General features: G+C 40.8%; 1 protein-coding gene, 1 long non-coding RNA gene and 1 other non-coding gene across 5 annotated transcripts; all 3 read left to right on the top strand.

Annotated features, from left to right (window-relative positions):
* The first annotated feature begins 445 nt into the window (after positions 1-445).
* On the top strand, positions 446-11,254 carry LOC150004242 (uncharacterized). Its single transcript, XR_016512279.1, has 3 exons — positions 446-571; positions 9,191-9,292; positions 9,394-11,254. It is a non-coding gene; the product is annotated as an uncharacterized LOC150004242 (long non-coding RNA).
* Positions 11,255-26,675: 15,421 nt separating this feature from the next.
* On the top strand, positions 26,676-35,336 carry PDP1 (pyruvate dehydrogenase phosphatase catalytic subunit 1). Of its 3 annotated transcripts, none has more exons than XM_090283565.1 (2): positions 26,676-26,820; positions 30,993-35,336. In XM_090283565.1, exon 2 carries the CDS (start codon positions 31,037-31,039, stop codon positions 32,648-32,650), a length of 1,614 nt encoding a protein of 537 aa, XP_090139691.1. In that variant the 5' UTR covers positions 26,676-26,820; positions 30,993-31,036; the 3' UTR covers positions 32,651-35,336. The 3 variants fall into 3 exon arrangements, with proteins under 3 accessions (XP_090139691.1, XP_090139692.1, XP_090139690.1); XM_090283566.1 differs by lacking the exon at positions 26,676-26,820 and adding an exon at positions 26,946-27,100; XM_090283564.1 differs by lacking the exon at positions 26,676-26,820 and adding an exon at positions 27,605-27,683.
* Positions 35,337-36,426: 1,090 nt separating this feature from the next.
* On the top strand, positions 36,427-36,565 carry LOC150004240 (small nucleolar RNA SNORA29). Its single transcript, XR_016512539.1, has one exon. It is a non-coding gene; the product is annotated as a small nucleolar RNA SNORA29 (small nucleolar RNA).
* Positions 36,566-60,948: the final 24,383 nt, after the last annotated feature.

Raw genomic sequence — 60,948 nt, 5'->3', positions numbered from 1 at the left:
AGGTGGCCACATGTGAGGACCCCCTGATGGGCCAGGTGCAGAAGTGCCCCAAAGGTATCCAGAGATATGGGTCTATAGCCTTGTAGCTCTCAGCCCATTTCACCAGCTTCCCAAAGGTTGGGGTCCATTTTTTAAAGCTCTAGAAGAAAGCACTCTTTCTTATTTTCTTTTTTTCTCATCTGTTGATGTCTGCAAAGTCTGGCTTATCAAAATCCAAAACCATCTGAATGAGAAGCCTACAGACAAATTGTGAATGCACCACTATTAACCCCTGGGCAGATTTTATTTATTTATTTATTTTTAAAATATCGATGTGTGGAAGAAACAATCCAAACAATTGGTTACCTTTCACACACCCTCCACTGAGGAGCTGGCCCACAGCCCAGGCATGTGTCCTGACCAGGAACCAACCAGTGACCTTTCCGCTCACAGGCTGGTACTCAGTACACTGAGCCACACCAGCCAGGAAATCCCTGAGCAGATTTAAAGAGAATAATGATGTCTGCTTACCAAGGACCAACTTTACACAGGAGCAACCTTTTCCATTTAACCTTCCCCTCAACCCTGTGAGGTAGGTGCTCTTACTATTCCACTTCACAGTTGAGGAAACAGACTTAGATATTGCAGAATAATTAATTTCACTTAGGCAGTAAATGGTGAAGATGTATGTGAGCCCAGGTCTTACCTTTAACCACTAAGTCACATTTCTCTTAGATGAACTAGAACAGCAATTTACAATCTTTTTCTTCTCATGACACACATAAAATAATTACTAAAATTCTGCAGCTCACCAAAAAATATATAATATTTTTAATCGATCTAACAAAAAAAGATAGGTACAATTTTAATTCACTCACATTGGATGACTATTGCTGTGTTGGCTATTGTCATTTTTTAATTTGACAATCTAAAAGGAAAGAGGTCAGTGCCCCTGACGAAGTAGTCAGGTATTGCATGTTTTAAAAATACTTGTGGCACACTGGTTGAAAATCACTGGACTGAAAGGATCAGAGCTTCCGACTCAAGAACTAGGGCTGAATGCTACTTTCTTCAGTTCCTTCCTCATTTCCTCCCCGTCCACAGCTTCTTGTAGAGACGCAGCTTCTCTTAGAGACATCAGGAAATGCAAAGGCAAAACTTGGAAAGAAAGTTAAAAAGATTCATGGGTGTGATGGGGCTCAGTCTCAAAGTGTGTGTGTGTGTGTGTGTGTGTGCACGTGTCATGGACTCACTTCTGTGAACATGAAAAGAGAGCCGACCTCTGTGTCCTTCAGCTTCAGGGAGAGCTGCCCAGAATAGGCCTGGCCTCACTGTACCTCATCTCGTTACACAGCAGCGTCTCTGTTCCTGTCCAGCAGCCCACCTCGCTGCTTTTCTGCTTCCCAGCGCTCATTCCTTTCCCTCCTGACCTCTGCCCTTGCTGTGGATCGGCTCCCTGGGGCATTTGGTTCGCACTTCCCCAACCAAATCTCAGTTCCTCGCTCCTGCTGTGCACCAGCTCCTCTGTAGGACTGCTTTGGTTTTCTCCTCTGGTCTTTGTAGCACCCGCTGTGCCTTCTCTCTTCAACTTATTCAGGGTAAGTGTGAAATGAGGACAGCTCAGGCCAGGTCTTCTGCTTGACGCCTCCCTGAAGCCAGCGACCAGCTCTTCCCTGAGACGGTACCCGAAATGGCAGTGCTTAGCCTCTACGGCATGCTCTGAATCCCAGCTCTGCCACTTGGCCAGTACTTCACTTCCTCAGACTCAGTTTTGTTTTCTGTAAGATGGGTATAATAATCCCTTCCTCAAAGAGTTGGCAGTAGTTAATGATTTAATGGTCTAAAACACTTGGATAGTGACAGCTATGGAAAAAGTTGTAGGCCCTGGCTGGGTGGCCAGTTGGTTGGAGCATCTTCCCATACATCAAAAGGCTGCGGGTTTGATTTCTGGTCAGGGCACATACCAAGGTTGAAAAAAAAAATAGTTGTAGTTATTATTAATATTACCTTTACTACATGTGTTGTTCCTCACTACTCATGTGACATAGATCTCTCTCATAGTCACTCTCCACCCAGCATTTACAAGAAAAAAAAAAAAAAACGTGATCTCAATAACCTTTACAAAACAGATGTTATTACCTCCTTTATAAGTAAGGAAACAAAGTTATAGTCAGGTTATATAACTTTCCCAAGGTTGCACTGTTTGGAAAAAAGAACAACTGAGATTAATTAGTTTCATCTCTGACTCCTTTAGGAAATATTTACTGGGTGCTTTTAATGCCATGAACTCAGCTAAGGGCTGAGGAGACCATGGTGATCAGACACAGACCTGGGGGTATGGGGCCGACAGTCAAATGGAGGAAGGGGCAGGTAAATGGATAATTATGCAACAGTGGGATAAATGAATTCAAATAGGCAGCAGGACTCCAGACCTGTGTGGTGACTCCACCACCACAGAGCTAAACACAATGTGAGCTAGACTGTGTCCTGCTGCCGGCACCAGGGGACACGCTGGAAGAGAGAGAGTAATTCTGATGGGAAAGAGGGGATGACGAAGGAGACCAGCAGCCAGCCTTATTAGGGACAGGTTTCAGAGGAAGGGGCATAGGTAGAGATGGAAGGAAAGGTACCTAGGTGGTAGGACGAACATAAATAAGCAAGAGGCTGAAGGAGAGAGGATTCATGGTAGGGAGTAATGCTGATGGTAAGGGGGCCAGATCAGGAAGAGTCTACAGTGCCAGGCCAAGGAGCTTATTTTGTAGTCAACAGGCAGCCATCTAAGGTGGCTATTTGTCGAGCATGCATGTGGAAGCTCGACAGGAGAGGAAAAAAGTTTTAGGTAGGAAGATCAAGGTCTATCATTTTAATCAGGTTAGTCTCCATTACTTTGACAGAGATGGTGGTGGTGGCAAAAAAATTCCAGGATTTAGATAAGATATGAGAAGGGAAGGGTAGAGCAAGGCCAATCAGAGCTCTGCTACTTTGACTAGTCAAGCCAACCCCCAGTGGAAGGGTGCAGTAAATCAGTCAACTTAAACACAAAATATTTCCTAGACTCAGAACAGGAAGAGCGAGAACATCACTATAGATATTATGCTGTCAAGAGAAGGACTGCATCAATAAAAGTAAAACTGCCATTCCAGACATAATTGTAAAGAAATTTTTTAAAAAGAAAGAAAATAAACACAAGCACAGAACAGCAGAAGTTGGCAGTATCCAGGGGAAGGTGTTCTATGACTCCCCCAAATCAGTTGCCTTATCCCTGTAATGGGTATATTTTCACAGCACTGTGTGTCTTGATGCCATTGCCTTTCAATTTATGTCACCGACTCTTCTTGCTCTGCCTTCTTATTCACTAAGCTATTTCCTAATTATAATCCTGCTTTGTATGTAGCTCCTTCTACGGAGGAACAGAAACCACTGACTCCAGCATGAACAACCAGTACATTTGGCAAGAGGCAATAGAATGTAGTGGTTAAGAGCGTGGTTACTGAGTTTGACACCTTCTAGCTGTGTGATCTCGGGCAAATTATTTCAAAGCTCTGCAGCTCAATTTCCTTATCTGTAAAATGGAGGTGATACTAGTACTATATCTCAAAGGGTCATTGCAAGGCTAAATCACCTAATGCCTAGCTTTTGAGACGCCTTTGCGTGCCTGGGGCTAGTTGCTACTGTCTTTGTTATGCAAAATGGCTTTGATACTTCCAAGACCCAAGAAGATGGGAGGAGTCTGAACTGTGGGATGGTACGGAAGGAGCCTACAGAGCCTGCATAGGGTTATGTGAATGGTCAGAACTGGTTGCAACACCCACTGCGTCAGAGGATGCAGTCAGGGATATATAAGCAGAGGACATCCCCAATCAGATTTGAGTGATTGGCAACTACTGGTAAAGCTGAACTGTGCCTAGGAAGTAGGGAAACAGTGTTTCCGACTCTTCTAAGGCTGGCCTGGTTTGATAGGGGGAGGCAGAACTATGTGTTTGTGGGTATTTTAAAGAACATAAGACTTAACAGCAGAAATCTGCAAATGATCTAAATCTATTTAACTGTTAAATAAACAGTTCTTTTTTTCTTTTCACTAAACTCTAGAACTGAGAGTTGTAATTCTGGTCTCAGGCAATTGGGCCCCTAACTAAACAGCCTGTGGGTTCTGTTTTAATCTGAACAGCCCAGAGGTTCTGTTACAATAATTCTATCACAACATGACCTCCTTGGATTCTAGCAAATGCTCCAAGGTAATCTGTATTTAATATTTCTCTGATGCTCACCAAACAATTAATTTGTCAATAGATTGCAAAGAGAAATGCTTAAAAATAATTTTTTTAAATGGCAATATATAAAGAACCAGATTTTTAGAAAGACAATTATAGTAATTTATATCTTAGAGTATTTTAACTTAAAAATTCTTTTATATCCATTACAATAAATCCTTTATTTATTACAACGAGATTAGTTAATTCACATTTTCCTGTTAAAAAGTTGACTAACAAATCTAAACCAGTGCATCACTTAGGAATGTATTTGGCTGCAAATAAAAGAAACCCTGACTCATCTGACTTAAAAGAAAATGAGGAAGTTATTATCTCATATAACAGTGAGCTCAGAGTTAGGCAGTTTCCGGGCTTTAGTGGTTTAATGATATTATCTAAGTTATTTGCATCTTTTTACTGTGACCTTCTCAGAAGGTTGTGTTCATTGTCGGCATCTTCCAGGACTGCAAGAAGGTGCCACCAGCCCAGGTGCTATCTCTTCACACAGCAAATCTAAAGGCAGCATCTGAGCAGGCATTCTCTATCAAGAACAGGGAGACCCTTTCCCAGGAATCCCCAAAGACCTTCTGTCGCATCCCTTAGGCCAAAGTCACATCACAAGCCTATGGAGTCACCACGATTGACTAAGAACAGCAAAGATCTACTCCTTAGGCTGTCAAGGAGCCCTTGTCCTAAGTCCATGAAGGCTGCGCAAAATTAGGGTTCTGTTAGCAAGGAGTGTGAGAAACGCTCACAATAAAAACTGGGACACAGGATGTGAGCAGTAAAGCGAGGCCTTTATTCACGAGTCTGCAGAGCCGGGCGCACCCTCACAGCCAGGAGAATGTGCGCGCGAAGTAGACAAAGATGGCTGGTTTTATAGTCTTAGCTTCCCCACCCTAAAGCTTCCCCGCCCTGAAATTGCCCTGAAAGTGATTATCTTCCCCACCCTAAAATTGCCACCCTAAAGTGATACTTTCCTCGCCCTAAAGTGAGAGCGATCAGCTCCCCCTCCCCTCTCCTTCTTCCCCGTTTCTCCATTACTGGTTACTCAGGAGTTACAATCTAACACGGTTATCTAAATGCCCCTTCTGTGGTTTGTAGATATGCCAGAGCTGTCAGCTCCCTTCTCAGAGACCCTCTAATTACATTTGCCCTTAAGACCCTTTAATTACATTTGCCCTTTGTTACTAATGACTTTCTACTGGTTTGGGAGTCACTATGTCCTTGTTTCTTACAGAAGGAGGGGCTGTCTGGTGGGTGGTCAATTACCGGTGTCTGCCACAACCACCCTTTGTTTGTTTGTTTGTTTGTTTATTCGTTTATGTTAAAAGTTTTGGTTAATCTTCCCCTCATGTGAGTTTGTCCATATTCCTTTCCTTTCTTTTTCTGATTGGGGATGTTGAAATGCTCCCAGCTTACTATTCAAAGCACCAATTTTTCACTATACTGGTTTTAGGATTAGAGGCTTAGAAGAATGAGCTGAATTTATATTGGCTGTTGGGATATAATTTGGAAGGTACATTTTGGACAAATTACCAACTTTTGGGTGTTTGGTTATGATTTACTTTTTAATTCTAAAAAACAAGAAAGGAAACAAAACAAAACAAAAATAAATAAATAAAAAGAATGCTGGAAAGTACCACTGGCTATATAGCCAGCCTCCCGTTTTGGTTGTTTGGTCACTCTCATTTCATTCCTTACCAACCTACAGAGTAGGGGAAGTAGGGTCAGAGAGGTAAAGGGACTCTTGTGAGGCCATGAGAGCAAGTTTTAGGTTTCCTGGCTACAGACTCGTCACTAAGTGTAGTCTGAAAATAACCCTGGCAGCTCATGCTGATAACCCGGACAATGAGCTAGCAGAAGGGCTGCACCTATGCTGAGCTTTATATGGGACTGGTAGTGCCCTGCCCCTTTTAGGAGGACTGCAGCTCATTTGCATCTCAAGGTCCCCAGGTGCTAGCAACTGGCTTTCCCAGCAATTCCTGTGAACAGCTGGGCCTCAAATCCAGACTTCCTGGACTAAGCAGCCTCAGTATCCCCCACTGACAAGACTTTTTTCTTATACTTGCTTTATAGATTAAAGGGTAGAATAAAGGGAGATATTGTTCTCTGCTAGAATATAACCCATAATACATTCTTACACAGCACCCTAGCCTGTCTGTCTCTGGGACTAGTGGAGACAAGGAACTCTTATCTACTCTTTCTGTGTGATTTGCCTTACTGGTTTTTCCATTCCCCAATAAAAGCTGTCCCTTAAACCAAACTGGGTGAAGTTGTAGAATTCATTCCAAAACTGATGCACAACAGGCAGTTACTCAGAAGAAACCCAATTTGCACAACAGTCAGACATCTGCTTCTTTTATGCAGGTTGAAGGATTTAAGTACCATTCAACTGAATCAATGAGGGAGGTTCAGGAATGTCAAAAACAAACTACTATGTAGTTTTGCCTGGGCCAAGTTTAAAAAGCAGGGCTCGTTAGAAGGGGACAGCTCTAATCCCTGTTCCTGATTCAACATGGACGGCCAGAAGCCAGAAGCCAGAAACAGAATCAAGGTAACAATGACCCAAAAATGTTGCTCCAGCTCCCGCCTTGTTTGCTTTATGGGAATGTCTGTTCCCTCAATGTCCCCCAGTTCCTCTGGGAGACTTGAGAGAATGTCTTGTGTGTGCATGAAAATGAATGTTGTCTCCTGCCTTGACCTGCAATGGCTGGTTCCTGGATGCCTGCCTGAGGTTAGTTCATCTCCCACATCAACTGTAGTCCAGAAGTAGACTGGGTCCAGCCCCCCGACTCCCCTCCCTACCAGAGACCCAAATGAAGAATGTTCCCATCACCCTCTAAATTCCCATGTCTTCCCTAAAAACTTCACTGAAATCCTATTGTGTTCTCTTTATCACAGCCTCTTCTCAGGTCTTGGGTCTTCTCAGGTGCACGTCTGGGACAAGCTGAGGGACAGACAAGGGCTGTGCTGGGTCATACCCACCCCTGGTACTAACTCAAGGTCCTTGAACAATCTTGTGGTTCTCTCTCTCTCTCTCTCTCTCTCCCCTTAGGATGAATTCTCACTTCCCTTAGGAGATTTTTTGGTCCTTTATGCACATAGGTCCATATCTATCTCCCCTTCTATTTTTAGGCAATACTGAATACTAAGGGGATCCATGCTGAAGCTATCAGAATGGGACCCTCATTTCCAAATAAAAACAAATGTATGCATATTTCCATTTATTTTGTTGTCCCTTCCATCAAGAAATGGAATCTTATCTCTTCACCTTGCACGTGAGCTTGGCCATGCAGTTTGCTTTGGCCAGTGACACATTAGCAAGTAAGACACAGAGGATTGAAAATAATTTGTGCAATGGGGTCTGCTCTCTTTTGCTGCATTTGGAACCTAGTGGTCAGTGAAAAGCCTGGGTTAGCCTGCTAGATGCTACAGACACACAGTAGTTACCTCTGCACCATAGCCAACCACCAGACATGTGAGTGAGGCCATCCATTTTCAATCAGCTTCTGACTGAGCTGCCAGCTGACTGTAGCCACATGAGTGAGCCCAAGCGGGACTAGCAGAAGAGCCACCTTGCTGAGCTCAGTTCAAATTGTCAATACACAGAATTTTCAGTTATTCAGTGATTTTTTTTTTTAAGTTACTAAGTTTTGGGGTTGTTTGATATGCAGCAAAAAATAACTGATACATTATTAGAATGATGGGAGAGGGAATGTGGAATTGATAAAATAAGTATCCATAACTGATGGATAAAATGACATCTATAGTCTTCTTCGGATATTGAAATTCTATGATTTGGTGAGTAGATCCCAATGTCTATAAAAAGTACAATACATATGATTTGCATTTCTAATTTAAGACCATATTTTCTCTTCCCCTTTCTTTTATATTGTAAATCTCAGAGATACACAATGCATGACCATAAAGATCTATGACTGATTATCACCACATCGATCTCATTATTTCCTGGCCATACCTTGGTCTATTGCTGCCAAGGCAGTTACTTTCTTGAATTGTGTACTGTCTGTAAATATTAACTTCACATGATTCACATTGCAATCTTGGGTAAGAGTTATATATATATATATAATATATTTTTAAAAAGAGTTGAGATTTGGCCCTGGCCAGGTACCTCAGTTGGTTGGAGCATCATCCCAATGCACCAAGGTTGTGGGCTAGATTGCTGGTCTGGGCACTTACAAGAATCAACCAATGAATGCATAAATAAATGGAACAACAAATCGATGTCTCTGTCTCCCCCACTTCTCTCTCCCAAATCAGTTGAAAAAAGAGTTGAGACTTATGTATGAATTAGTTTTTTAAATAAAAAGATATTGAAATCACTTGTAAAGTCACATACAGCCGTAGAAGAATGCAGATGCTATAACACTATAACACTAAGGGAAATTACATCTAGGCTTCCATCCAGCACAATGCAATTTTCAGCAGCTAAGACAGAGGCCTTGAAAATAAGAGGCATTAATGGTAATGTTGATGAACTCATAATCCCCACTGTTGAATGAATGACCAAGAAAGACCAGAATAATGATGATGCTGTGAATTCTCAGTATTTTTACCTAGTGTTGGCAGCAAGTGACTAAGCAGGCTTTCACAACAGCAATGTAATTAAATTACTAGTTGTTTATCTAAATAATTTCTGAAAGTCAGAAAAAAATAGCACTGTTTAATTTTGGAGAAGATTTCATTTCGCTGAGGTTTTTGCTGCCTGCCCACAAGACAGAGATTCCCCAGATGGGCTACCACCCTGCCCTGGTTTACAGACCTGGGGTCCACGTTAGGTCACATAGAGGGAGGTGCAGGAGAGAGGCAAATGCATCTTTGTACACACCTTGCACTGAGGACAGTGGGCCTGGGGTTCTGGGAACAAGTCCCCTTTCAACTCACTGTTCAGTGCCTTCTCCTTCCCTGGCTTTGACACAGTTTTCTCTTTGAAGCACTAGGACATCAGGGAAGATTGTGGACCGTTCTCATCTCCATTTTATGCTGTTCCCTGCCTTCTCTACTTGACCAAGGCCTCAAAGGGTCTCCTCCTCCAGGTACCCAGAGCTGACCCAGCAGGAGGGGCAGACTGGTTTGAAAGTGCAACTGCCCTTATTTATTATAGAACAACCTCTCTTCTTTTCTTGCCTTTTTTTAGCCTGAAGGACAAAGACAGAGAAGGATCTTGATTTTCCTCATTACTGTGCTCCAGCTGGTGGCTTATCCAACTTCTGAAATCACCTGTGATGTAACAATTTTTAAAAAATACTTAGCACCTTATTTTATGTAATTTTTTGTGTAACAGGATGGGAATTTGGTTTTAAAACTTTTGACCAACAATCATCCAGACAAATAAAAACAAGGACAAAGAGAGTAACTGCGATGAGCAGATATAACAGCCTGCTGTGCCAAGAATGTGCATGAATCATGTCTTCCAAAGGCTGTATTGCTCCTCTGTTTTGGAATGATCTGCAACTTCCTCCTTACTAAGTCTTTCTTGATCCTTAAGGACACACAGAGCCTCAGAGCAAAAGGGACCTCAGATGTCATCTTGGTTCATCAACTTCACTGCATCCCCCATTCTTCTTTGGGGGTTGGAGAAACAAGGATGGAGAATGTTATAGGTTGAATTCTCCCCTCCAAAAAGATATGTCAAAGAGTTAACCCCGAGTATCTATGAATGCAGCCTTATGTAAAAATGGGACCTTTGCAGATATAATCAAGCTTAAAATGAGGTTGTTGGGGTGGGCCCTAATCCAATGTAACTACTGTCCTCACTAGAGGAAAAGAGATACTGGGACAGACACAGGAGGGAGAACACTATATAAAGACAAAGGAAGAGATTGAACTGCTCCAGCCTTGAGCCAGGTATCTCCAAGGATTGCTGGCAAATCATGAGCAGCAGGGAAGAGGCAAGGTAGGATTCTTCTGCTGTACAGATTTTAGAGGGAGCATGACCAGCCACTGACACCAGGATTTCGACTTCCGGCATCCAGAACTGTGAGACAGTACATTTCTGTTCTTTTAAGTCACATAGTTTGTTATGGGAGGCCAGCAAATGAATACAGAGAGTTTAGGCAGATTGCCCACTATCTGGTGACGGCAGAGGATGCACAAGAACAAAACACTTGTGAGTCTCATTGCAAAGCTCCATCCCTTGTCCAGGGTTTATTCCTGTGAGGTGTGGCAACTCAACTGCGTGCATGTGTTTTCTTAAATCTTCTGTTTTTGCAAAAAATAATAAATGGAGCTACTTTAAAATGGAGCCGGAGCTGTCCTGCCAGAGGAACTTCCTTGCACATCTGATGTCTCAAATCTTTGGAATGTTTAAAATAGGGCAAGATAATCTAAGCAACATTGTGTTTGAAAGAACCGTTTGCAGAACAAAAAGAAAACAGATATTATGACTACCATACTGATGTCTACCAGACTGAAAAATTTAAAAAAATCTTTAGGATAAACATCGTTATATTATCTGCACCAACAGAAATGCCTTCCTTCTACTGATGTAATTGTTCCCCTTCTCTTTCTCATATATTCCCATTGCCTTTGCCTCCTAATCAGAACCTTATTTGGGTTTCTGCCTGAATCAATGCTTCTCGAATAGCTATCCTTTCATCTAAAATTAATGCTTGTTGCCTCTCACTTGGAAAGGTCTTTTATTTTGAGGTTCACATTTCATTTCAGTTTTCTATAATAATTACCGTCAAATAGACATTCTTTTCTCCCACTTTTTAATTTTGAAAAATTTGAACCTAGTTGAAAGAATAATACGATCAACACACATATTTCCTCCGCCTAGATTCAGCAATTACTATTTTGCTGTTTGTTTCTTTCTGCATGTTTACTTTTGTCTTAAACCATTTGAAAGTTGCAGACCTCATGACATTTCACACCCCAAAATTTCAGCATGTCTCCTAAGAACAAAGATATTCTACTTCATGACAATCAGATTCAAGGAACTTAATACCAATACAAAAGGATTATCTAATAAAAAGATTATATCCAAATTTCTCCAATTTCACCTAAATATCCTTCATTGGTATTTTCTTTCTTCCTTCTCTCCCTTCTCCTCTGCTCTTACTTGTTTTTGGATTTAGCTCCCCATCACTCAGCCCGCACATGTCCTTAATCTTTTAATTTGGAGCATTTATGCAATTTTTGTTTGTTTGTTTTTCACTCCATTAATATTTTTGAAGAGTCTAAGCCAGTTGCCTAATAGAACGTCCCACAATCTGGGTTTGTCTGTTTTTCCTCGTGATTAGATTCTGGTTAAACATTCTGTGGTAAAAATATTACCAACGTGATACTGTGTACTGCCCATTGCATCTCATCAGGGAGGGCATGATGTCAGTCAATAATCATCATCATTGATCATGTCATGAAATCAATTTAATTGGAAGTTGCTACTTTTAACTAGTATAAGAACATGAAATCACGTCGGTGACGGTTGTATCTGTAGATATTTCCTGTTGTAATTAATAAATAATCTGTGTGGGATATTTGAGAGAAAACTTGTTCTTAACTACTTAATACAGTGCATCCAGAGTTAAAAACAAATGTTGACTTGGTATTAGATATCACTCTGTAGCTGAAATGCAACACCTAATGTGCCCTGCTTAATTTACTGCATGTGTTTTACAAGAGTTGTGGTGGAGGGGGAGGCGGGGATTAAGATTAAAACAAACCCTCTTCCTTTATAAAGTACCAACCTACAGAAACCTGAAGGTCATTCTTATGGCTTTTCCAGCACATAAATATTACCCAGGTTTTGGGCTCAGCCAAGATTTTCTGACTCGTTAAAATTTACAATGAAACTTAAGAAGGCATACCAAAAAAAAGTTAAATATACAAGAGTAAAACCCTCGCTAGGTAACTCCAATGTCTAAAGCACAAAATTACATGAGCTAAATCAAAGGTTTCCTTTCAGCATGTCAGTATCACAGATAGCTCAAGTATCATGGATAACATAGAGCTTGTACCATTACGCTGTGTCAAGGTAGCATTTTCCTTGTTGGCTACCACAAAGAACATAAACTTGAGACAGCAGGACAAAAATAGATCTGTAAAGCTATGTCAGTCATTTTTGAGAAATCAAAACACTCACAGTTTTAACTGGAAGTTCAATTTTAATTAGTATAATGACATGAAAACATACACTTGAGTGTCCGAGTGAATATTAAGCAGTGTGATTAAGGTACATAAGCCACCAAGTCCATCCTTAGGGTGTTCCTGTACCATGAAAGGGGTATCTTCTGTACTGTTTCCCACGAGATTGCAAGTTCCATGAGAACAGGGACTTGGTCCTGTTTGATCTCCAGTGTTCAGAACAGTGTCTGGCACACAGTGGGTGTCCCGGAATTAATGGTTGAGTGAATTAATGACTCAAAATAGTCTTGTTCTTCAAGGTTAGGTCAATTCAACATTTCTAAAAAAAAAGAGATATAATCTTGTGACCTCTCCACCCCCTTTTAATTTAATGATAAAACGTGTTGCTTGGGAGTGTGTGAGTAGAGGGGCCTCCAAAGCTTCTTTATCTCGACCTCCAACAGCTTAGCTAGTCAGTTCAGGACAGACAGGCTTCAAAGCACACCTTTGTGTGCCAGATCATGTCATGATTCTACCCCTAAAAGTCACCTCTCTCTCTCTCTTTTTTTCTTGGCAAAGCAGAAACCAGAAAGGATGTGTAATATTCCATTGTCCCATCATAACTAGGGTGTTATCTCCATCCAATATTTCCACCGCTGAGTTGCTAAAGGTCATAGGGAGAAGAAAACCTGTGGATTTTTAATAGAATGTATAATTTGCTTAAATACTTAACATTTATCTCTACATGATTTTGTCTAGAAATATTTCGATATAAAATTTTGTTTAATTTGCTTAAATATATGAGTTAACCAAAGTAAATGATCTTCCCTTTAAACATTATTATAATTTTTTTGTTCATGTACAGATGCCGTAGTTTCAAGGAAGCCGAAAGAAGAAAGTAGCACACAGGTTGTCTTAACTCAAAGATGGTAGACAGTGCACAGTAGAGAAGGGGCAGGAGAGAGGCTCTCTTCCAAGAAGGAAATAAAAATAATAAAAATTAAAATAGGAGAATAGTTGTAGCTTGTGCTTATTGCATGCTTATCACTTTCTTTACAGCAGCCTTACGGAGTTAAGAAACTATTATTTCCAGTGTAAAGAGGAGAAAACTCAGGCTTAGCAAGGTTGTGACTTGACAGTAGTAAAGTGTCAAGAAAGGATTTAAGGGGAGCACATCTGACCTCAGAGCCCTCTTTACATCATACACAGGGAAAGCTTCCAAATGCTCAGGAGATTGGGAAAAAACCTGTTACAAGTATCACGTGGCAAGTTTTCAAGGAAATCTTTGATCATTTCTTAAAGTACTTATGTTAGGAGGACCTCAGGGCAGATAAACTGTACACTGCCCCAGAGTTCAGATAGCAGAATCCCTGTATTCTGGTTAAACATCTATTGATATTATTCAGTTCTTTTATCATTTCTGTCATTCTCCTTCAACCCCTCTTCAAAGGTGAAGCATCTCTAAATTTATGGATATAGCTTAATTCCTTAGGGACATCCACTTGCAAATAGATGAAAAGCTTTGCTAATGGAAGTGAAATGAAGCAGGGACACTTGGCCCAGCCAGCTTTCAGCCTGGCTGCATTCAAGATGTTATTATGGCTGCCCTGCTTAGACTCAGAGCTGATGGCTTAATGTTTCTTCCATCCCCTTGAAAAAAATTAGGGGGGGGGAAGGCCTGTATCTACAAAGGTTCTTATTTTTTAACCTAACACTTAGAAAGAAGTAGGAGGTTTATATTCATCAAGCTTAATTATATCTAAACTTCATAAGATTTTATGGGGAACAATCCTTTTAAAACTAGTGTTTGTGTTGGCAGCAGCAGCTTTCCAAAGCTACATACAGTTCAAATTCTGTACCATAGCGGGCACAGGTTTTCTCTTAAACCACCACCTCCCCACACACATACACACTCCCCCAGACACAAGCAAGAAAATATTCAAAACCAGTCTAATTTCCCCTTCAAGTCAGTGTGGTTAAACTTCTGGCAGGCAATAGCAGGAATTTCTTTATACAGGAGCATCACTCTTCCAATCCGGGCTCAAATATATAACCATCCAGAACAATGATTTTCAACCTTTTTCATCTCATGGCACACATAAACTAATCATTAAAATTCAGTGGCACGCCAAAAAATATATTTGTAGCTGATCTGACAGAAAAAAAAGGTTAATTTTGATTGAGTCATTACAGATGGCTATTATTGTGTTGACTGTTGTCATTTTTTAAATTTGGCAATCTAAGGAAAAAGAGGCCAGTGCTTCTGACTAGTCAGTTTTGCATGTTTTAAAAATTCTTGTGGCACACCTGTTGAAAATCACTGATCTATAACAAGGGCTCCCAACCTTTTAGATTTCAAGGACCCATAATGAATGAAAGCAAGAAAATGCAGACTGTGAGATTGACAAGTTTTATTTTGCAATTAAAGAAAACAAATATGAATACATATGACTTCATAAAGGACAATGTAAAAGAAAAAAACATGCAAGTACATAATATCAGACTAGAGAATTGTTTTAAATAATAAAGTTAGCTTATGGTATTCCGTTTATTTACAGAAAGAAAATCACTGCCTTGTTCTGTTTTTTCCCAACATGCCACAAGTCAGGGGAAATTCTATTAGACATGAGCATATATCCTCTGTCCACCACCTGGAAGAACTAAATCCCTTCTCCTTTCTCCTCAAGTATTTTTTGAATACTTCTGTATATCACATGGCTTCATAATTATTCCTGTTAATGTTTACCTAGCTAGACCACAAGTTCTTAAAGGCACAAAGATTTTCTCTTAGCCTTTTATCCATTGACAGAACATAGCACGAAGCCTAGAACATAGTAAGCATTGTAAAAAATGTTAATTTGTATATAAGTCAAATGGAAAGAGCAAGTTCTCACTCTAGATGAAATTGATGACCTTATTTGTAAACTGCTCTATACTACATTAGACCCTAGAGGGAGACCCCAGAGACGTAAATAGAGTTATAAGAACATTCTAATACCACTGGTACACAGCAATGACTTGCAAATTTAAACTGAAGTTGAATAATTGGTCAACACCATTGTTCTGAAAAACTATCTCAGCTAAGAAATCATTTTTTAGCAGAGTTTTGTTTATACATTGATAATGACATTGATCTATACATACTTCAAATGACAATGGAATTTTCAGATACAGAGTAGAGTGAGAATCCTCAAAAGGTAGGGTAATAGCTAGTGGCAAATGAGATCCTTTGAGTTCATTTATCCCGGTGGTTTATTGGTGAGCTGGTGTGCCATGGATCTGTGACCTGAGGAATGAACACTGAGCTGGCAGTTTCCTGAATCCAGGAAAACAATATGTCCTAATTTATTTCCCTGACAAAATTTGGCTACAGTTCAGCAATGCAGTAAAAATATGTTCCATAAAAATATCTTTATGGATTTTCTCATTACATTGACAAATGAGGAATGAAATAGTCTATGAGAGGCAGAATTAATAAAATCTTTTATCCTTTCCAAACATACATCTTCCATGAAGCAAAAAGCATAAAAAGTGAGAGGAATTAAAATTATAATCATTTCTTGTACTACCAAATTCTGAGAATGTAAGTGTTATGGTAGCTATTACTTTAACTCCTTAGTGGTAGCCAAAAGTTAAATTTATAAAATTGTCCAAAAGATCACATTTTCTTTACCTTTAGTAGTGATTAAGTAGAGTTACAAGGCTACAGAAAGCTTTATGGATGAAACTGTGACAGCACTGGAAATTGTAAGCAGGATCAGAGGAAGAAACTGAAAACATAATATCACTGCCTGATGGTGCTCATTCTCCTCTTGGTCATCAAGATGAAGAAAAGAGAAAGAGTTGGTGGGGGGAGGGTAAATTTGAGCATGCTGGAATTCAATGCTTTGTAAAAGCATCATCACACATTATTTACTCATCGTGGTTGGAAGCCCCAAGATGGCCCCCAACGATCCATCCCTGGAATTCACACCCTGGTGGACTTCCCTTCCAGATTTCACCAGGGCTAGTTTGTGTGACCAACAGACTGATACAGAAGTGACTGCATGTCACTCCTGAGATTCAGGTATAAAAGACACAGCAGCTTCCGTCTCAGTCTCCTTGTCTTACTCAGATCACTTGTTTTGAGGAAAACCAGCTCCTGTGTTGTGAAAAGCTCTATAAATGGCTCACAAAGCAAGGAACTGAAATGTTCTGTCATGCTGCTCCCAGATTCCTGACCCTCAGAAACCGAATAAGAAGATAAATGCTTGTTGTTTTAAGTTGCAAATTTGCAGGGTGATTTGTTAACCAGCAGCAGACAACCAACACACCCACTGTGATCTTGGCTAAGTTTGAAAAATTGAGCTTTTGGCTTCTCATCTATAAAGTGGGGAAATTGTATTTATACCATTCTCCTTTTTCCAGAATGAATTTACGACTACTTTCAGGGATGCATAAAATACAGGACGGCATAAATTAAAAGAGAAGAGAGGCTAGAAAAACAAGAGTGAGGAATATAAAAAAAGAAATGGGAGAAAGGCTAAATATATTACAATCTTATAACTGGGCCACAATTCTGGCTCTAAAATTTTCAGTAACTCCTCTAACCTCCCACCTACCCCACTCCCCAATCATAGTAAGGTAATTATTCAGTTCAGAGTCCAAAAATTAAAAAAAGAAAATCCAACTACTTAAAAGATACATAATTATCCTTAGTACTAACATGGATGAGAATTTCCTTCGACACTGCCATAAAACAGACACCATGTGGAGTACAAGCTGAGGCCTTCATGTACGTAGGTAGATACAGGCCTAGTGTCTCATATCGTGCATGCTCATAAAGGGCTCTCACGCAACAGTACCTGCTGTTAATACCACCATTCAGGGCAAAGTTTTACTAGTACTACAGCTCACCTCTAAAAAGCACTTGCCCTTCACAGGTTACTGCTCTTAACTTTTCATTCTCATAAATATTAAAAATAGCCAATTTTTAGCCACAAACTTAAGGGAAACAGTTTTGGAAAATCCCAGATATACCAATTATTTTCCCATATTCCTTCCACCTCAATAAGAAACTTGGTAGACACAAATGTCTGTTCTCATTGTCACCCATGCAGAGCTTTGCGCCTCTTTAATATCCTTTCCTTTTTACCCTTTATTTACATAGCCACCAAATCGTAATGTTTTTATTTAAGTCTTTTCCCTCTGTTCCCTCCTTTATAATCTAGCTCTAAGTTTTAACTTTTTTAAAGTATATTTTATTATGTTGTTACAGTAGTTCCAATATTTTCCCCCTTTGCTCCCCTCTGCCCAGTACCCCCTTTCCCTCCAGCAATTCCACCCCCCTTAGTTAATGTCCATGGGTCGTGCACATAAGTTCTTTGGCTTCACCCTTTCCTATATTATTCTTAACTTCCCCCTGTCTATTTTGTACCAACTGATTATGCTTCTTAGTCCCCGCACCATTTCCCCATTTCTCCCCTTCCCTCCAGCCAGCTGATAACCCTCCAAATAACCCCCATACCTATGATTCTGTTCCTATTCTGGTTTGCTTGGTTGGATTTTGTTTCTATTTTTTAGATTCGGTTGGTGATAGTTGTGAGTTTGTTGTCATTTTAGTGTTCATAGTTTTGATCTTCTTTTTCTTAAGTAAGTCCCTTTGACATTTCATATAATAATGGCTTGGTGATGAAGAACTCCTTTAGCTTCACCTTGTCTGGGAAGCACTTCATCTGCCCTTCCATCCAAAATGATAGCTTTGCTGGATAGGGTAATCTTGGTTGTAGGTTGCTTTTCATCACATTGAATACTGCTTGCTAGTCCCTTCTTGCCTGCAGTGTCCTCTGAGAAATCAGCTGATAGTCCAATAGGCACCCCCCTGTAGGCAACTCTCCATCTCTCTTTTGCTGCCCCAGGACTCTCTCTTTATCTTCACCTTTGGTATCTCAGTCATGATGTGTCCTGGTGTGGTCCCCTCTGGGTCCAGCTCACCTGGGACCCTCCGTGCTTCCCGGACCTGTATGTCCATCTCCTTCACAAAATTTGGGAAGTTTTCCTCATTTTTTTCAATTCTTGCTTCCTCACTCTGCACTGGTGGATGGTTTTTTTCTTCCTAGTGTTCCAAATGATTGATTTGAACCCCGATTTCCTTCCCTTTACCATCGGTTTTGTGTGGATTTTCCTTCGTTTCACTTAGCATAGCCTTCACTTCTTCTCTTACACGTTTGCCATACTCAAGCATATCTGTCAAGGCTGTGAGCATCTTTATCACCAGTGTTTTGAATTCTTCATTTGTTAGGTTGTCTATCTCCTCATCTGTTAGGTTGGCTATCTCCTCGCTGCTTAGTTCTCCCGCTGGAACCTTGATCCGTTCCCACTTTTGGGCCATACTTCTCTGTCTCCTCATTCTGATGCTCCTGTGTTTGTTTGCCTCCGTGTCCCAGTAGATCTGTCGCTCCTGTTATATTGTAAGGGACGGAGTCTTAGGGATTCATCAGTATAGGGCAATCTGTTTCACCATGTTGTGACACTGTATGTGGGGGAGGGGTCCGAGAGGAAACAATGCCGCCCGCCTCTCCAGCACTCGCCCCCTTTCCAGGCCCCTCTCCCACTTCTGCACCAGACTGAGACCCTCTAGCTGCTGCCCAGGCCATTATTCCCAGAGTGGGTGGGTCTGTGGATGTTCTAGCACGCGGGGGCCCTTTAAACAAGCAAACTCTGCTGAGTCCGGCAGTTTCTGCCTCCACCCCAACCCGCCCCCGGTCTGCACAGTCAGAAGCAATGAAGTTTTATTTTCCCCGGTGCTGGGACCGTGAGCTGCTATGTCCGGTGAGGAGCTGGGAAAGCTCCCCAGGTGTTCCTCCTGACTTTTTAAAACATGTGACTGCGCTTTCTGCTGGCCTGCCACTGCCACTGCTGCAGCCACCACCACACCGCGTCCTCTCCGCCCCTCCTACCTTTCTGGATGAGTATTTCTTCTTTGTATCTTTGCTTGCTGGACTTCCATGCAGTTTGATTTTCTGGAACTTCTGGTTGTTTCTAGTTTTGAGGTAGTTGTATTCCTTCTTAGTTGTGGAGGGAGATGCAGTGTGTCTGTCTATGCCTCCATCTTGGCCGGAAGTCCTAAGTTTTAACTCTTTACTCCCAGATTTAGGTAATAACTCTGCCTTAGACAACTTGGGCTGCCATAACAAAATACCACAGACTTGATGGCTTAAACAAATTACCAACATTTACTTCTCAGTTTCGGAGGCTGGGAAGTCCAAGGGCAAGGTGTTGGCTGCTTCTGTACCCTGCTGAAGGTGCTCTTTCCTAGCCTGCAGACAGCCCCCTTTTCTTGTGTCCTCACATGGGGTAGGGTAGGGTAACAAGTTTCCTGGTGTCTCTTCTTTCAAGAACAGTAATTCCATCAGGACTCTATCCTCAAGACCTCACCTAAACCTAATCACCCCCAAATGCCCTACCTCCTAATACCACCACATTGTGGGGCAGGGCTTCAACATATGAATTTGGGGGGAACACCATCCAGTCCAAAGCACATTTTTTGACATTTGTTGTCTAGATTCTATTTTAATACCTCCAGTAACAGGAAACTCATTATCTAAAGGGGAAGCTTATTCCATTTTCAGAAATCTATAATCACATAAATTTATCATATCGAGTTTAAATCTAACTTCTACACATTTATTCTAGTGTTTCAAATTCCAGAGTTTTCAAAAATAAATTTAGCTTTTTTTCATATGAATGTCAATAATTATTTGAAGATTACACCATGAATATCCCTAAACTTCTCATATGTTCTGATTCTAGGCTCTTTGCACTGCTGGCTGTCCTCCCGTGGCTCCACTGGAGTTTTTTTTTCTAGCCTTCACAGTTTGGTGGGCATTCTCCAAGGCAGAGTGGAGGGAGGCTACTACCACCCTCCATTTACCTTTTGTGGAAAGAATGGGGCACCCTTATTACATTACTTCCTATAGACAATCAGTTTCCAGTGATTCTTTCCCTCACACACACCTTAATAATCTGTTCTCCAGAAACCTGTAGTACAAATTTGAATGGCTCATACTGGGGCTTGTTGCATACTATCTTGAATTGTCCATTAATTAAAATTTTTTTATATCTAAGCTCTCTACCTAAACAGAAGGTTTCTTGGGGTAAATACTTTTATTTTTCATATTTCCCTTTAACAAGTATATGAATGAATGAGCAAGTTTTAAGGGAGAAAGTGCTGTGGTGTGCAGAATAATGTCCCTCCCTAAAAGATGTCCATGTCTTAAGTCCCAGAACCTGTAACTACGCTGTTACAGGTGGAATTAAGGTTGCTGACTTCAAAACAGATTATCCTGGATTACCATAGTGGGCCCAAAGCAATCACAAGTCCTCTAGAAAGGAAGGCAGAAGAGATCAGAGTAGGAGAGTAATTTGCTACAGTGCTAGGTTTACACATGGAGAAAGAAACCATGAGCGAGGAATGCAGGCAGCTCCTCATGCTAGATAAGGCAAGAAAACAGATTCTCCCCCATAGCCCACAGAAAGGGATGCAGTTTTGCCAACATCTTGAATTTAGCCCACTGAGACCTATATCAGACTTCTGACCTGTGAAACTCTAAGATATATATTCTGTTTGAAGCCACTAAATTTGTATTGTTACAGCTGTCATATGGGACTCATTTAAGTGCTACCACTTGGTACTATTTGCCAGCCATCATTTGACATTTTCATTTAATTACCATTAATCCTTAAAAGACACCTTTGATTTTTAAAAAGTTGAAGCTATTGGGTAAATCTGGAAAGATTACCTTAACTTAGGTCTCTCTGATTCCAATTAATACTCATTTCAAAAACCCATGATGCCTTAAGAAGGGATGAAATCACAACCCACATATTGTGCCTGAGTAATTTTCTATTCTGATTAGACTTCCAGATCCCATTTTCCCTCACAGAAACTGGATACATAATTCAATAGCTATTATTAATATTCCTTTCATTTCTTGTCTTCTTTTTCTCCTTGAACTTTTCTCTTGCCTCCTGATACTACTTAAAAATAAAACATTTTAAGCTGAACATTAACTGTTAGCTTTACAGATTAAATTGCTTCATACCATATAATCAACTAAGGTTTATTACTAGGATATAAATTGACTGTATTAGGTATTCATCTACTGATACTCATAATATCTGGTTTCTAAGGAAATAAGCTTTTATAGCCACAACTGGTTTTCCTGGAAAAACATAACAGACCAGCCGTGGCCACTGGCTCAGTTGGTTGGAAAGTTGTCTGTGCACTGGAAGGCTGCACACTTGATTCCCTGTCAGGACACACACCTCGGTTGCTGGTTCAATCCCTGGTGTGGGTATGTACATGCGGGAGGCAACTGAGAGATGATTCTCTCACATTGATGTTTCTATCTCTTTCTCCCTTCCTCTCTCTCTAAAATCAATGAATATATCCTTGGATGAGGATTTAAAAAAAAAAAAGGAAACACACCAACCAAACAAACCATGAAGCACTCTGACAAGAGTGGTCATCAGTAGTTGTATACTGAGCTGTGGAAAATTTATAGCTGGTCACAGACACAATAAGCATAGGTAGAAATTCTCTAATTACAAGGATAGTTTGCTGTCAATTTGAAAATGAAAATGTGAAACTTTCTTTAGTTCTTTAATTACCCCCAAAGCATTCACCTGTTGCAACATGCCCCGTTTTTCATTTGACATGAATTTGTTCATTATCAGGCACCTATTGTGTTACAGGTGGAATCAGCAGTCACTAAAACACAGGACCTCTGAATGTTGGGGTAAATGGGTCTTCTGCCTCCTATTTATGTGACCCTGAGGCAAATTACCCTCATCAAGACTGTTTCCTTTCCTGTGAAATGGATATAAGAATAACACCTACCTCATGAGTATTATGAGGATACAAGGCAATGCATTTAGAACAAGGGTGGTTAGTTTTCATTATATGCCAGACCATGGGTTTCTAATCAGTGCATAAGAGACAAGGTCCCTGATCTTGAGAAATCTATACTCTAGTAGTTGAAGTGTACAGGTAAGCAAAGAATTTGAGTTTTTAGATGTATTCAAACCAGCAGCTATTTTTGAGTCATAGCATAGGGGTTCCTACTGAAATCTGCAGATTGGCATAACCTGATCCAGAGATGCCCATGACCTGGCATTTACTGTAAATAGTGCTCTAGAATCACCCCAACATCTCAGTTCTCCTGAAGTCCTTCTTTTACCTTTTACCCTTTGCATTCTGGGGAATCTACAGAACTACACTGAAAGAAAAATTAATCTTGCCAGACTGTCCTATGGCTAGACAATACCACCACTGCCTCCCCCATCCCATACATGTGTGCTCAGCATTCAAAGATACACCTACTAATGGATTTTTTAATGATTCGCCCTTCTCAGGTCCACAGACCTGCTGTAGTCCTTACTAAAAGCACCAAAACTTCTAACTAAGCTACCTCAGGTCCTTACTTCTCATATTCTTTGTCATGTTCAGAAACTTCTGGCCTACTAGCCAGAAGATTTGTCCCTAATTTTGTAACAGAATAAAGCTTTATATCCCTCCCCCCCACAACCCTTGAATATACTATTGTCCTATGAATTCTGATAAGGAAAGAATACTTTTTAAAATATTGAATTAGACAAATGTGAAAGCACATATTACAGCCTCTGGCCCCCAAGAGATGAGCCAGACTACCTGTTGTTTCTTTCTTATAGATGACTTGCCATTTTCAGAGCCTAGTTCTGTTAAATAATTTAGTTTCCAAGGAGCAACAATCAACACTGGGATGGTAATAAAACGGGTACCTATTGTTAACATACTCCATCATTACTTGTTGCTTTTCTATCCAAGACCTGTAGGGAAGTAGAAGCTAAAGAGTGTGGTAGGCCAGCCTCTCTTCCCTCTAATTGCTGATTTTGGCAAAGGCCACAGTAAGTCACTAACCAGAAGACCAACAGCACCTCAAACCCATGTGCAAGTCTTTTTTAAGCTTCCTGGCTGGCATCCCTGAGGCTCTGCTGGGCCATCTCCATGTTCTCCCAGCTAACCTCCAATAACCCCAAGAGTTTTATCACCCGCCCACAAGAACACCAGGCCAAACTGGTTAAGCACTTGCTCATTTCCAGGTTTATTCCAGGGCAAGAAAATGACTAAGTGTTAAGGGTCTCATTCAGGAACTGTCTTTGCAGTTTTGTCATAAAAAAAAGCCTGTGTGTGAACACAGTGCTTTCTTTTCACCACACTGTTACCGAAGCCCCTTCCTCTCTCCTTGCCTGACCTTCTCTGCAACAATCCTAGGTTGTTTCAATGCTACCTTCCTACACCTTCCAAATGTCAAGAGATATCACCAGGTGTCTGGTGGCTAAAATGGTGTGTGGAATCACAGCGCTAAACCCAGGGACCTACCACAGCCCTGTCCAGATGGCCATGTGTTGATGACAAACAGTACTTTTAAAGCATGCCTACTGGGTGGCCAAACAGAGCTTCATCTAGAGACAAGAAGAAAGACAGGCCAGAGGGAAGACCAGGATGAGATGCTGAAGAATCATGCCCTCCACCCCGGAGTGGTACAAGCAGTCACTTCTTCTGCAGGACTGGAACTTTTAAAATAATATACATATAGGAAATTGTACAACTTTGCAGCTGAAGGAAAAACTGACACCTCTAAATGAGTATTTCAAAGCTATTACTTTGGAGAACCTTTTTTTCTCATTCCAGAAATACCCTGGCATTGCCTTCAATACTCATGACAAATTCTTTTGACTATATTTAGTGATGGCAAATGTCAGTTATTTGAGAGTGGGTGTCATTTTCAGAAACAGCCAGGTCATTCAGAACTAAGAATCACGAGATGGAGAAACCAGTACTATTTTGGTATAAAAACCAAGGTGCTGGTTATAGTGAAACAAATTGGAGTTTCCTTTGCAGATCTAAAAACAATTTGAAAAGGTAATTTTAAAAGTGCTGTGAATAATGGCAATGTTGGTGTCAAATAAGGTACATGCTAACAAGGTGACACTTGGAAGAGGTTATTAACGTGCATGCACAGGTTGGCCCTTCATTTCCACAAGTTTTGTATTCGCAGATTCAACCGTTAATTGAAGTTATTTTCGATCTGCAGTTGGGAATCTATGGATGCAGAGGGCTGACTATACACATTGTAGCGTGCCATTTTATATAAGGGACTTAAGCATCCAAGGATTTTGGAATCCGTGGAGAGAGGGGTGTCTGGAATCAATCTCACCATACCAAGGGACGACATTCTGGAGTCTCATTACTCTATTTTTGCAATCATTAGAAAAACATTTATAGACAATAGATACACCTAGTATAAATCTCACTTCTGAGTCTCAGGCAGAAACTTTTAAAATAAAAATGCATTCTCAGCTTCAGTTAACTGGTCTTCATGGCTGCAGAAGAGGGGCTGAGAGTTAGTGACACTCTTTACATAAGACTCTCCAGCCTATTAATAACATCTGCTAACACGTAATCCAGCTGTAGAACATAGTGCACTTGGGGGTCTGGGTCTCCTACTCTCTAGGAGTCCTTAATCTAAAACAGACATACTTACTTGGACACATGTCTATATCAATAATAGCCCTACTTACATAGCTCTTACTACTGCTGTTTTGAACTTTCTTAGTATGATATATTTATATCAATTCAATGATGTTTTTACTATGTATTACTATTTTTATTCTTATCTTCCATATGAAAGAACTGAATCAGAAAGATGTTGCCCAAGACCAAACAGTAAACTGCAGAGCTGGGATTGGAAACCTGGCAGTCTGGCTCCAGCTATAACACACAATACTGCCTCTATGAGACAAGAGAAAATCAGGTATGTTAATCAAATACTCAATTGGAAAAAGGACAATAAGGAATACTTCAAATTTATGGGAAGCTCCTTTAAAAAGTAGAAAGGAGGGTGAAGTGAGGCAGATGGACTCATGTAAGCCAGGATGAAAGCCACAAAGAGCAGCCACAAGGATTCATGGGCAGCCTTTTCTCTTATTTAGAGAAAAGAGGAGGTAGCTGGAAAGACTCGGGGTTATGAAGAACCAGTTTCTGGCACCGTTTTCTGTATATCAAGTTCTTCCTTAATTACATAAGTCATGTAATGCAAGATTAATAAAAATAAAACTCCACAATACGGTTAACATGACAGTTTTTATATCCAGCCCACATCACTTTGCTAACTTTGTTGGCTAGTAAACATATATGCTTAATAAATCGAAGTAAACTGTTTAACACTAGGCACGATAAGTGAAACGATCGACCAGATATCGCCTAGGAAACTTTTAGAACTCACTGCCCCGTAAGAGGATAAGTGTGGAAGGACGCAAGTGAAGACGCCCGAGATGTCTTCCTTTTATTACAGAATGCCAGTGCCACCGCAAACCTGAATTCATCTCACGGAAGCGGGAACTGAGTCTCAGAAAGCGGAAATGATTTGGATGAAGGTCCTCTTGATTCCAAGTCGAGCGTTCTTCCCACTTCTGCAGACTGATTGTACCCTCTTACTTGTAATCATTCAGGGCAAAGGACACACTACTGATTTCAAAGCCATTCAGAGAACGTGAGCACACACCAACCCTACAGGGTAAAGAATGCCTTGGTCACAACTTCCTTCTGCTTTAGTTTAGACCGGTTTCCTCTCCCTGTGCTTTGGGAGTGTCCAGAAAACATTATCCGAGTTAATGCTCCTAAAATCTGCAAAGTAAGGAATGAGGGAGGCAACAGGCTGTCAGGATGCCGCGCCTTATATTCCAGGATGGGGCAACAAGGAATTTAGGTCTCTGTGAAGCAGGGCGCCGTCTCTGCAGCCTACCTATCCCACGAAGCCTGAGCCCACTAGCGAGGGGCACGGAAAGCTAGGCCGCCAGGGCGGCCATACGTGCTGCAGGTCCCCCGCCGAGGTGAGAGGGATTCGCGGAAGCCCGCCCGGGGGGAAGCAGCCGATCCCCCGGGCCCCATGCGCGTGGGGATGCTGCGGCGACCCGAGTACTTCCTCCCTTCGAGGCCCACCACCAACCCAGTCACCACCGCCCGGCCCCGCAGCTCGCTGATTCCCCGCACGGGACCCCCCGCCCCCCTACCCCCAAAGGCATCGCGGGACGCAGTCACGTGAGGCAGGCCCCCAGAACCAATGGGCAGCCAGTGCCGAATGGAAAAGATTGTCTGACCCCCATTACGTCACAAAGCTGGCCCGGCGCGCAGCGCTTTTTCGCCCTCCCACCTCGGCCCGCTCTCCTCCGTCACGCCCCTCGCCGCTGCGCACCCAATCGCGAGGCAGAAAGCGGCAGGGTTGGAACGCGCGGGCGGGGCGGAGTAGGGGAGGGTGCGGACCCGCTGCGCTGGGGTGGGGGCGGAGGCGCAGAGTCGCCGACCTGAGGCGAGAATCCGCGCTAGGGTGAGTTGCACTGGCCTGTGTGGAAGCGCGTGGTGTTGCGGTCGCGACGATCGTCTCCTCGGGAAGAAGCGGCTCCTCTGCTGTGCCCGGTTCGTATACCTTGGCCCGGCCCCACGCCACCTCCTCTGAATCCTCCGCCCACAGAGTTGTAAAGGGGGTGCCGTGCTCGGGGCACGGCGGCCGCGAGCGTGCGGTGGGAGGACTGGCATCAGGGCCGACGAGGGACAGGCCACGGAGCGCCAGGTGCGCGTGGCCTGGGGCAGAGGCGGCGCTGAGGGGCATCACGGACTCGGGATGGGGGCGGCCCCGTGTGTCCACTGTCAGTGCTGGGACGCCTTGGGGACCAGCGGAAGGGTGAGCTCCGGGAAGGTGAGGCGTGGACGGTGCGTCGTCTGTGCCCGAGGGTTTCCCCTTACGCACCACAGGGTTCGGGGTGACACCACGAGAAGCCCGCCGCGGGCCGCCCCTGGTGTGGACCAAAGCCGTGGCCGTGTGGGGCCGGGCGCGCAGCGGGCGGAGGAAAGAACGCTCCCGTGGGCTCCGCGCCCGGGCTGGATGTAGGGACTGGTCCCGGGGCGCGGCTCTGCTCTGGGCTCCCGCCGCCTTGGGCTGTGGCTCAGCTTTTCCCGCGGGGTTGGTTGGTTTGTTTGGTTTCCTCCTCCTCCCCACCCCTTTCTTCATCCGTCCTCTTCCGCCCCCTCCCAGCCCAGTTCTTTTCACCGGGCGAGAACCAGACCTCGCCCCACCCCCGCTCCCGCCTCCCCGCCCCCCCCCCCCCCCCGTCCCCCCTTCCCTCCTCCCCCGCCGCTGCCGCCTCTAATGTGCATCTCTGCCTTGCCTTCAATGGGCCGGTGCTGCTGTCGCTGCTGCTGTCCGCGCGGGTTGTGGATGTTGTCGGCTCCGTGTTGTGATGACAGGAGAATGTGTGTGTGTCCCGGGCCCAGAGGAATTGGTAGGTATTCACTTTACCTGCGTTGGGTACCCGGGAAGGATGGTGACTGATTCTGTGTGTGGATGGTTTTACGTGGATCGCTGTGGAATTAAGAGGCGAGATAGATAGAAGAGAGGACAAAGGGTTTCTGGACTGGATAGATTTGATACCTTAGTGACTGCAGTTTCCAAGTAGGGACAAAAGGAACTAATGAAACAAGTGCTGGCTTGGGGCTTTGTGTTTTCCGAAGGAAACCAGTGTTTTTATTCTTGGAGTGTTAAATGGCTCGGCAGTTTCAGAAAAGGCTGAAAAATCGCAATCTTTTTGCAGTGTGTTTAATGCAATTGGATTACATAAATGAGGTTCTGACACATTTAATAACTAGTATAGTATTTTTTCATTTATACCAAAAGCTTTGCAATGCTAAAAAGCTCCAGAGTCGGTGCAGTGACAGCATTTTCTAATTTGTTCTGTGGGCTTATTGGTGAAGTGGAATCATTTCTTGGCACAGGCTCTGCTCGGCACATCAGTAGGGATGGGTATCTTTCCAGTTTCTGGTTGCAGCGCATCTTTTCTTATTAGTCATTGGCAAAAATCAGCCAAATCAGCCTAAGACGAAGATGCTGCATATACTGTGGCTCAGTCTGGATCATGGACAGGACCTTTTCAGTGAAAACAGGGTCAGAAATAATTTGAAAATTCAATACTGCTCCAGTTTACCAACAACTCTACCTTGTTGCTATTCTTGGCTTATCAAGAGCTTACTATTTCATTTAGCTAGTTCAACAAAAGTTGTTTTCATGATTTTTTTTATGTTGTTGAGTTACCTAATATTTAAAAAGATACTCGGTGTTTGCTCCCTTACAGTTTCTGAAAACATTTGAAGCACTTTGACTTCTAAGGGTATATGGTGAGAAACTGTCACTTATACTGGTGATGACAGGACGCTCATTAATCACAAAACCGTTTTCATGTATTTCAACTTCCCTAGGAAAGTGTCTTTATTTATTTATTTTTAGGAATGTGTCTTTTTAAGGCATGCTGGGAGTTGGAGGGTTGGGATACAATATCAGTCCTTAGGCTAAACTGAATAGGTGAAGAAAGATCCAGTTGGTTAAAATCATCCTTTGCTTTTTTGCTTTTAATCTTAAGAACCTTTGCTTTGAAGGAGAAATGTATATTATTTGAACATTTCAGTGCTTGATGTTTGATTGTACTGTATTAGTCTAAGCATTTGCTGCATGACTCAGTTCTTTCTCAATAATATTTCATTCATTTTGCAGTCAACTAAAAAACATAAAATTTTTCAAAACAAAGCAATGTAAGAAAAGTGCATGTTTGCTGAATTTGTTATTCCTTGATTAGACATCATACGGGGTGGGACAAAAGTAGGTTTACAGTGAAACACAGAGTTTATTCTTATATTAAGTATTGTATTTCCTGTATGAACACCTACTTTTGCCCCATCCTGCAAATGAAATCCTGTTATATAGCTACCAAACTCCTTTTTCCAAACACAGACACTCACAGTACTTTGATTCAGTCTACATTACATCAGAAACACATTTTTTTTTCCTGTAGGATTCTTACATTTTAAAATAAACACAAATATAAACTTATATAAAGTTATGAAGAAACTTTCTTTTCATTAAGATTGGCATCTGTTTACATTTTTAATAATAGAAAATCAATATACAGAGCATGGTATGAGTTAATGTGCTTTCTGTATGCAAACCTAACGAGGTATGGTTTATGTCTGGAAACCAGTGTCATGTGGCCCAACATTTGAGCACATCTCCTGGCTTAGTCATGTATACTTAACCTTTGGATGACTTTCAGGTATTCAGTTTGAAGTACTATTGTTGAAGTGGTTACTGTTGATAGATTATTTTTCTGGTGGGATTTCTATTTTTTATTACTGCATTTCAGAATGTTTAGTTATTGATCTTATTTCCAAAATTCTAATTATTACCTTTTATTGTTTATCCTTATCTTTAACTTTGTAAACGAATCTTTACTTAAATAGTACAGTTAAAATAATGACACTTTCTATCACTTGCAAAACAGAACCAAATAAGGATCACTTATTTAGTGTTTGTTTTTCTCTACTCCCCCACATCCGACTTACCACTTTTTCTCTACTCTTCAAAAGGGTATGCTAAAAATATAATGTAATATGTAGCTAACACTATGATAATTGTAATTTATTTTTTGCTACTTAAAAGATTTAACCTTTGGAAGGAAGAGCTGATATTAAGATTCAGTTGGTTTTATTTTCCTTATTCTTGTTTACTGTACTTATTTCCTTATTTAAAGCATTTGTAAGGCCTATTTCTTTCTAGGTCAAATGAATACTTTGAGGCAATACCTTAAGAATTCAGGGGAAATATTGAGGAAGAAAGAAGATATTTTTCTTGCATAAATTTTCTTAAACTTTTTTATCATAAAGGACACAGTAAAACAATGAACAAATGAAACTTGCATTTGATTTTAAAGCCTCACTTCAACACTTATAAAGGCATACAATCCTAGAAGGGGCCTGAGACAGAATCTGTTCTGATTTGTTCAATTACATCTTAGGAAAGTGAAGCCCATAGAGGTGAGCCAGCTTTTAGAGGACTAATTCGGCAAGCTGGTAAAAGACCTACGTCCCTAAGATCACCAGATTAGTGCAGTGGTCTGGGAAACATTGTTTGCAAGACCGTTCACTGGGGCGTGGGAAGGGAATATTGACATTTCTCTTTATTCATTGTTACAATGAACATTATATTAATACAGTAGTATGTGTGTATAGCAAAAGTAGTGTATGAATACATTTATGTTGGGAATGCATCCTAACACTTTCTTGGTCATAGCCATGTACAATCAAATGCTGACAATTGACCACAGGTCTAGAAATAGGATATTCATAAATGGGAGAAGTCCCTGAACAATATCAGAGATCCAAGGCCTTTTTTAAGGATAGTGAGGGAGGAGAGTGATTGGCTAGGTAGAGTGCCACTGCATAATGTTATGTAACATTCATCTCCTCAGCTCTCCCCAGCTAAATCTTTTATACAGTGTGTACAATTTGTATTACACAAAGAAATAAGAAAAGTAAAACTGGACTACTGTTCAGTCCTAGCTCCGTAAAGAATTGGGAGGTGTTCAGCAGAAAATACTCTGTAGAAATAGTAAGTGATGTGGGGTATAAAATATAGTGTCTCCTAGCACAGACAGGGATTAGTAAGTAGACTCACCTGCTAAATATTTGCTATAAAAGTGAAGATAGATTAAGTAACCTGAAATATAACTTTTTCTTTGTCTGTACCTGTGTAATTTGCATTGTAGGAATCCCAGTCCGAAGTTCCAGCCTGCCACTATTCTCTGATGCAATGCCAGCACCAACTCAGCTGTTTTTTCCTGTGATTCGTAACTGTGAACTGAGCAGAATCTATGGCACTGCATGTTACTGCCACCACAAACATCTCTGCTGCTCACCCCCTTACATTTCTCAGAGTCGCCTGAGGTATACACCCCATCCGGCGTATGCAACCTTTTCCAGGCCGAAGGAGAACTGGTGGCAATACACCCAAGGAAGGAGATATGCTTCCACACCACAGAAATTTTACCTCACGCCTCCACAAGTCAACAGCATCCTGAAAGCTAACGAATACAGTTTCAAAGTGCCAGAATTTGATGGCAAAAATGTCAGTTCTATCCTTGGATTTGACAGCAATCAGCTACCTGCAAATGCACCCATCGAGGACCGGAGAAGTGCAGCAACCTGCTTGCAGACTAGAGGGATGCTTTTGGGGGTGTTTGATGGCCATGCAGGCTGTGCTTGTTCCCAAGCAGTCAGTGAAAGACTCTTTTATTATATCGCTGTGTCTCTGTTACCCCATGAGACTTTACTAGAGATTGAAAATGCAGTGGAGAGTGGTCGAGCACTGCTGCCCATTCTCCAGTGGCACAAGCACCCCAATGATTACTTCAGTAAGGAAGCATCCAAATTGTACTTCAACAGCTTGCGGACTTACTGGCAAGAGCTTATAGACCTCAACACTGGGGAATCAGCTGATGTTGATGTTAAGGAGGCTTTAATTAATGCTTTCAAGAGGCTTGATAATGACATCTCCTTGGAGGCTCAGGTTGGTGATCCCAATTCTTTCCTCAACTACCTGGTGCTTCGAGTAGCATTTTCTGGGGCCACCGCTTGTGTGGCCCATGTGGATGGTGTTGACCTTCATGTGGCCAATACTGGCGACAGCAGAGCCATGCTGGGAGTGCAGGAAGAGGATGGCTCTTGGTCAGCAGTCACACTCTCTAATGACCACAATGCTCAGAATGAAAGGGAAGTGGAACGGTTGAAATTGGAACATCCAAAGAATGAGGCCAAGAGTGTGGTGAAACAAGATCGGCTGCTCGGCTTGCTGATGCCTTTTAGGGCTTTTGGGGATGTCAAGTTCAAATGGAGCATTGACCTTCAAAAGAGAGTGATAGAGTCTGGCCCAGACCAGTTGAATGACAACGAATATACTAAGTTTATCCCTCCTAATTATTATACACCTCCTTATCTCACTGCTGAGCCAGAGGTAACCTACCACCGATTAAGGCCACAGGATAAGTTTCTAGTGTTGGCAACTGATGGGTTGTGGGAGACAATGCATAGACAGGATGTGGTTAGGATTGTGGGTGAGTACCTAACGGGCATGCACCACCAACAGCCAATAGCTGTTGGTGGCTACAAGGTGACTCTGGGACAGATGCATAGCCTGTTAACAGAAAGGAGAGCCAAGATGTCCTCAGTATTCGAGGATCAGAATGCAGCAACCCATCTTATTCGCCATGCTGTGGGCAACAATGAGTTTGGGACTGTTGATCATGAGCGCCTCTCCAAAATGCTGAGTCTTCCTGAAGAGCTTGCTCGGATGTACAGAGATGACATCACAATTATTGTAGTTCAGTTCAATTCTCATGTTGTAGGGGCATATCAAAACCAGGAATAGTGAATGCCTCTTACGCTGTCAATTCTCAAGTGAAATAGATTTAAAGGACAGATTTTTTTTTTATTTATTTTTTATTATTATTTTTTTATTCTCACCTGAGAACATTTTTTTTCATTGCTTTTAGAGATAAAGGAAGGGGGGGGGGAAGAGGGGGAGAAAGAGAGAAAGAGAAAGAGAGTGAGAGAGAACATCAATTGGTTGCCTTCTTGTATGAGCCCCAACTGGGGATCTACCACCGGGGATTGAACCTACCACCTGGGTATGTGCCCTGACCAGGAATCAAACCCGCAACCTTTTGGTTCATGGGACAATGCACCAATGGAGTTACACTGACCAGGGCTGGACAGGTAGCTTTTTAAAAGATACTAAAATAATAAACATTTTCAGTGGGCCATTCTAAGCATTTATACCCATTTGATCTAGCTAGTTAAGAATCCAATTGACTTGGCAGTGGGGTGGTAGGGTAATGAGAGTGTCACTCTGCCTGGCTCAGACCTCACAGTGCCTGCACTTGAGGCAAGTCAGTTCCTTATTGCACATGTCATGTGACTTTGGCTTCTTGTATCAGTGAGAAAATCAGGAGGACTTGGCAGGTAGGATCTCTAATAGGTCGAAAGCAAGGATCTTGCTGGGCGTATTTTCTTGGTAAAAGAAACAATACTGTTTACACTTACAGGCTCATTTTGTCACTAAGATTCCAGTGTACACAAGAATATTTATTTATTGCATGATTTCCTAGATATACAGTCTATGCATTACTCATATAAATTTGTTTTATCCTGAGGTGGTTTTCAAATGCAGTACTTTAAGCCATAAATGACCAAGAACCAAGCAATCTGAATTTGGAAGTATTTGTGATTACCTGGAATGCTTTTGAAATGGAAAAACAAACTGCTATGTTCTATACCCAGTTACCTAATGTCATTGAAACATTCTATTTTGCCACACACTTGAAGACAATAAAGGTTTTTAGTTTTACTTACTCTTATATTGCTGTTAAAGAAAAAAGAATGTTCTTAGTTTGTATTAATGAAAGCTTTATTTAGTTTGAAATAATAGCTCTAGAATAAAAAGAGACTGGTATGTTCAACTCTTGTCCTCTATAGCTACCAGCACGTCATTCTTATGTAATTCCTGAAGGCTTGGCAAGCTGTGAGTGTGTGGGTGGTAGACTGCTGCTGGTAAATCATACTTCTCATTTCGTAGTGATAAAAAGTTTCATCCCTTGGAATGTTAAGGATCGTGTAAAATAATTTTAAATAATTTGGGGAGTAAGACTTACATTCGGGTATTGAGGCAAGGGATGAAGTGTATGTTTTTCCCCACTTAGAGGTCAGTTAAAATATTTGGTTTAGAAATTACTAAATGCTTTAAACATAATGTAGCTTATAAATAGGAATGTTGAAATATACACATGAGAACTTTTTAAAAAGGTAACTATTTTGCATGCCTGGTGCTTAATAGAACACTTAGTAGCATCAAGTGTTATTTGCAGCAGTCTCCATGATTATTATATGCAGTCTCTTCTAATGCCATATCAAAGTAAATGAAAATAAACATTAAAATTGGCTTTTTGGGATCTTGATTTGTGTCACACGGCATTTTGTTCCTGTGTTTAATAGTGATCTTTGTACAGCTGTGCATATATTTTCATCACTTACTCAACACTGTTAAAAGAACAACTGTGACTATTTTTGATATTCATGTAGATTTTAATACAAACATCATCAGCTTTCCCTTGTGTAATTAGTTGAGGGGTGTTTAAAAATCCTTTCACGTGTCTATAGAATATGAACTAGATATTCAAGGACTCCCCATGGACTGGACACTAAAGCACCATAGAACTGACCAAAAAATTTGCCAGTTGAAAAATAGACTCAGGAGGTTTGCAGCTCAGAACATAATGCTTGTTTTTTGAGGTATTTTTTCCCCCTCATTTTTGTTTGTAGTTTTTTTCCCCTCTCCATTAGCTTGGAACTTTTCTTCCAGTCAGAATTTTCAAGGGGGAAAATGCTATACTATATATTTATTTCTAAATGTTTTGACAGAGACTTTAAATGAAATATACATAGGCTGCAGTAGTGATTAAAACCCATTTTCAGGCTACTTTTTTAATTTCTCTTCGATACCACCCTGAAGAGTTCCATATTACTATATATTTACAGTCTCATCTCTATATGGTGCAATAAATATAAATTTAGTTTCCTGTGGTCATGACCAACATAGTAATTCTGATTATTACACAAAAATTTGGTCTGCCATTTAAAAGCCAGTCTACTCCAGAATGAAAACACAGCGTGAAGTGTAAATTGTTGAAATGAAAATAATCGGATGTTACAAATCTGAATACTATCATCATCTGACAGCATTGGAATTTGTTACTGTGATATTATAAGTAGAATTTAAGAAGACATGTAACCTTTCATTGTTTAGCCTTTCTTAAACCTTTTTTATTTCAACTTTCTAACATATGTATTGATTTTTGTATTTATATTTAATCAATGGCTCATATTTACAATACACCCTCAACTAGTTAAATGGAATGGTATGGTACACAGTACTTGATAGGAAAACTGTCTTATAAAAAAATGTACCTGTGTGAAGACATAACAAAAGTTTATATATAATATAGAGAATGGTCAGTGAAATGCCCACAGTGAATTAAAGTTCATATCTGCTTTCTGAATGGCCTGTGTTGGTTTTTTAAATCAAATTTATAGGGGTGACATAGGTTAATAACATAATTTTCATGTACAAGATTTTAACATGACATCCATGTAGTACTGCATGCTCACTACTCAAAGTCTAATTTTTCTTCCATTATCATATAATTGACCCCCTTTAACATCTTTGCCCTCTCCCATCCCCCTTCCTGTCTGGTAATCATTCTGTTGTCTGTATGTGTTGGTTTTTAATAATAGATTCTTTCTATGGTGGTACATTATACTTAATTTTTAAATTTAGTAGATAGAACTCCCTTAAAAACTGAGGTATAATTTTCATTCAGTAAAATGCACAGATTTTTAATGTATCATTTGAGATTTGGTGACCCCATGTTGATAAAAGACAAAACTTATATTACTCCAGAAAATTCTGCCATACCCCTTTCTTTTTAATCTCTCTCCACATAACTATTGTTCTGGTTTGTATCACCATAGAATAGTGTTGCTTGTTCTAGAAATTCATATAAATGAAATCATAAATATGTATGCACTTTTGTGACTGACTCAATTTTTTGAGATCCATTTATGTTGAATGTATTCATGTCTCATCACATAGCATTTCATAGATTAATATATTGTAATTCATCCATTATTGATAAACATTGTTATTCCCATCTCTCTCCACCTTTAAAGCTAACTTTAAGATTAGCAATTCTCAGAAATAGTATTTGGTTGAAGTGTGGCTTTAACTTTGCAAATAACAATTATAGGTGAGTTTTATCTTCTCTACCTTAGGGGAAGGACTTTTGTTAATGCCATTTAAACAAGTGATGAAATTTTTTCATGGTGACATGTTTGGAAGGATTAGAGAGTGGTCCTTTGCTGTAGACCTCTGTACCTCTCCCACTGAGAACTTTGTTAATTAAATGTATTAAATGAATAAGATGGTCTTGGTTTATTTATCAGCCATTGCTCCATGATTAGGGATGAGGAAGGAAGCGGCTTGATGCTGACTTAAATTAGGACTGGGATGGCGTGGCTGACTTATTAAATGAGATTCACACCACCGAGAATGAGCTTCCTGGTTCTCTAGTCAAATATGTCTAAATATATTTTCCCATTTGACTACCACATTTTCTCCTGTAATAGATTTTAGTGGCTATGCTTATGGGTTAGATTAAAATTGCCATGATCTGAAGGGGGAGGATTTATTTGTGTCTTCCTTCTATATGAAGTGGCTAAATAGGAAAAAAAAAAATGTCTAAATATGGATTATTGTGAGCTCTGTCCTTGGGTGTATAGCAAGAGGGTCTAGAGTCGAGGGGACTGTTCTTAGTCTGTAGATTAACATACCTTAATACTGACCTTTTTCATAAATTATAATGAAACAATTGCTGTTTCTTATAGAATTTTTCAGATCTTCAAAAGCTGAGCCCTGGACAAGCTGGATAAATGACATCTTGATGGCATGTGAACTGAACTTGTTTCAGTATGAAGGTCATTTCCTTTGTTCCTTTAAGAACTTACTTTGAAAGTCAAGCTTAATCCTATTAAACCCTGTCTGCCCAATTCTTAGAACAAAATTTATACCTTGAGTCAAATCCTAACAATATATACCATTGTTCTCTAAATAGCTATCAGATTATAAGCCTTCAAAGTGAATATATTAAGAATGATGAAATTAATGCATTTCATGTGCCATGAGTGATTATCCAGTGCACATATTTTAAGGATTTATGCTCAATCATATAGGATCATAAAATATGTAAATATCTAGCTTTAAATTGTAATAATTTTTGAAATGTATCTTGTTTATCCATCAAGATTTTCAGTTTTTTAAGGGCAGGGCCCTTGGGTTTTGTTTCTTTGATCAAACACGATATCGAATATACATTAGAGATACACAATAACTTTTTTAAAAAGTGAACTTTTAATTAAGAATTCCTCTCCTTTGTTCATTAGAAATTAACAGCTCAATCCAGATTCAGAGAAATAACTTCTTCCTGTAGCTATGGTTTTATTTTATACTTAAGATTTTAAAGATCCAGTATTTAAATGGGAAATATTAAAGTGCTAATATACAAGTTGGGCCCTTCACAGGTTTAGCTCCTCTGCAAGGGAAATGGCTTCCTGTGTTCCTTGACTCAATTGTCAGTGAGTCATTTGACACAAGTCCCCCAGTAAAACTTAGAATCTAAGTGATCACTATCCAACTCTTGATACTGGCACACCCTGTCCTGAAGCTCCTAATGCACAGAATGGAAAACGTGTTCTTTCAGGGTCCATCAAGAATTGTAGCAGCTATTTGGAAGTATCTGGCACCTAGCTCCAGAAGGACAGTATTTCATCTTGGTTCACTTTGTGAGAAACGCTCACAATAAAAACTGGGACACAGGACTTGAGCAGTAAAGCGAGGCCTTTATTCACGAGTCTGCAGAGCCGGGCGCACCCTCATAGCCAGGAGAATGTGCGCCCCAAATAGACAAAGGAACCTGGTTTTGTAGTCTTAGCTTCCCCACCCTAAAATTGCCACCTTAAAGTGATTATTTTCTCCACCCTAAAATTGCCATTCTAAAGTGAGAGCGATTAGCTTCCCCGCCCTAACGCAACTAGCTCCCCCTCCCCTCTCCTTCTTCCCCGTTTCTCCATGACTGGATACTCCGGAGGTACAATCTAACCCGTTCATCTAAATGCCCCTATTGTGACTTGTGAATATGCTAATGCTGTCCACTCCCTTCTCAGAGATCCTTTAATTACATTTGCCCTTATTACCAATGACTTTGCTACTCGTTTGGGAGTCACTATAACCTTGTTTCTAACAACTTGACTACCCCCAAGGAGTGGTAGAGAGTTTTCCATTTAAGACCCTGCCCGACAGCCACACTTCTCTGCTTTCCTAAGCCATACCTAATTCACTGACTGACGTTCTGCCTGCAGCACAGACTCTAGCAGACTGCACAATGAAATTTTACTACAGTGCGAGGTCAGTGATCACATTCAACCTTGTAGAAACCTCAAACCTTGGGTGCTGAGCAACAAACAAGTAGCCAAGACGAGTAGAAGACTCAAAGATTTTATCTGATTAATCAGTTTGTCTCCTTGAAGGACAGGAACAGTTTGATTGGTTGGCAGTGTGGACTGAGGCCAGCCTTCTAGCATGAAAGCTGGGAAATGGGAAATGGGAAACCTGAGGAGGGGGTGGAGGGAAGACAAGCTAGAGAAGGAAGAGAATGGTGTTGGCAATGTCAGTAATAATTAAAGGCAGTAATGGGGGCAGGGAGCATCAGATTCTCGTAACATCTTGGACCAGTGACAGGAATGAAAGCAAAGCAAAGGCAAGCAGCAAGCTAAATGGTGAGGTAAAGGATTTAAAAAAACATTTGTAAGCTCTTCTGAAGTCGTGTTTTATGTGATAGCAGTAACAGTTGGAATGCAAGAGTTTCCATAGAGCATGGTCATTTTGTCTCAGCTCATTGGATAAGAGTTAGAAAAGAGAAGTCTTTGAAACTGACCATACCAAAGGGAGTCTGTGGTGCCTAGACAGTTAGTTTTCTAAAAAGAACTTTGCTTAGAAATTATTTTTTCTGACTCCAAACCTGGGGACAGGTTAAACAATCTGGCTTGACAAAAACAGACTGCCTCACTGAAGCCCTGGTATTAGACAAAACAGCAGTGAGACAACAGATCAGAGGGAGCGCATTTCTAAAGCAAGGCCTTGCAACCACGAAGTCAGTTCCCTGTAGCCGTTGCTTAGACGGGCTAGGATGGCATCCGGGTATAACCAGACCTTGCAGCCGTTGTAATACTAGCAGGAACCACAACTACTGTTTGTCAGGTCCTGTGGAAAGTTCACTGGTTTAATCCTTGTGCTGGCTAGTCTCAGGCCCCTCAACGCCGTCTTGAAGCTATCTCTGCCCTGCTCTGTGTCAGGAAGCTGAACCCTGCAGGCTGCACCTCGCAGGTTCACGTGCCTCCTCACTGCCATTTCTGTTCAACTAGTGGGTAACAACAGCAGGTAAGGGGAAGGTGGGATAGGAGCAACACCAGGAAATTTCTTCCTCATTTCCTCCGTACTTCTGGCTCCATCTCCAGCCTTAGGTGTGTCCCTCCACACTAATGCCTTGATGGGGGGCGCGGGGGTGGGGGGGGCTCTTCCCCATTCTCAATTGCTCAGATAATACTGTTCCTTCCTTTGTCCTTCCAGCCTTTAGGATGGTAATGGCTTCCTGCTGTTGCTTCTCTCTGGGTGCCTCACTAACCCTTGTTTGTTCCCTCATCCTCACTCACACCTCTGTAGGTAATCCATTTATTTGATCACTCTGGTTGAAATCAGTTTCCTGCCAGGAGCTTACCAATGTAATGCCCAAAATAAACAGTATTATCTCCCCTATTTTACCTGGTACACAGACGGGGGGGGGGGGGGTCACTTGTGCAGTGTCGCACACCGATTAAACCCATATCTCTGTGTCAGAGTCTGCGTGTTTAACCGCCACATCACACACCTGGCCTCTTGATGTAACCAGGATGATCCCTTTGGAATCTAGATGACCTGAAGACTATCAGGTGGCCAATAAAAACATGACCCCTTGAGAAGAAGCAAAGATCCTCAGAAGAAGTAGCAAAGATTAGCAGTTAGTCTAGTGAGAAGGAAATGGAGGGAGTGTACCAGGTGAGGACATAAATGGAATTGTGGTTTTATAGATTAGAACCAGAGGTATCTAGCTTAGCAGTGCATTGGAATGTCCAGATACGCAGTTTCTCAGTTCCCCAGTTCATTTGTTGAAATATTTATTGAAAATTTACTAGACTGGGCACTGAGGGTAGGTGTTGGGGGTAAAAATTATAGGCTGCCTTGAAGGAGTTCACAGTTTGTTTGGGAAGACATGTAAAAAAATACCTTTAAGCAATTAAGAATGGTTCAGAAATTGAAACAAATATAAATCCCAACAATAATCCAGAAAAGAGAGTGATTAACACTTTCCTTATGTGACACAGGGACAAGGCAGGCCCTGGAAAGTCAAGGAAGTTTCATTAGAAGAAGCAATGCATGAGCAGAGATTTGAAAGATGAAGTTTTCTAGGCAGTAAAGGACCCAGGAATGACATTCCTGGAAGAAGGAGAGCATATGTCAAGACTCAGAAACATGAAACCATGCTATGGGTTTGAAGACCTGAGTATCTTTGACATGACTAGAACATGCACTGTGAGGTAGAAAGATAGGAACAGCAGAAAAGAGCCTTAAGTAAATACAGAGTGACTGCAGCACCCCTGTATCCAGTGTATTTCTAAAGCCAATTATTTGAGAAGGCAAAGACTGACCAAGACAATCATGGATGCAAGAGTTGGTGGAGGCAGGGGTGGGAGGAAGAAGTACAAAACAAGGTCAGGCAGAGTCATGTTAGGCTGAGATCTGGCTTCTAGCCACTTGTAGGTGAGAGATTTGACTAATTCTAAATAAGGAGGGTTGGTGGTTAAGCAAGACAACATCTGTGTGATTTACATATTGCCATTCATGTGTCTATAGTCAAATTTAGTAACCTGGTATGTAAACTTACTATGTTTAGTCCAAACATGGTCATATTTTTGTTTCAATTTCTTGGTTACCACAGCACACGGTCGCTGAACTCTACTGAGGTATGGGGCAACTTGACAACTGAACTTAAGTAACCTAACTAGTCACCCTTAAAATTCTTGGCCAGTGATACCTCAATCAGATTGTCAGCCACCAGATGGTTTCAGTCAAATCTAGCAAGTGTTTATTGGGCTTCTTTATTTTAGGTACTTGGGATATGTGGTAACCAGCCTCCATGATGGTATCCAGTGACCCCTGCCTCCTGGTTATTTACACCATGTGTAATTTGCTCCCAGAATTGCTTTGTGTGACCATTCGAATACAAAAGATGTGATGGGCTGTCCCTCCTGAGATTAGATTATAAAAGACACTGCAGCTTCTTTCTTGGTCGGTCACTGTCCCTCCCTTTCTCTTGGATCACTCACTATGGGAGGAGCCATGTTGTGAGCAGCCATATATTGTAGAGAGGGCCCTGAGGGAAGAGACTGTTGGCCTCCTGCCCACAGTCATATGAGTGATCTTGGAAGCAGATCTTGTAGCTCCGGTCAAGTCTTCAAAGGCTGCAATGCTGGCCAACAGCATGAACTACAAACTTATGAGAGACCCCAAGCTGTCACAAAATTCCAGCCCTCAAAAACTGTGTGAAGAATAACTGTTTTAGACACTAAGATTTGAAGTAATTTTTTATACTCCTAAGAGTCTTACGTTTAGTCATGCAGCCATTGATCCTCAGACTGTTTCCTGAACAGGTGATGTCTTCAATTTGAATATCATCTGCTCAACAAGATGTGCAATGACCAAAGAAGTCGTATGTTTAAATTCCACCTGGATTAAAAAAAGAAAAAGGAGGTACATCTAAATTCAGTCTTATGAAAGAATTTCTGAAATCTGGAAAAAAAAGCAAGTTGTATAATATGATCTCTTTATGTTTGATTATTCTAAACAATTTAAAAATAAATTTAAGACTATATCATAAATAATAAATACTCATTGTAGAAAGTTAGGAAATACATTTCAGGAGACATAATTAACAGATAATCAAGTTCCACCATTATCATGCTATTCAATGCTAACTGTTACTAACAATTCAGTGTATATCAGGAAACAATGTAGTATAGTGGAACCAACACTGGCTTAAACACAGGTTGACCTAGACATGTTTCTCAAGCTGACTACTTCCTAGAAAATGTTTTATCTCTTGGTGCCTCAGATTTTGCACTTGTAAAATGAAGATAACAACGGTACTTTCTTCATATGCTTTTTATAAGGATTATATAGGATAACATATAAAGTGCTTCTGGGAGCCATTTTTACTATTATGCTTCCAGATATTTGATTATATATAAAAATCTCAAAAATATACCAAATAAAATCAGATTGTATTGTGCATATTGATTTGTAACATGTCCATGTAATAATATTTGACAAATACCTTTTTAGATATCCCATATTCATGGATTGGAAGGCTTAGTATTGTTAAAATGTCCATTCTACCCCAAGCAATTTACAGATAAATACAAACCTTATCAAAATTCCAATGGTGTTTTTCAGAGAAATAGAAAAAAATCCTAAAATTCATATGGAATCACAAAAGATCCCAAACTGAGCAAGAATAAAGATGGAGGCATCAGATATATATATATATATATATATATATATATATATATATATATACATATCACAACTATAGTAACTAAAAGAATATGGTACTGACATAGAAACACATATAGACCAATAGAAAATAGTAGAAAGCTCAGTAATAAATCCATGCATTTATGATCTTCTACAGGAGTGCCAAGGACACACAATTTCTTTTCAATAAATGGACAGTCTTTTCAACAAATGCTGCTGAGAAAATTGGATATTTCGTCGTCGGCAGCCGTCCGTCTCGAGAGACGATGGTGTAGCTTCTTAAGAGTCTATCTGCACCGCCGAGAATGGCTGTGCAGTCCAACTCGGGAGTGACACGGTATCTGTCTCCTCCCGTGTTGAATCGACATCTTGTGATGACGCTGGAGTATCCTCTCCAGTGAAGCTGAAGCTACAGAGCCTGGGCAGGGTGATATGGAGGGTCTGCTGTTGCCCATGCAGCAGACCCCCCCTCTCTTCGCAGCTGAAGGGTCCAAGGGAAAGACGGAGTCAATACAGCTTGGCTTCAGGTGCGCCGCAGGAGTTGCCGGTGTTGACTACAACGTCAAACCGCCTTAGGGACTCCGGCTCCGGATTTTCTGTCGGGGTTTACTCCCTTAGCCTTTCCCCTGAAGAGGTATGCCGCAAGGCAGCGGAGGTTTTTTTGGAGTCAGAGTTTTCCTTGGATATTTACATGCAGAAAAATAAAGTTGGACTATTATCTCACATCATGTACAAAAATCAACTGTAAATAAATTAAAAACTTAAACATAAGACCTGGGACTGTAAAACTAAAGAAGAAAACATAAGGAAAAACTTTTTTTGACTTCATTCTGAGCAATGATTTTTTTGGCTGTCCTAAAAGTACAGAAAACAAAAACAAAAATAGCTTTAAACTAAAAATGTTCTGCACAGCAAAGGAAACAATGAACAGAGTAAGGAGATAACCTACAGAATGGGAGAAGCTATTTGCAGATCATAACCTGATAAGGGGGTTAGTACCCAAAAACATAGAAGGAACTCAAACTAAATAGCATAGAAAGAAAGTAACACCATTTAAAAAATTGGCAAAGGACCGGAAAAGACATTTTTCAAAAGAAGACATATAAATGGCCAACAGGTATATGAAAAGGTGCTCAACAGCCTAGTTATCAGAGAAATGCAAATCAAAACCACAGATGCTTTTTCACATCTGTTAGAATAGCTATTTTCAAAAAGGCAAAAGGTAATGAGTGTTTGTGAGGATATAGGGAAAATGGAAACTTTTGGTGGGATTGTAGTCTGGTTCAGCCATTATGGAAAAAGAATATGGAGGCTCCTAAAAAATGATAAGCAGAACTATCATATGATCCAGCAATCCCACTTCTGGGTAGGTACAGTAGTCCCTCTCTTATATCGCAGTTCACTTATCGCGGCCTCACTGTATCGCGGGATTTTTAAAAATATATTTATCGCGGATTTTTCGCTATATCGTGGGATTTTGCGGTACTATATACATATGTTGTTAAAGTTATGTAGGTTTAAGAGTGTAGAATATATTTAAGAACATAAGTAGTGTTTATAAAAGTGGAAAAGGTTAATAAGGGAGTGGGAAAGGTTAATAAGGGACTGGGAACGGTTTATAAGTGTGTGGAAAGGGTTTATAAAGCCTTAAACTATATCTAAATACTAAAATAAATGTAAGGTTCCTACTTCATGGGATTTTCACCTATGGGGGGGGGTCTAGAATGTAATACCCGCGATAAGTGAGGGAATACTGTATTTAAAGGAAATAAAATATCTCAAAGAGATGTCTGTACTCCCATATTTATTGCAGCACAATAGCCAAAATACAGAAACAACCTTAGTGTCTGTCCTCCAACAGGTGAATGGATAAAGAAAATGTGATATATATATATATATATATATATATATATATATATATGGAATAGTAATCTTAAAAAGGATATTATGCCACTTAGGATAATGATCCTGGAGGACATTATGCTAAGTGAAATAAGCCAGATGCAGAAAGATAAATACTGCATGATTTCACATGTGGAATCTAAAAAAGTCAAATTCATAAAAGCAGAGAGTAGAATCGTGGTTGCCTAGGGCTGGTGGGTGGAGAAAACAGGGAGATGTTGGTCAAAGGGTGCAACATTTCAGTTATGCAGGATAAGTAAATTATGAGGCTCTAATATACAGAGTGGTGAGCTAAAGTAGGTTTGCAGTTGTGAAATAATTTATTGTATTATTTTTATTAACTATTGAATTATGTCTTTTTGCACATGAAAAACTGTAAACCTACTTTTGCCCACCCCTGTATGGCGTGGTGACTATAATTAATAATACTGTACTGTGTACTTGAAATTTGCTAAGAAAGTAGATCTTAAGTGTTCTCACTACCAAACAAAGCTTAACTATGTGAGGTGATGAATATGTTAATTAGCTTGATTGCAGTGATCATTTCACAATGTATATCAAATCATAACTTTGTATACCTTAAATATATATAATCATTCTTAGTCAAAAATACATTAAAATTAATGTGACAAATGTCATTTACAATTTTAAAAAATAAAAATAATCACATAGTAGTTTATTTTTTGGACATGCCAAAATATATTTAACCAATATCATAATTTTTTCTATTTTTATTATATTACATATAATATTTTAGTTATCTGGTTTCTTTTTTACTGGATTAATTTCCATAGTTAAAAAATAATAATGATAAAGTGTGCTATATAAATACAATGGAATACCACTCAGCCATAAAAAGATGAAATGTTGCCACTTGCAACAACATGGATGGATCTTGAGAGTATTATGCTAAGTGAAATAAGTCATATCTCAAAGGACAAAAACCATATAATTTCATTCCTATGCAGAATATACAAAAGGAACAAACAAACCTCATCCAGACAACAGATTGGTAATTATAAGAGAGGTCTGGAAGGCAAAGTAGGTTAAGGGGATCAAATGTGTGATATGGAGGATGGAAACGACTTCTAGTGGTGAGCGCACTACAGTGTATATAGCTATTGAATTATAATGTACACCGGAAACTTATATAATGTTATTCACCAATGCTACCTTAATAAAAAATAAAAAACAATAACGATAACTTAAGTGGTTAGATTTAGGCTGTTTCATTCTCTTTATTCCACCTTTGACTTAGTAGCAGAGAGAATTTGCACTCCTAAGTGGAAGTTTGTAGAATATGGCTAAGTGATACTACTGCTTTATAGTCCTTAAGTAGACAGGTGACTATTTGACAAAAACTACCTGCTTGATACCCAGTCCCTAATTTTCCAAGTTCACCTCCTACTTCTTTGCTTCCTTCCCTGCTGAAGCTCCCACCCACCCAACTTTTGCCTTATTTCTTTAGCACTGCTTTCTGGTCTCTGGGCAAGAGTGTGACCTGGTGGTACCATCACAACCCTCACAAAGGTGCTAGGCTGTCACACACCACTGCCTACAGCTTTGCTGGTATTGGTTCAGCCAAGAAAGGCTCTAACTCCAGAGTGAGTTGGGCCACAAAATCCCTAGGAGGTAAGTAACCATGACCACCTGATGCTTCATGACTCTCTTCTCATTACTTCCCACTGGCCCCTGACCTGACTTGAACTATGCTTTTCTCAGCCCCTGAGCTCTATGTTGCAGGGGCCAAATACCAGTTGAGTACAACCAAGAGACTTGGGGCTCCCTTCATTCACCCAGCCCCTCTTTACCCTAGATGTGGCCATGAAGAATACTGGGCCCAAACTGCCCTTGTCCCACCTTGCTGAGAAGGCAAGATTCCACTCTGGTTGGTGTGAGGTGGCAGCGAAAATTCTTCAAATAGTCAAACAGAGTAACCCCAATTTCCTCTATCTAACCTGCTCACAAAAGGCAGTAAGACAGCTTTATTATTTTGTTTGGAGAATGCTTAAGAGTTACAACCTACGCAGTACAGTTTAAGAATGGATTCATACTTGAAGATACACTACTCAATCAGGCATTTCAGTTTTACTGACTTCTCTAAGAATTTAAAAGAATCTAAGTCATGGTTAATCTTTAAACCCTCTGCCCTCAACTTCTAACACCCAGTAGTAGTATATCCTCAGGGTTTCACACTGTCGTCCCCTGCTCACCCCCCTCTTCCCTTTGCCCCTCCTCAGTGTATGATCCATCACTTCACATCCTTTCTTCTTGCCCTGCCCCAGCCATGCGCTTTGGCAGCAGAGGCAAATGAAGTTAACAGGACAACACCCAGATGATTTTGTCTAGTTGCATTTCAGTCACATTGAGCTTCTAAGGTTTGGATTTTATCGTAGTGTTTTATTTTTTTTAAATAGGATTCAAAATTCTTTAAAAAAAAATTTTTTTTTAAGCAGGTTAACTTTCTATGAACAATGGCTTTGTTACCTAACTCAAGGGGTTTGCCACTTGGGGGGCACTATTCAAAATAGGTGGTTGTTGCTAGGTAGTTTTATTTACTTGCAGCAAGTAAAGGAAATGAGGGGTTCACACCCAAAGCTCCGCCTCTGCCAAGGGAAGCTTAGTTATTGCTTATACACACTATTTGGTCAATTACATGTTGATTTCTTCTTTGCCATTGGCTACTTTTATCCCTTGACTTCCTGTCAGCTCATTCTGTTTACTGCTGCATCCCTAGAATACTGTGCTGCATTTTAATATTTAGCAACAATAGCATTTAGTAAGAATCACCCAGACCTTGAGACCTTGTCCTAACTTAACAGCTTGTTTTTCTCACCCAGGATCCCTCAGTCCACTCCTCATCTGCACATGAGTATGATCACCACTGCATTCCACTTCCTTTACCACATTCATTTGTATCACTTCTGTTTTTATAGAAGAGGCCTGGCCCTCACCTTCCACTTCCAGCTCCCCAACCTGGGCCACAGGCAGAGAACACAGACTGTGGCAGCCAGGCTCACTTGGGCAGCAAGGAGGCACCTGCATCCTCACTTGGTCCCAGCTGTTCCAACACTTGTGCCTGTTTAGAGGTGACTCAGACAGATGGGCCTTCCCCTTGTATGCTGGTGATCTCTGTGCTTGTCACATAGTAGGTGCTTTGTAAAGATGATCAGGTTCCATATTTGTAACTCAGAGGCAAAACTGCCCAGCTATTTATTTACTTTATTTTTATTTTTAGAGAGGGGAAGGGAGGGAGAAAGAGAGGGAGAGAAACATCAATGTGTGGTTGCCTCTCGCACGCACCCAGCTGGGGACCTGGCTGGGAATTGAACCAGCGACCCTTTGGTTCGCAGGCTGACACTCAATCCACTGAGCCACACCAGCCAGGGAGCCCAGTTCTTCTTTATTGCATCAGCAGGTCTCTTACAATGCTGTGGAATGTAATATAGAGGAAAGCTGGCTACCATCACAAAAATTGGGTATAAAGTTCATATTTGGTGACTTTGCAAAACAGTTCAAACTAAGTTCACTGGGTCTTGCATCTAAATCCAGTTTATTTTACATTTATGTTACTGTAGACAGTCCAAACATGCACAGTCAGCTGGGAGGGTGAACCCGGTCTCCTGACCATTTCGGAGGGGCGGGCTGCAAGGGGGCTGCACAGACATCTGCAGGTTGGGATCCAGGGATGCAGCGGAACTCCTGCCGGCTCTGCTGTATGTGCAAGCATTGTGTCCAGCTTTGGGAGACAGGCTGAGGGCTGCTGCATCTCCAGCCTCCTGACAGCAGGTCTTGTAGCACCCTCCCCCCTTCTCTACCAATCCTGATGTAGTAGAGTCAGGAGGGTCTAGGATTCTCCCCCATTAGCTGAAATGGCGCAGGATGAGGTTCTTAACACTGAGTGAGCCAAGAGCTAGCAAGATAATTGGATAGAAAAAAAGGCCTGCCCTCCCTATCCCTATAATGACCCCAGGCTTGAGCAAGAAAGGAAGATGGCCTTTGAGACAGGAGTCCACCATTCTCCCAGGTTGTGGCACCTGAATAAAATTCTTACCTTTTGTACCAGCACCTATCTCAGGAGTTGGGCTTTCACCATGGCACGCAGCCAAACATGTATTTCAGTTTCAGTCAGGGTTGCCTTTGTTCATGTCCTAAAGAGGAAGTCTCCCTGTCTTGGCTCGCTTACATTTTTTCGGTTACCACAGAAGTTTGCTTTCTGCAGAATGAAATTATTTGCTTCTTTTACCTAACAGTAAGTTGGGGCCCTGCTGCCCGTCACCACCCCATAAACAAAATTACAGAGGCAAAGGTTTGGTGATAAGGGAAAGGAGTCTTTGTTCAAAAGCTTCACAACTTTGGAACAATAGCTTTCCACATGAATTAGTCTGTTCTTGATTAATGGACATCCAGGGAATTTTCTGGCTTGGGCTCTTAAGAATAGTATGGTTTATCTAGGAGTGGAATTAGAAGGTCATAGGCTATACATATGTTAAGTTTTAGTAGGTACCGCCAAATCATTTTCCAAAGTGGTCGAAACCAGTTTAATACATATGCAATGACAGCCTCAGTTCCCGGGCCCGCCCTCCACCCGCCTGCAGCTGCCTGGGAGATAACGATATTTTGTGCCGGGAGTTCCCTGCCTGTATCGGCCTGGTAGATCCCAGGATGCGTCAAACCGAGTCACTTTGGCCTTGATCGGCCTGTCATACAGTACTTGCAGCTGGGAGATAACCATATGGCCACTAAATTCAATAGTTCCTTTTTTCTTCCCCCTATAAAGCAACCCCCTCCTTCCTTAGGAGTTGGGAGTCAGAGCCACCTGCGGCACAGCTCCCTCCCTGTTTACTGATTTTCCCAATAAACTTTTTTCCTGCTTGTTGTGTCTTAATGGCCTTCTGAGTGACTCCGTTCTTACATGCAATAGTCTCTGAGAGTTCTGGTTGCTCCACATCCTTTTCAATACTTGCTATTTTCATTTTCATGTTTGCCATCAGATGGCTATATAGTGGTATCTCATGATGATTTTAAAGTACATTTCCTTGATGACTAAGAACAGTAAGCACCTCATGTTTATTGAGCATTTGGATACTCTCTTTTGTGAAATGTCAAAGCCTTTTGCCCACTTTTTTATTGGGTCATCTGTGTTTTTTTGTGTTAAATTATACAATTCTTTAGGTATTTGGATATAAGTTCTTGTTGGATATATGTATTGCAAATATCTTTTTCTACTCTGTGGTTACTTTCCCATTTTACTAAGGATATCTTTTGATGAACAGAAGTTCTTAATTTTAACAGTACAAGTTTTCAATTTTTTCTTTTATGGTGCCTTTTATATCTTGTTTATAAAATTATTGCCTGTGTTATCTTCTCAAAGCCTTTTATTTTCTCTTTCACATTTAGATCTGTGATTCATCTGAAATTAATTTGTATTTATGATTTGAAGTAAAGGTCAAGATGCATTCTTTTTCCTATTAGATATCCAATTGACCCAGCACTATTTATTGAACAGCTCATCCATTCGCCTGTGAAAAGTGTGTTTCACTTTCCCCTTTGTCTTAAATTAGGCTTCTGTTCAGGTAAGTGTCTGTTTCTGCTCATATATATATGTCTGTATTCTCCTTCATTAGTCTACTTGGCTATTCTTGTGCATATACCACTGTCTTAATTCCTATATATTGAATAATTCAGTATATAATTCCTTTATATTGAATAATAGGCCTTAGTATCTAGGGGTTTAAATCTTGCTGATTTGTTCATTTCTTTACAGTTGCTTTTGTTATTTTTTACCTTTTGTATTGCCACATGAAATTTAGAACCAATGTGTGGTTTCTTCCATCTCTGAATTACAAGAAATTAGTGCCCTTGAAGTGCATCATGTTGATTTCTGGGAGTCCAAAGGGGCAGGCTTGTACGAGTTTCCAAATCAGATTGTCTCCAGTGGCAACCATCCAGAGTTTTCTCACTTTTCTTCTCTGACTTCCGGTTATCTAAGTCTGCAGCCTACAAAAAGCCATCTGGGTGAAAGTCCTTCCTGCTCACAAGAATGCCAAGGTCCACATCGTCCACATCAAGGTTTTCCCTTCAGATGTGCGAAAAATTTCCATTCTTGGTAGATACCAGAGCAATGCTGGATTCCATGAAGGAGAAGACAATAGCTTCTTCCTCAATTCTGGCCACTTTATTACGAGTCCCAGAACAGCTCAGACTGTGCCCAGAGCATCAAAAAAGTAGGAGGAATTTCTTCACCTCTGGGCATAACCCCTTGTCCACAAGAAATATAGTTCAGTTTCTGGCCTTAAACCCTACCTAAGAAGCCAGAAAAAAAAAAAAAAAAACCCTCTTCATCTTTTCCCTTCAACCCAGTTTCCTCTTTCAACCATCCATTACACAAATAAAGCTCCAGGTAAGATGAGTGAGTGGACAAAGAGACTCTGAGGCTTGAGGATGAAGATGTTTTCCCTGGCCACATTGTCTGAATTCCAGCTCAGCAAGTCAAAAATGCTGACCCTAACAGAAAAGTACATTAAACAATTCTTGGCTCATAAAATGCACTCAGTAAATGACCCCTGAAGAGCATATTCAGATAGCATTTGGAGTTTGGTGTTTATGACAAGGCAGAGCCAATAATTTCTTTCCATATTTTTTTACTTCCTTTGCCAGCTTCCATTTTTCTCTTTTTCCCTATCATTCTCCTCTGTTCTCTATTCTTGACTGAATTCTGTAATTAATTATAGTAGCTTAAATTAATTTTCTTGAGTTCTGTAGATAGAGAATTATATAATCTGAAAATAATGTTACATTTGTCCCTTTTTCAACAACTCTCTTTTCTTTTTTTCACTGGCCTTTCCTTTCTCATTATACTTACTGTAAAGTTAATACTATATAAGAGGAGTGATAATGAAGAGTTCCATTTTATTCCTTATTTCAAAGGAAATGTTTCCAGTGTTCATTAAGTGTGATCTTGGCTGTTGGTTTGATCTACTATATGTGCTATATATACTATAATTTCTATACCATGTTTGGTGAATATTCTTTTTCTATTTTATCAAGACAGATATTGATCTCTTTTTCTTTTTGAAAAGCATTATAACATAGGTTTTTTTAAAAACTAAAATAGCTTTTAAAATATATATAGTTGAGTTTGATTAGCTAATATTTTATTTGGAAGTTTTGCACCTTTTTATATATAAACTGGCATAAATATATATAAATTGTTGAGGTTTTTTTTTTTTTAAATCTTGGTCAGACCTTCATGTTAGGGTAATGTCGAATTTGCAAAATGGTTTGAGAAAGTTTTTACCGTTTTCTGTTTTCTGAGGTAATTCACATAGCAGGGAATTGTCCCTGAACCCTTTTTTTGAAATTAATTCTTTGAAAAGTTTCCTCGTCATACCTATGTTGCAAGAACAATCTCAGGTCCAGGCACATATGGGAGACAACCCATCGATGTTTCTCTCTCACATAGATGTTCTTCTCTCTCACTTTCTCTTCCCTTCCTCTCTCTCTAAATCAGTAAGGATTAAAACCAAAAGTAATCTGTATTAATTATAGAAATTAAAAGGTAAAAGATTAAGAAGAAATTACTTTTATAATATGATTTAATCCCAATGTTGGACATTTAGGTTGTTTTTAACATGTTCTTCTTAAAATTAATATGAAGACAAACAGCAGATTCTTATTTATTTAGGATAAATCCCATAAGTGGAATAACTGAGTCAGAGTTGACCTTTTTAAACCCTTGTTATATATTCCCCAATTGCTTTCCAAAAAGTCACATCAATTAACGATCTCAAAAGCAGCAGTTGAAGTTGTTTCCTGCACCTTTACCAACATTAGGCATTGTGATTGTGATTGTGTGTGTGTGATTTCTTAAATGCCATTAAGAGAAACAGCAGGTCACCCTTACCTCAGCTCTCACCTGGATGACTTATAACACAGCCCCTTGATTCGCTATCCCCATTCCATTCAATTCTCCACACTACACAGAGGGCTTCTTCTAACATGTAAATCTGATCATATCATTTTCCTGCCAAAAGACCCTTCGCATAGCTCATAGAATGAGTCCTAAACATTCTGTGTCTCACAAGGTTCTTTATGTACCTGTTTTCACCTGTCCCTTTCGAGTCTTCTCTATAGTCTCATCATCTACCTCTATGCCCCATACATATTGAACTCATTTATATTTTTAGGAGTTATTCACATTTCTCTCTCAATCTCTGTCTCTTCCCCTCTCTCTGCCTTCTAGTCTCTGCAGGTGCAGCTTCCTCAGGTTGGAACACTCTTTCCCCTCTTAGTCTAGCTAACTGCCTCCTCTGGAGCATTTGGGCTTTTTCAAATCTGAGAGGCTCAGACTGGTGTTTGGCATTAGGCAACACCGCCCTCTGGAGGACCTATATGTGCTCTGGGCTAGCCAGGTGCTTAACTCCAGGAATGCGGTGGGAACTTGCCTCTGATGGAATGTTCAGGGGTTCTGACTCCAGCTACATCCCAATTATTTCTTCAAATATTGCCACTGCCCCATTCTTTCCCCTCTTCTGGACCTTCAGAAACGCCTGTTAGACCTTTCATTGGATCCATGGCATCTCTTAGTCTCTCTTTTGTATTTTCCATCTTTGTTTCTCTGAGCTGCATTCTAATAGTTTCTTCTCTCCCAGTTTCCAGGTTGCCAATAGTCTCTTCGGCCATGTATAGTTTACTATTAAACCCTTCTCCTGAGCTATTAATTTTATTTATTACATTTTTAAATTATAGAATTTTTATTTCTTTCTCTGCAATTCTAGAACCTCCAGAAGAAATGTAACTCTGCCAACACTGATTTTAGAACTTATGTCTTCCAGAACTGTAAGATAATAAATGTGTTGTTTTAAATGATGACATGTGTGGTAATTTGTGACAGCAGCAATAGAAAACTAATGCAGGTGAACCATCAATTTAATGTATCATCTATTTAGTTCTACCATCTAGAACTATATTATTCTAGATGATATTCTAGATATCATATGTTATGATATTTAATATATCGCCTAGTTCTAAGTAGTATAGTTAGTGAAAACTGTTTCTGATGCTGGTGATAGGGCAGTGCTACACTTAACAAAAATTCTAACTTTTGGTGAAGGTTGAGTTTTTGTATTTTTCTACAGTCTATGCTGTTGCTTCTTCCTTTTGTGTGTTCTTTTTAAAATTTAACATAGGCATCCTATTGTAACTGCCCTGCCTTTTGCAGGGTTTGCAGTGTCTCCTCTATAAGCCGGACGAGTTATGCATTCTTCCTGGTGATGGAGCAGGTTACTTATTCCTGACCAGTTTGTGTCAGATGTGCCTTTTCTGTGCAAGCGTTAATCACCGTTTGGGGAGTCCTTTTGTAGAAATAAACTAAGACAGAATGAACAAAGATACCTTAAAATGCTATAAATGTCCCATCTAAGAAGTTTTTAATGTTTTAGATTTTGGTCCAGGTTGTGGGTAAAAAAACTGTGGTACATTTATACAATGGAATGCTATGCAGCTGTAAAAAAGAGAAAACTCTTACATTTTGCAACAGCCTGGATGGACCTAGAGAATATTATGCTAAGTGAAATAAGCCAGTCAGAGAAAGACAAATACTACATCATCTCATTTATATGTGGAATCTAATGAACACAATAAACTAAAGAACAAACTAGAAACAGAAGCAAAGATACATGAAAGACGGACAAGTGCCAGAGGTTGGGGTCAAGGATGGGATGAGAGATGGTGAAAGGATTAACCAAAGAACACTTATGCAGGACCCATGGATTCAGACAATGATGGAGGTTGACCTAGGGAAGGGAGAGGGTGGGGCTGGGTAGAGGTGGGAGAAGGCAGGAAATGCAGGAATAACTGTAATAGCATAAACAATAATAATAATAAAAAAAAAAGAGGTTGTGAAAGGGTACTGGAAAAATACAGCACTCTGTGGCCGGCAGCCAAGAGGCACCCTTACCGCCCTGCTGTGACCCGTTCAGCGCTGAGCAAGCCACTCAATGTCGCTGTGCTCCGGCTTCTTTCTCAGAAAACAGTGATTGAGTATTTTGAAATGCACTTTACATTTAACCCATTTTACATAAATTTGAAGATATAAAGATAAGAAGGCATGGTCCTTGCTCTCGAGTACGTCAGGGGAGACAAACAGCTCAACAGATAATAACAATGCAATATGATAATTGCTATGGGACAAGGACGAGATGAGCAAGTAAGGTGAAGAAAGTGGTAGAGGTACTCATTAACGAATTAATTAATTCAAACTGCTGCACGCAAGCGCTGGGTTAGAGGATGGGTAATAACTCGCCCTGAGAATAATAAAACGCCGTGGAAAGGAATGTGTCCGAAACCCTGGGCCACAGACACTCAGGACTTCCCCACTTCTGCCCCCATGAGGCCAATGCTTGTTCTGAAGTGATGATACTTAAACAAGCTAGACAAACCACCGGATGTGGGGCGGCCACAGCAGTGGGCTTAGGAAAGACCCTCCACCTTCCCCTCTGAGGCCTTACAGTCCTCTGCCCAGTTTGTACCCTTTTCAAACTCTGCCCAGCCTCAGTGCTGGGGTTGGGGTGACTGTCCGTATAACATGTTGCCCAGGACAGATGTGACACATGTGTCTCTGTGGTTCAAACACTGCCCACCTTTTCATGCTCTTCCTTTGATTTTTCCCTTCTTATTCTAAGTAGGCAGATTCAGTTTCCTAGTCATGAAGGGGGATGCTTCCAAATTTATCTTTGTTTTCTTGTATTTGAGTGTAACTTAGTTCTTAAACCCCCTTCTAAGGCTGTGGTAGAAAAGCTAATCTTGCCAATTCCAGGTAATTTCATCACTTCCCTAAACCCTGGTTAAATTGAATGACTCCCCATGTCCATGGGATTCAGCCCTAACTCCCTCCAACAGTATATTATAGCTTTTTCCCAACTCCCTGACCTCACCTCTAGTTGCACTCCCTTTAAATTCTGTTTCAGCCATACTTAAGCTTATTAAAAAAATAAATAACCTAAAATGTATCTTATTCTCTTTGGGCATAACGTCTTCTGCCTGGAAAACTGCTTCTGCCCCCACAGGGACCCATGCTCCAAACTCCTCATCACCTGATTAATTCCATCTTATCACTCAGGTTTCAGCTTAGTCAGTCATCATGTCATTCAGGAAGACTTCTCTAACCCCTGGGCGCTGTGATCCCAAGAGCACCTGGTACTTCTGTGATATGCTCCTTATCATACTGTATTGTAATTGTTTCTTTAGTTTTTTGCAAGTCACCTTAGACCAGGACTCGGCCTGGCACTTAGAAGGAATTCAGTAACTACTTGTAGAATAAATGAATGGATCAATGTCGGAGGTAGGTTTGGCTAGCCCCACCTGCAGAGCACTTTGTGGCTTGCCCAAAGTCACACACAAAACAGGGAACCTGGCTGAGATTCAAATCCAGGCCTACCAGGGCCTAGTCCAGTGCTCTTCCTGGTTTTTGTTTTTGTTTTAATTTAAAACGTATAATGTTATTTTTTAAAAGATTTTATTTACTTTTAGAGAGAAAGGAAGAGAGGGAAAGAGAGAGAAACATTAATGTGTGAGGGACACGTCTGTCAATTGCCTCTCACACACCCTCAACCAGAGACCTGGCCTGCAACCCAGGCATGTGCCCTGAATGGGAATTGAAACGGCAACCTTCAGTTTGCAGGCTGGTGCTCAATCCACTGAGCCACACCAGCCAGGGTGTAACTTGTTCTTATTTTTACAATTAGATTTATGGGGGTGACATTGGTTAATAAATCTTTCTAGTATTTCATAAGACCCGACATAAGCCTAGCTTTTCGGAAAGGTGTAAGAAAACGTGTCCTTCAGGTGGAGTATCGTCACCTACATAAATAATTAGGAAAAGTCGGGAAGAAAACACACTAACAGGAAGTCATAATTATCTCTAGCAGATAGAAGGTCGTGGGGAGGGGGGCTTGAACCATACCTGTAATTTTTTTTTTTTTTAAATGAAGAGAGTAAATTCATGTATTACATATCTAGTTAAAAATTAAATTAAAAAAATGAGTACTACCAGAGGAATTAGCATTGATGTTTCATTTGCTGCTTTTTCAAAACAGAAAAAGGAAAAGAAAACCACCAAAATACTTTGGCCCCATGTTTTTTAAATGTTCACCACACACTCAGTACTGAAACGAATTGAATTGAGAAGATGAACTGTGGCAGGTGAAGTGTGACAGTGACTAGACTCTTCGTCACAGACAATTTGTCTCAAATGCATTTTCTTTTTGTGTGTGTTTATTTCTAGTCATAAAGCATCTGGTCTGTATAATTAAGGGGAGCGGAGAAAATATAATTACCCAAACATGCAGGAAGTAAATGGCCAATCTTCTTTATGGCAGAAATGTAGCCCCAGACCATATTCCTTCTTGGATGAGGACCTTATTCATGGACTCAGTGGGATTGTGAATCCTGTGACTTTCTTCATTCCCTGAAGGCCTTCCCATTCCTATATAGCTCTCTCTGGTAGCTATATGTTTAAAAACCTGTCGGCACAAGCTGCTTCTTTGCCCCGCAGCCTCATTCCTGATTCTGGATGCTTGTATAGAACTTCATACTTGTTGACTTAAGAGTGCCCTTAGGGACATATATAAGCATGACTTAAGGTTTAATTCAAAAGTAAATGCCAGTTGGACCAGTAAGGAGAATGCCAGAGGAAAAAGTTGAACAACAGAAGCAGGAACTTCTAGATAACCACATAACCCCAACAGGGACACGCCATTCCATCTTGTAGGAAGAATGAGGCAGCAGTATGAATACACATGCCCAGACTTTGCTGCCCTTTGGCCAAACTCCATGCCCAGACAATACAGTGGAGAATCCATGCTTGGACCAGACTGGTTGATTACATGTTATGGGATGTAACTGGTACTATTCAGTAAGGGGTTGCAATAGAGAAAGACTATTATAGCCACAAGGATGTGGACAGTTTCATATGTAAGGACATACATGAAGCCTGAAGAGTGAAGGATTCCTACTATTTACACTACTCCTTGGATGCTTTGTCAAGTAAATAAGGCTGATCTAAAACGACAACAAAACACAAATCAAATGCCCCCAGCAGACCTGACTATAATCTGTGACTACAAATGGGTCCCATATTTCATTACCCCAGTTGCTGAATAAAATGTTGGGAAGGCACAGGGCCTCTGGAGTTGAAGCATCTGTGTTTAAGGCCTAGACGTCTCTCTCCCCTGCATGTAACCTGGCCCAACTTGCTCGATCTCTCCATCCCTGGTTTACTCACTTGTACAATGCCGTGGGGCCTGTTATGTCAGGTGGTGCTTAGAATTAAGTGAGTTAGTGGGAGTAAAGAGCTTAGGACAGGGTCACACACAGCCTGAGTAACCGACAACCAGTTCTGTTCACTTTCACCACCTTAGCTCACTCACCCTTCATCTCCCTGGATCCCCAGGTGTGCCTCACATTTGCGCACAAACAAGTATCATCTGTCATGGTCTCTTGATCCTCCTGTGGTCCTTCCCACAGGTCTAGGTGACAGTGCCTTGTCATCTCCTCCAGGTCCCACCATCACATAGCAGTGGACATCTCTGCTTGCTTGACTCACCCCCACCCCCTCTCCTCTGGCCCCCTGGGTTCTAGCTGACCTGTGTGAACCTCATCCCCTCCATGGGTAGGTAGTTTAGGAGTTGTCCCTTGATTTATGCTAGGCCAAGCAGTATCTGTGCTCTATGAATCTGAAACTTGCAACAAACAGACTCAGAGGTTGTCTGTTGCTGCAGCTGAAGCATGCTAACGAGGTTTCATGAGTTTATGCAGTGGCCATGTTCCCAGACACACCTTCAACTTCTTTGGGAGTTGGAGGAGGGTGGACACCTGCCCCATTCACAGCACTTTCCTCATCTCTACCACTTCACTAAGGTGAGAATTAGTGCCTCAAAGCACAAATTCTATGCTACTCCCCTTAATTGGCAGGCTATAAATAGACTTTGGAGGGTTCTTTCCAAGCTGAAAGTAGTGTTTTGCTTATAAAGCTGGAGCAGGCAGAAGGGTTATCATCTGGGGAAATGAGCATATCTCCATGGCATCAGGCATTAAAAATAAGAGTCACAACTTTTGCTGGTGTGGTTCAGTGCTGGCCTGAGGACTGAAGGTTCGCAGGTTCGATTCCTGGTCAGTGCGCCTGTCTGGTTTGTGGGCCAGGTCCCAGTTGGGGGTGTGCAAGAGGCAGCTGGTCGATGTTTCTCTCACACATCGATGTCTCTCTCCTTCTTCCTCCCCCTCTTCCCCAGTCTCTAAAAAACAAATTTAAAAAATGTTTTTAAAAATGTCACAGATAGCTGTGCTAGAGGATTGTGGATAATATGTGGAGACCTGAACACATCTGTTTATTTGCCTCTTCTCTTGAGTGCCACAATTGTGAGACTGGTGGAGAGGCAAAATAGTGTAAAAAAAAAAAAGAACAGTGGCCATGGGATCCAGGCAAACTCAAGTACAAAAGCTTGTACCTGTACATGTGTTCTTGTGATCACAAGGGATTTAGCTAACATCTCTGAGTGTCATCCATTCCCTTGTCTCTAAAGTCAAGATGACAAGACAATACCATTCAAGACTCCTTTAGTTGCAAGTGATAGAAATCTAACTCGAACTTGCTTAATCCAAAAAAGAGACTATTAGCTCATGTAACTCAGCCAGGGAAAGGCTTGAATTCAGAGCTGGCTGGATTTAGGGACAGGGTCACTGTCAGGATCCTCCGTCAGGTTCTCACCTTTGTTTACCTTTGAAAATTGGTTTTATTCTCACCTCCTGAAGATGGGTGGCATTCAATGGACATGACATGTTTTAGACTTAGATCTTTCCAGATAAAGACCTTTGTTCTTTGAGCTTCAACTGAAGACTTTTTGGGGGGATTTGATTCCTCAGCCAAGGACCAATCATGGCACCAGTAGGAGGAGATGCTATACTTGGCTCAGCTGGAGCTGTGGGACAGCCCTGTGGGCAGGTGATGGCACAGAGGAGCTTTGGAGGAAATTACTGAGTGCTATCCCAGTGTGTCCACTTCCTCACAGTGTCTTTGTGATAGGAAGGAAGTCACCTAGTAATGCACCTATTCCTGGGGTAGTCTCTCTGGGGACAGACCTCCTAGAGGATACTTTGAAAAAATGTGGGCTTCTCGGCTTCTCTGGTTTCCCTGACACTTCAGATTCATTACATCCAGCCTGGTACTTACAATTCTCTCCATGTATCTTCCTGACTTGTTGCATCTGCAGATGACCTCACCCCCAGGCTGGTAGCGATGCCAGCATATTGGTCTCTCCAGGACCTCACGGCCTGACACTGCTCTCCTGCAGTTACATGATTCTCCTCTGTGCCCTCATTTCCATTCTCATAATCGTCACTGTGGTCTGTTACTGCAAGCTCTGATCTTGTCACTGCCTTGCTTCAGAATGACAGTGACTGCCCATCACTTATGAAATGAGGGAGAGACACCCCAGCTTGGCATTCAAGGAAGGCCATGATATAACCCTGAGCATTTTGTGAGCCACTTTTTCAGGTATTAGGTGTTCATATCCTGCTATTGTAGGCCAAACAATGAAGAAAAAAGCCTGTGAGGACCCATGTGAGGAAATGAGCAGAAAGGAGTGGGATTGACTACTGGCAGGTTGCTAGGCAACTGTGCAGTGATAAAAGCAACCTGTGTAGAGGCAGATGATGCCAGAAACCAAGGAAAACTCCTGCATTCTTTGATTTATATTTCAGTTGAAAAAAACCACCAATTTAGGGTGATATCTATGGACTTTTGTGAAGATACTTGCCTCTGATTATGTTCAGGCTCAATTAATTTTTCCCTCTTTGGTGGTGAAAAAGACTATAAGCTACTTTTTCTGATTACTGAGGAACGTGGTGTGGGGGCATTTGGTGGGTATGGCGTGAAAGGGATTTTTTAAGTAACAAAAAAGAAGGATAAAATAAAAGTCATTATTCTATGTTCAGAACTTGTGGCCATTATCGGATATGCTTTCTTAGAGACTTTGTTTATATGTATTTATAAAGAAATAAATGCTGAACTCAGGCCTAGAAATCCAAATGGAAAATATGCCACTCTCAGCTCTGAGATGGTGAGTATTTGGCCTATGGAGCTAAGATGCCATACTAGCCTGTGTTTTTTTATTTCAAGACTATCTTTGCAATCTGCTGAAAAAGAAGTTTTACACACACACATGTGCGCACACACATATATGTATACAAACGTGTATATATTTAATAAAAATTTGAAGCAACTCAGTTTTTATTTACTAAGCTATTTTTTTTAATCACAATGAATAATTATTTTCAACAGGCATTCATTTACTCTTAGAAATGCTTGTGAATACTCCTGGCACCTAAGCATAATTAATATGGAAAGTAGCCTACAAGACACAATGCAGAGGTGACTGATAATCCAATTTTTGCCTTTGCCCAGCTCAGCTGCTCATGCAGATGAAGGCCAAGGATGTGGGCAGTGACCAGTGAGGCTCCAGATTTGGCAT

This window comes from Furipterus horrens, unplaced genomic scaffold (assembly GCF_987537825.1).
Source record: "Furipterus horrens unplaced genomic scaffold, mFurHor1.1.pri manual_scaffold_7, whole genome shotgun sequence".
Classification (NCBI taxonomy): Eukaryota; Metazoa; Chordata; class Mammalia; order Chiroptera; family Furipteridae; genus Furipterus; species Furipterus horrens.
Note: the sequence above shows the minus strand (reverse complement) of the source record. Positions and strands in the feature narration are given on the sequence as shown.

Bases quoted from the DNA above. Each gene is read 5' to 3' on its own strand.
- PDP1 (XM_090283564.1), top strand. From the start codon at position 27,620: ATGTTGTCGGCTCCGTGTTGTGATGACAGGAGAATGTGTGTGTGTCCC. The intron at 27,684-30,992 runs GTAGGTATTCAC...TTTGCATTGTAG, and splicing joins TCCCGGGCCCAGAGGAATTG to GAATCCCAGTCCGAAGTTCC.